A 64,839-nucleotide genomic window follows, 5' to 3' on the forward strand; every position below is an offset into this window, starting at 1 on the left:
GCAATCAGCAGCACTGGTGCGTAAAGTTGTTTATTTAACACTGTAGGCATTATTCATTATTCACTGTAGGCATTAGTAGACTCCACCTGACTGTTGTATCTTTGTACAAGTATCCTGACTGTTGTATCTTTCTACAAGTATCCTGACTGTTGTATCTTTGTACAAGTATCCTGACTGTTGTATCTTTGGACAAGTATCCTGGCTGTTGTATCTTTGTACGAGCATCCTGGCTGTTGTATCTTTGTACAAGTATCCTGGCTGTTGTATCTTGGTACAAGTATCCTGGCTGTTGTATCTTTGGGCAAATATCCTGGCTATTGCATCTAGGTACATGTATCCTGGCTTTGTATCTTTGTACAAGTATCCTGGCTGTTGTATCGTGAGACAAGTACCTTGCCCCTGACGTTGGCTGTTGCATCGTGAGACGAGTACCTTGCCCCTGACGTTGGCTGTTGTATCGTGAGACAAGTACCTTGCCCCTTGTATTTTGACGTTGGCTGTTGTATCGTGAGACAAGTACCTTGCCCCTTGTATTTTGACGTTGACTGTTGTACCTTGCCCCTGACGTTGGCTGTTGTATCGTGAGACAAATACCTTGCCCCTGACGTTGGCTGTTGTATCGTGAGACAAATACCTTGCCCCTGACGTTGGCTGCTGTATCGTGAGACAAGTACCTTGCCCCTTGTATTTTGACGTTGGCTGCTGTATCGTGAGACAAGTACCTTGCCCCTGACGTTGGCTGTTGTATCGTGAGACAAGTACTTTGCCCCTTGTATTTTGACGTTGACTGTTGTATCATAAGACAAGTATCTTGCCCGTTGTATTTTGACGTTGGCTGCTGTATCGTGAGACAAGTATCTTGCCCGTTGTATTTTGACGTTGGCTGCTGTATCGTGAGGCAAATACCTTGCCCCTTGTATTTTGACGTTCGCTGCTGTATCGTGAGACAAGTGTCATGATCTTTTGATCTGAACTTTGACGTCATTTTAGCAGCGTATTCCTATCGATGTCAACATTATTGTTGTTGTGGCCTGTCTACATATAATGACAACATGTTCATCCTTACTACGTAATTATACCACGGATGTATTTCTAAAACTGCTTTGAGGTTGCCTTCATAGTCAGAAAATGTGTGTCAGATGTTTATTTTTCAACCCCGCCCTCCTAACAAATGAGACCATTGAAGTAAGGGTTAGAATCGATCTTCAGCAGCCGTAAAGGGATCGGATGGTCCCACTCGGTGGCATGTTTGATGCATGTCAGCGCATTGCGTATATCCACCCTCATGATGCCAGTGACTGGATTGCCTGGACAACACTAGATCATTCACATAACGTCATCATATAGCGGGAATATTGCTGGCAACTGTAGCTTCCCTGAAGGCTGACAGTTAGTATTCTTGAGAGAAATGCATTATTTATGTTTAGAGAAGTGTGGTATGATATAGTGCCTTTAAGACAGCACTCTAAGTAATCGATTCTGGGCATTCCAGTGATTGGGGTACAATCAGCCGAGGCACCTGATCGACTGGTATGTCAAGAATAAGTCGCTTGGTAACTATATTCAAATGCAATTTGGGCAGTTTCAGGTGTTACCAGGCTTATAGTTGCTCATGCTGGCCACATTAGTCTGCCTGGTCACTGACTAAGTACATATGCACTGACAGATGATCCCATGTGTACAACCCTATATCGACCACATGGTGTTGTATTACATGATATTACATAGCCACAGGAATTCATACTGACCGTATTGTTGACGTTACGCCAGACCACTGAAACCATCGATAATGCCCCATTGTACGTGCTTGCGCTGTGAAGTCACAGTATTATACTGGTGAACATATGTTACTATGTCGATTGTAGTTTGGCTTTTGTCCAACACGTTCACAACATACGTAGGTTTACACTGTTGGCGAGTTGTACCGCCCAGCATCTTTCGACGGGTGTTGAAACATGGAGTAAATCGTGAGTTCGACTGAATGATTCATCCCAAGACTGACCTGATCCTGACTGAATGGGTGGGACATCAAATGAAAGGTAAGTATTATAGTTCACTATTCACTGGTGGCCCAATGATCGAAGATTATATTTTGTCGTGTCGAGTTACTTCCTTAGTGGTGCGGTCCCAGTGGCGATCTCGGGACCTCAACCGACTCGACCTCGCAAACTACTCGACTTGTCTCGACCTGGGGGGTATCTCGACCTGAGTCGACCTCACAACGACCTCATAACGACCTCGTAACGACCTTAGTTCAATTTCAGTTCGACTTTGAACAGTGGTGCGGTCCCATGGCGACCTTGCGCTACTCGAGGTCGCTGCTGGGGGTCGAGTTGGTCGTGTCTGAGATCGCCACTTGGACCGTACCATAAGGAGTGCTAGGATCCACGTATTGGCATCCTACATTCGTCCTACGTATATGAGTTTTGGTACTGAATGCGAATATATATTATTTTGCAGATGTATCGTCTGGTCCCGTCTCCAAATACGAGAAGCGCCATTTGCCTATTTTTCTTGATCGGTGCAATGCTGAGTGTTAACCACGTACTGATATACAAACATGCCGCACGACACAATCACGTCTTACGATCGAAGAGAGACGTAGAACGGCAAATCAGTTTGGTTATGTCCACCTCATTGGTCACTGAAAATATTACCATAGCAACTGGAACAAACAAATCTGTTGTAACAAATATCAAACATTATGCCAAAGACATAAAAAATAATGTTCCTGAAGGAAATAGTCACCAAACTGGTTCTCCAAAGACTTTAGATATAAAGGTCTATGGTAAAAACGAATTGCATTTTAAACCACTGCCGAACATAACACAGTTTGGCAAAATTGAAAGTGAAAAGAATGAACCCAAATCCCACAAAAATATGGACGGGAACAAGAACAGGAACAAGATCAGGATTAATCTGACGACCAACAGCAATAAGAACAAAAATTTCACACAGCATGTGAAGCCACGGTGCCGAGACCTTATAGCTGGAAACACGAGTCAAATACAAGAGGCCATACTGTACGGCGAGGCGCATCCCTACAAGCCATCACTGCCATATACTCATATGACCAGGAACTGTACCAGGTTCTTAAACCAGAGAGGCTACATCATGGACGTTAGTGCTGAGGAGACTGAGTTCCCTCTTGCATTTAGCATACTGATGTACAAAGACGTGGAGCAAGTGGAGAGGCTCCTCAGAGCCATTTATAGGCCATCTAATTACTATTGTGTACACGTGGACAAGAAGATGTATGAGGCAGACTTCAGTGCTATTAAAGCTGTTGTGGATTGTCTGCCCAATGTGTTTCTAGCATCTGTGCGGATCAATGTGAGGTGGGGAACATATTCTGTTCTGAAAGCGGATGTAAAATGCATGAAGGACCTGTGGGCGTATCCTTCCTGGAGGTATTTTATAAACCTGTCTGGTACTGAGTTTCCTCTCAAAACAAACCGTGAGATTGTCAGGATTCTGAAGACCCTGAGAGGTGCCAATATAGTTGATGCCGAGAAAGAAGTGTAAGTCTGTTTGTTTTCATAGTATACAGTATCCAGGGAATTCGAGTGAGTCTTGGGTTGAGTCTGAACCAGACATTCCAGTGTTGTTTAATGCCGCACTCGGCAGACAATCCAGTGATTAACATCACAAGCATGGATCTACACAATTGGGATGCGATGACATCTGCCAACCAAGACAGCGAGTCTGACTACCATATCCCTCTAGTCGCCTCATACGACGAACACAGGTTTATGAAGACCAAATGTAACCCGGATCTTTACGGGTTCACGATCGTTTCGATGGAAAACATTGGGAATAATTTTGCTGGACTATCTATCTCACTCATGGGTACCCGGTAGAATATGTAGTCAGTGTGAATGTCAACGGAACAACACTTGCTGCTATACTTCATACATGGAGGGGAAAACAACTTCCAGAAGGGAGGGTCGTATGTTAAGTAGAAATATAAATATATCAAAGTCGATGTTTGTAATCATTATCCGGATTCGTGGTGAACCCTCAGCGTCCCACCACAAACTGGATCAGGTGGATACATTCTGTCAGTCACTGCTGACGGCGTGATTCACAGCCGAGGATAACATCCACTGGTTTATCTGGTCGAGTGTCAATTATTTACATGTCGTGGTGTTACAGCTGCAATATTGCTGAGTGCGGCATAAATACAACACACATACAAGATAAGATATATAAGCTAGTTTTCTCCCTTTGATGTTGCCAGGGAAAAGTGGAAGCGCATTCGATGGGGTCGAGCAGGACCGCCTCCAGTCGGAATCAACCTACACAAGGGAAATACTCACGTCCTAGTGTCCAGGGAGTTTGTCGGCTATGCGTTACACAGCCCAGTTGTCCACAAGTTTAAAATATGGCTGAGAAAGACAAGGATACCAGACGAGACGTTCTTTCCTTCGTTAAACCACAGCCCCCTATTAAGGATCCCCGGCTCGTTTTTAGGTGAACGTCCAGCTGAGTGAATGAGTGAGTGAGTTTTGTAATGGATAGGGGACTGATTCGATGGGTGGATGAGTGGGTGGGTTGAGTGAGTGAGTGAATGAGTTATTGAGTGTGTGCGTGAGTCTGTATGTCTGATTTCAGAAGGACGCCCGCATGGAACCAATATGTACGTATTAAAGAGTGAGAGAGTGAGTGAGTGAGTTATTGAGTGTGTGGGTGAGTGCGCGAATGGTGAATAGATTTGTGATTGAGTACTTGAAAGGGTGAATGGCTGAGAGAGAGTGAGTGAGTGAGAAACTATAGTTTTGCAGAACAGATCACGAGGGTTTGCTGCATGACTAAGGTCGGCAAAGGTTTTTCCAGAAAAGCAGAAAAGTTGTTTTTAAAAAACAAGATAGCCAAGTGTTGAATGAATTGCTTGTCGCGCCGAAAGTTTGGGTTTAGTTCTCCACGTGCGTGGGAACCATTTATGATATCTTCCGTGGTGTTAGTGCTGAAATATCGCAACACATAAAGTATACTATGTCCATTTTCTCTGAAAATCAAAATTCAATTGAACAAACGGCAGTGTTTTTTTCTATTTTATCAAGTGCCCAACACACTTCCGTGACTATTGTGTTTGTTGCGACCGAGATCAGACCTTTCTTTCTACCTTCAGTTCTGGGTTCGAATCCTGATTCGTACCGATTATGTTCTTAGGTTTGTCAGCGCCATACCAATGCTTTTTTGATTTCACAAAAGTGGTAAATGTCTGAGACCTGCATAACTTCCTCAGACATAACACTGACATCTCGGGTCAAGTCAAAACATTGATTACACAACAGTCTCGTTTCCTGCTGACTGGGTTTCGTCCTATTGCGCAACATAGTATAATAACCAGTCCAGAATTTCGAGACCAATTCATTCAACTGGATACATAAATATTAATCAGTGTTATTTGATACATCTAAGCACTTGTATATTGCACCACTACGCTCATTCTGACCCTTACAAACACGTCATGCAGCGTGCTCTGTCGTACACCGTGCTCTGACAGACGGAAACCTGGAAATCGTGGAAATCTCAAAACGAGGCTCTGCCGCTAGAAAAGTTTTGCGGTCTGGTACGGACTTGATATTATGTCAATCACATTGTGCGTAACAAAACTACACTGAATTAAGCGCAAAGAACACATAACAGGTGTAACCAGTGATCCAGAGGAATTTTGAATCATTTTACGACCTAATGCTGCCTACACCTCGCCATAAAATATAGAAATACGATGTTATTAAAGTTTAAATTAACTTGTAAATATCATTTTCTTATGAAACAAGGAATTGGAATTCAGTGTAACCATAGTTGTTTGTGATGTCTCTTTTCACTTTCACACGAGAAAATTCGGATCGGCTGAAAAGTAGGTCATTGTCTGAATGGGTTAATGAGATTCATGTTTCGGTTTGTATTGTTGCACGCGGCAGACAATCCAGTTATTAACATCATGCGTATCGATATACACAATTCGGATACGATGACATGAACCAAGTCAGCGAGTGTGACCGGATCATGAGCTACTGCTTTAAGCAGAATTAACCCATCTAACTCACTCACTCATACAGAACGCTACCTGTCCTACTTGATCTTACACTGCCACATGAACGCCTGTTCACTACTTTAATTCATTGTTTCAGGTGACGACTGTGCCACAGATTACGACAGTAAACCTTACATTGCTCGATTCAAAAACTGGGGACCGAACGCTCCTGAAAGATCCTTTGCTTGGCCATGTCACGGGAAGCGCGTGCGTGAAATCTGCATTTTTGGCGTGGGTGATCTCCCTTTGTTGACGACACGCCGAGAACTGTTTGCAAATAAGTTTTATATAAACTATCAGAACCAGACACTGGACTGTATGGAAGAATGGCTGTCTGAAAAGATCAGGGAAGAGCAAGCAGGCCGGGCACATCTTAATGTAACTTTCTATGAACAAATGCCAAACCTGAAATACATATGCAGACAAAACTGTACTGTACTATAATTGTATAAAGAAGATCGTATCAGGTTCGATCCACCCATGATTTGTTCCCACCAGTTTGCTGCAGGCAGGAAGGAAATGGTGCTACCCGAATAAGGTACAAAACGTCGCCTTTCAAAATGTCCGGTAAATTTGACATTAATAACTTTCAGAAATCAATGTCGCTGGCATAGGATATGGAATTGACGTCTTACAATGGCAGCCATGTTGTATGTTTCGTGTAAGTTCATCGGCTATGCCACCAGTTATTTTAGTTCTCTAAGCTCATCACAGCGACATATGACCGGCGTCGTGGTGGAACCTGTATGCATTGAGGATATCGGCACATATTGCTGCAACAGCTGTTTGTTGACATTTTGCTTTTTTCTAATACAATTCTTTAAACATTACCAGAGAACAGAAATGCCTAATGTCTGTGTATCATCACAAAACATTAATCTTGATCAAGTAATGAAATGAAGATAGCCGTTCGGCAAAGTCCGGCGGGCGTCGAAGTCCTGTACATTCATTGTTTGATAATATGTGACTGTAAATATACTAGGCGTCATTAATAAAGGGTCACATGATATATAGCACATGTAAAGAAAAGTTCCTCAGAAATAATAGAACGAAGAGTGTCATCGTAATGTTTAATGTGTTGACAAACGTGACACATCGTGACATACAGACAAGAAGTTCAAACAGCACTGGTAACAGAATGTATCGGACGTTGTATATATTTCAAACAAAAACGAAGATTTTTAAACTTTTAAGAAATAGTGTTACCAATAGCTTGATCCTCCATTAAGGACGCCGAGTATATATTCTCTCGCTGTATAATCGCTCAATGTTATCATGTATATGTTTGATATCTGTTGTCTCACACCCGTGAAGGTCCGGGTTAGAACGAGCCTTCAGTAAACCATGCTTGTCTCCCCTCGTGAAGGTCCGGGTTAGAGCGAGCCATCAGTAACCAATGCTTGTCTCCCCTCGTGAAGGTCCGGGTTAGAGCGAGCCATCAGTAACCCATGCTTGTCGTAAGAGGCGACTAACGTGATCGGGTGGTCAGGCTCGCTGGCTTGGTTGATACATGTCATCGGTTCCCAGTTGCGCAGATCGATGCTCATGCTGTTGATCACTGGATTGTCTGGTCCAGACTCGATTATTTACAGACCGCCGCTTGAATATTGCCGAGTGCGGCGTAAAACTAAACTCACTCACTGTTATCTCACATATAGTTGCTACCTTATTACATTTATTGAAAATGGTTTTGTAACTTTGATTTTCACGCAGGATTATGTTGCTGTTTATATGGTATATATCTGAATGTAAACCTCTAGTGGTACCGGCGGATAGCTTAAGTTCAGGGCATCGTTTTGATGTCTACATCTTCCGTATTGGTTCCGTTGTTATTTTGCTATTTGGGCTTTGCTTCTTTTAAGATAAACATATTTGGGCATCTTTATCAGGCTATTGTATTACAGGACAGGTTGTTCTCTACGACGTCCGCGCACAGGAGTTAAAACCCTTGTCAAGACATGGCTTTACCTTCAAGCATCGCTAGAACTGTTTTGGGAGTCGCCAACAGTCATTCAAAATTCAGTCTTCGACAGTAAGTTGTTATGGGGCAGATTTCTCTCGGGTACTGTCAATAATGTAGTACTGAGCTGAACGTTTCAGGTAGCGTTTTCACACTCCGTTTTCTAGTAATCCGTCAAATACCAGGTCAAATACTTCGGTCAAATACCAATTTACTATTGGGAGTCAAGTTACACTTTTGGTCTTATATAAATGTTATCTAAACTCCACGAGCAGCTAGTGAGCAAGCCAGACAATAAAATTAACTGACGTAACAAGATCAACTTCTCCACATCTGTAACAGAATATCATATAAATATGGAAACAGTAAATGAATGGTTACAAAGTTTGATGACGGCTAACCCGTGTCGAGTTCGTAGAGTTACAGCTGGAGGGAAACAGGTCTTACTTGCTAGCTGCAGGTGGAGACTGAACAACAGACGACTTACATGTATCCACTGGAAGGGTGTTACTGCTGGCTGTTCTGGCAAATGCACAACTGTTGGTGCACCACTATTGGTGCATTTGTCAGGAACAAGTCTCCACACATTCATCCGCCAGAAAATTTCAAAGAAACAAGATTCCTGAGTTAATTGCGTCTGTTCAGCTCATATATGAGGAATATATATCAAGATTGCTCATATATGAGGATTGCTCATATGAGGAAGATATATCAAGATTGCTCATATATGAGGAAGATATATCAAGATTGCTCATATATGATGAGGATATATCAAGATTGCTCATATATGATGAAGATATATCACGATTGCTCATATATGATGAATATATATCAAGATTGCTCATATATGATGAAGATATATCAAGATTGCTCATATATGATGAAGATATATCAAGATTGCTCATATATGATGAAGATATATCAAGATTGCTCATATATGATGAATATATATCAAGATGGCTCATATATGATGAAGATATATCAAGATTGGACATATGATGAAGATATATCAAGATTGCTCATATATGATGAAGATATATCACGATTGCTCATATATGATGAAGATATATCAAGATTGCTCATATATGATGAGGATATATCAAGATTTCTCATATATATATCAAGATGATATGATGGATATATCAAGATTGCTCATATATATCAAGATGAAGATATATCAAGATTGCTCATATATGATGAAGATATATCAAGATTGCTCATATATGATGAAGATATATATCAAGATTGCTCATATATGATGAAAATATATCAAGATTGATGAAGATATATCATATATCAATATCATTGCTCATATATGATGAATATCAAGATTGCTCATATATGAAGATTATCAAGATTGCTCATATATGATGAAGATATATCAAGATTGCTCATATATGATGAAGATATATCAAGATTGCTCATATATGATGAAATATATCAAGATTGCTCATATATGATGAAGATATATCAAGATTGCTCATATATATGATGATATATCAAGATATATATGATGAATATATATCAAGATTGCTCATATATGATGAAGATATATGATGAAAGATATATCAAGATTGATCATATATGATGAAGATATATCAAGATTGCTCATATATGATGAATATATATCAAGATTGCTCATATATGATGAAGATATATCAAGATTGCTCATATATGATGAAGATATATCAAGATTGCTCATATGGATGAAGTATATCAAGATTGGTCATATATGATGCTGCTGATGCTGCTCTTCTCCAGGAATATTTGTCATCCATTTTTTTATTATGTTCGTAAATAGAAAATAAACTACAAGTCTACTATAAGTCTGAAATTATTCCTTGTTGTTGACAATGGCATTGCATGGACAAGTTCATTACGGTATAATTAATCAATCAGTCTTTATTCACTCCAAGTTACAGCCACCGGTAGTACATGAGTTACATAACCCTTACTACAAGATGGCAAATCATATCTTGAACAATAATCTTAATATTCCCATCACACATCAGTTTCTTATAATTTACTAAAGATGGACATTGGTAATAATACTCTACGTTGAGTTGATAAAGCAGTACAATCACATAGATAGTGGAATTCATCTCTGATAAGTCTAGAGTTACACTTAATACATAATCTTCCTTGACGAGGGATATTATAATATCGTCCCTTTTACATTATAATTTGGTAAATTATGGTTGCTTGTTCTAAAATATAGTATTCGTTTATAAACGTTTCATTCAATAAAAGATGTTGGTCAAAACATGGGAAATCCTAAGAATAATAAAAACCTTTAGATGAATTATAAACATCACCTCGCAATGACAGCAAAAATTGTTCTTTTAAAATATCAAATACCGTTGCAATTATCAATTCTTTGCCTTAATTCTGAGGAATATCGAAAATGAGTGGTAGCCACATGTTACAAATCTAGTTTTAACGTAATTCAACAAGGTTATGATTGACTGTGAATACTCTTGTCATACATATAATCAAGCAGAAATGAGGCAGTTTTACTATCCTTTATAGGGATGAAGGTTTTGCTATTGCGTGCCCTGAATCATGAAGTATATTTTGACGCTGTAGGATATGTGCACTGTTGGGAACAGGAGAAGACATGACTGCGTGCTATCGACTCAGTCCTCTACGTTGGGCGAGGCACGTAACACGCAAGCAGCGTATGACATCTGTTGTGTTTTGGCCATAAGTAAACACAATGCTTTACAATCACAACGCTTTTCAGTTTTTTTTGGTGCGTGCGTGCGTGTGTGCGTGTGTGTGTGCGTGCGTGCGTGCATGCGTGCGTGCGTGTGTGTGTGTGTGTTGGGATAATCGAAATTGACATCTATGACATTTGTTACGAGCAGAAGGCCTACACCACCAAATGTTAGGAGTAGCCTATATCACACTCATCATTGTGGGCGGCAGCTGCTGCCACCATGGTAGTCGAGTGGGTAGAGCGTCTCCTCTGGAAAGTCGGTAGTTCTATTCCCTGGTCGTATATGAAACGACCTAAATACATGGTCGTTTTTGTTACCTTGCCTGGCACTCGGCGTCAGCGGAGTAACACAAGGACTGGCCAGCTTTGAATCAGTATAGTGTGTCTGATTGGAGCATCCATGTTAACCGTCGGCATGGTATCTCAGTGGGACCACATGTCTGTACGGCCATACTGGACTCAAGTTCATTCCCATGATAGGCATGAGCTACATGTGAACCTGTATCTCTTACGAAGACACACTTAGATTGAGTGAGTATGGTTTTACGCCGCTTTTAGCAATATCGGTGGGGTGGGGTGGTGGCAACCAGAAATGGGCTTCACGCATTTTACCCATGTGGAGAATCGAACCCGGGTCTTCGGCGTGTCGACAGCCATAGGATACCCCGCCACCCACATCGGGTGTAGACACTAGCAGAGATTATCAGGGGTGTTTCAGTTCAGTCCAAGTTCTGGAACACAAGCATATTGTCATCCAAACTTCCCTTAACATTTTAATGATAAACAAGACAATGCTATCACTCTGAAGCTATGTGTTCCTGAATTTCCTTCAGGTGAACTGATCTGAAATATGTTGTTTAGATTGATCGTCTGAACATTCCATAATATGTTACATACAGCTCTGTACTCAGTTTTAGAATTCTCCATGATATCAGTAGGGTATCTCCCTTCCAGTTATCACAATATTAATACTGTGTGTTGCGAGGTGGTGTAACTTTCTCATGAATGTATGCAGTACCACTAGGGGCAGAGCTGTTTCACAACTTTAGGTAGTGAGTTCTCAAACCTGTTTTACCTCCCCTCGTAATTAACTCTTTGTAATCCCAGCAAACGTTTAAGGTTCTTCGTTTCTCCGTCATGAGATATCGTGAATATTGATGAAAGCGGCATACAATGACGTATTCTCACCCAGTCAAGTGATCATGCACATGTTTCATTCCGGATCGTTCGGCTTTTACCGTTACCAGCATAACGGCTGGAGCAGAAGGAAGTGGTGGTATTTGTTTTCAATGAAAACCGCTTATTGACCAATGACTCCGCTTAAACTTTCTACAGCAACGAGAGAGAGAGAGAGGCCCGCACCTCATCTATTCCAGTAACCCTGTATTTCGTACACATGCTGTTTAACATGGAAGCCCAACTCAGAGCCGGCCAGGCCTCGGTGTTCTCCTTAACGCTGACCGCGTCGGCCTCGAGTACCTGTTGATTTGGGAACAATAACAGTTTCTATTCTGACTTAACGATTGTTAACGTGTAATGTGATCGGCTGATGTGGCATCTGGTCCATCGAGTAATTACTGTTTCATTACATCAATGATCCACACTGTGGCCGTCAAGAAAGTAGACAAACTATATTCCCAGCTGTAGTTTCTGAAGTTAAGGGTAGAAAGAATATTCATCTTAAACTACTCTGATATTTTCAAATATATTTCCTCAAAACTATACACCCACACCAAATACGTTACCGTTATAAAGAGGAACCAGCTGTGTATTAAATATCCTTCTTTTGACTTCGATTAAATAACTAAAACAATTTATCACAACCATATGATAGAAATTAATGCACTATTTTTGACATTTGATTCAAATCTCTAAATATATCTACTAGTTATGTTAGCCAGAGAACGGACCTGAGAACAATGTCAACAAAAGGAATAGGTGAAATGGTGGCACATTTACCTCGTTATTGATGAAGTCGTATAAAGGAATGGGGACGCAGCTGTTGCAGTATGTCGTCGTTGGCGTCATAGTATTGAACGTGGACGAGGCGAGTGCAGCCAATTTATGCAGCGACAGCGACTACAAGGTGTGTGATGGGAACATAAGGATACCTCAGGTAGGTAGATGTTCTTAATATACGACTGCGTTCAGTGTTCAACTGTACCCTCTGAAGACGCAGTTCAGCACAGGTCAACAAAACTCTCTTGTCTGTCCTAACAAGCGAAAATACGTATTTTCAGAAAATAACTAGCTGATATTGAATGACTGGATGGATGAAGACAATCCTCGATGAAATATGTTTTCGTTAGTTTTGTGATTTGTCTTGAATTCATGTCACACACGAGTGTATTGAAATGAATGTGTATATAAAGTTTTGTAGGATTTAAATAAAAAGGGGAGCTGCATGGCCTACAGCAGTATACAACGTGTGTGTCCAGTGACATCACTGTTGTAGTTCCACGTAACATTGGTGGTTTGTTTGTTTGTTGTTTAACGCCACACTCAACAATATTGCAGCTATATGGCAGCTGTAAATAATCGCAAAACTTCACACATTGTACTGTTACGGTTAATAATTTGCCGTGACAAAAGGTTTAGGAGTCCACTTTGAACCAGCAAAATTGAACACAGACAAGTCTAAAATATTCAATTATATATTGAATAAACGATGAGCAAGCTACAATGAATGACAATACAGATTTCTAGTACAAATATAAAATATTGGGTCACAAATATAAAATATTAACTCACCATGGTCTTGATATTTACAGTGAGAACAGATATACTGAATGAAGGTTGTTTACAATGACAGCAGTTGAATAGACTAGCACGGTTGGTCTTGAAACATTTATCAACTTAATGATGGCAGACAGATGTATATAAATCCAATCATGTGAAAGTTCGGTCGCACAACTCAACAACCAGCCTCTATATAGCTCTTACACAGTTCTCGAGCATTCTAGCAAAGCTAGGCTCCATCATTATCCTCTCAGAATGTTATGGAAAGCTCCACGGCATGACGAGAGCCGGAAATAAACAAGATTGTCAAGGGAGGCAACTCTGAAGCGCTATCAAAAAGGCGTGCCGCTACAAATACTATTGCCATTGAATATATATATGATGCGAGATGCGAGCCAAACTCACACTTAAGACATCGTGACCCATAATAACTATCACTTAATCAATGTGATATTACAAATTACAAAAAAAAAACTCTCATAACACTCCCCCCTTGAGCAACATAACTAACATAATAATTAACTGAATGACATAATATGAATAACATGAGAAACATCTTGCAGAATTACTATGATATAATGGAGATACAAACATACAGCATCATCAAGTCATTACACATTTACAACCCTGAAAGTGCATCAGCACAAACATTGTCTTTGCCTTTAATGTGTCTAATCACAAGATTGAACCCTTGCAAGGTCAAACTCCACCTCATAAGTCTTTGATTCTTGTTCTTCATTTTGTGAAGAAAAGTCAAGGGATTGTGATTAGTAAACACTTCAATTGGAAAAGTAGTGGCACCTAGGTACACTTCAAAAATGCTGCAAAGCTAGCAAAAGATCTAATGTCTCTTTCTCAATGGTAGAATAATTTCTTTGATGCTTATCAAACTTTTTGGAAAAATAACAAACTCGGTGATCAATTCCTGAATTATCCTCTTGAATCAGGACAGCACCTGCACCTACATCACTTGCATCAATTTGTAACTTAAATGCTTTCTCAAAATTTGGTGCCTGCAATACTGGAGAATTCATGAGTATGGCTTTGACTTTTCAAATGCAGTCTTACAACTACTATCCCACTGGAATTTTACCTTTTCCCTTAAAGGTTGGTAAGTGGTGATACAACATCTGAGAAATTTTGACAAAACTTTCTATAATAGCCTGCCATACCCAAGAATCTCATGAGTTCTCTCTTAGACTGAGGTACTGGAAAATGTACAATTACTTCAACCTTAGCATGAACTGGCTGTACCTGGCCGTGCCCTACAACATGCCCTAAAATTTCTACTTGTGCCTTCACTTTGCAAGATTCACAGTCAATTTTCTTTCAGACAGTCTTTCAAAGCAAGCACAAGTTCGAATTCTCTTCAGATGGCCTTCCCACTCCATGTCGTAATTGATGACATCATCCATGTAAGCTTCGGCACTATCAAGACCAGAAGTGACATTGTTGACGAGTCTCTGGAACATTGCTGGTGCGTTCTTCAGACCAAACGGCATCACTTTGTATTGATGCAGTCCATCTTGTGTAGCTAATGCCGATATTTTCTTTGCACAGTCTGTGAGTGGAAGCCCTTCAATATGTCAAACTTACTTATACATGTATATCTAGCTTGACCAATGCGATCAATGCAACCGTCCACTCTCGGAATTGGATAAGAATCAGTTCGTGAGAGTGCATTGACAGCTTTCATATCAGCACAGCAGCGCCAACCACCTCCACCACTCTTCGGCACAAGAACACATGGTGAACTCCACGGACTGTCACTGGGTTCAATAATGTCATTGTCCAGCATGTATTTCACTTTTTTCTGCAGAATCTCACGTTTCACAGGATTCATCCGATATGGATGTTGTTTTACAGGCACAGAATCACCTACATCTATATCATGGCTAACAACATTAGATCGGCCAGGCTCATCAGGAAATAAATGAGAAAACTCATGAATCAAATCTGAAATTTGAACTTTCTGCTCAGGGGATAAATGTGATAGTTTCTCATCAAGGTGAGCCATCATATCAGAATTTCTTAACTTTGGTGAAACATTATCACTAAGGTCATCATACTTCACATTTCTTAAACCATCATCAATATTGTCAACATGTTCACCATTGTCTTTAGTACAATCAGACAATCAGTAACTGGAGAGAGTGTGGCAATACAATTGACCTGTTTGGTTTCTAACCTGTCATGGTATTTCTTAATCATGACACAAACTCTTTTGCGTACGGCGTCCAGGCATCAGGACAACATAGTCTGTGTCCCTAACCTTTTTGTCAAAATCATATGGACCTTGACATGTAGCTTTCAGTGGTTGACCAGGAATGGGAAGTAAGACTAACACTTTCTCACGACAAATGAAATTTCTCTCTTTTGACTTTCTGTCATAATTTAACTCAACATCCTCACCCTGTGCACTAATAAGCTGCTCCCTAGAAAGAATATGATCACCACCTGACAAACTATCAGACTTATCAAGAAGACCTGAAGAGTTACTACTGTTTGAAGATAAGTCACCAGCCTCTGCCTCATGAAAAGAATGATCTATGAAAGTATCTGATAAATCATAAATGGAATCATTCGGCAAAGAAAGTCTTGGAAGAAATGCCTTTCGACATTGAATGAGTCACTGCACAAGAAGGAAAAATACCCAGAAATTCATCCTCCAACTTTTCTGTACTAACTGAACTCTCCGATAAACAGTGACAATGGGATCAGCACCCCCATAAGATCATTACCGATCAACAAATGGACACCAGAACTGGGAGAGAGTCAAGAACACCAACTTTCACCTTACCTGAAAGTCAAATTCACAAAATGGAGAGGAGCAGAAGAATTGCCACCTATACCCTGAAGTAAAACATCCATGTTCGCTGTTCAAGACTCATCAGAAAAAGGCAAAATATCCTTTAAAATCAGAGATTGAAGAGCTCCAGTATCCCTCAAGATAATAACGGGCCGTGGGGTAGAATTATCTCCCATAAGCGACACACAACCCTTAGAAACAAAGGGCAAATACTCCTTCCGAACTACAGAATCTGGGAATTTACTCTCACAAAGAAAACTCTCCTCAGAACCACCTGGAAAGAAAGGCTTAGGTGCTATAGACACAAAAGCATTTGGGGAACCTGCAGCCTGATTTTTAAACTTGAGTTTGTAACATGCAGAAATCAAATGACCTGGCTTCTTACAATATGCACAAACAGGATCAGAACCACTGGAAGACTTCGGCTTAGACTGAAAAGAATGTGACTGCTTGTCAGAAGAATTTGAACCTGTCCTCACACCACTGAAACCTGCATGTCCTGAAGTCTTACCCGGGGAAAAGCCCTTTTGGCCAGAAAACTTGGTATTACCCAGAGACCTAAAAGAACTCTTGTGAGTCAAACAATAATCATCTGCCAACATCGCTGCCTCATGTAAGTCATCAACCTTATGTTCATCCAAGTAAGTCTTGGGATCAGAATGAACACTCTGCTTGAAATCCTCCATCAAAACTAACTGCCTCAAACCATCAAAATCTGTCTCTTCCTTACACCACACCACCTGTCAAACAAAGTTTCCTTTTCTCTAACAAATTCTACAAAAGTCTCATTGTCCCTTTAATGAGCATTTCTGAATGTCTGGCAATAAGCTTCAGGCACTAACTCAGAAGCTTTATAATGGATCCTTTTGACAAGATCATCATCTGAGCTTTCCTGTATAGATAAGGCCGAATAAGCATCCTGAGCTTTACCCTTTAAAACAGTTTGCAGTTTGCAGTAGCATAGTCCATGACTCCTTAGGCCACATTTCAGCAACTTTTTCAAAATGTAGAAAGTATTTGTCTACTTTTTTCTCTTTAAAAGGGGCACCAGTCTGGCAGGCCTTGCAATGTCAAAAGAGGAATGGTTTGAGGGAGGAGAAGGGTTTTCAAGCTTTTTCAGCTCAATTTCTCTGTCAAATTCCAATCTACTTTCATCAGTTTCCAATTTCTTCCTGTCAATTTCCCATTTTCTGAATTCTATTTCTTGACTATTTAATTCTTCCTGTTTTCTATTTTCTTCTTTTTGAATTTTTAACTGAATTTCATGTTTTTTCATTTCCAATTGGTCCGAACATTCTTCTTCAACCATTTCCAAAACGTCATTTCCAAAAACTCCCTCATCAATACAGTGAATTTCAAAAGCTGAAATTTCCTCATAGCAGGTTTGACCTCAAGTTTGAAATGTGCAGAAATTTGCAATAAATCTGATTTGCGCAATTCATTGAAACTCTCAGGGTCAGGGGACTTAAGAAACTTCCCAAGTTTAAACACCATTTTGCTGGTTTCACATTAAACTTGCTGCAAAATTTCACAATAGGTCTCAAATGTCAAATGAATTCTATCCCGGACGAGCCCCCAATTTTGTTACGGTTAATAATTTGCCGTGACAAGACCAGTTTCAGTTCTCCTCAGATGCTAGTCTGTCCACCTGTAGGTATAATAAACACAGGTTGTATCCCGCGAACCAATGCGATAAGTAAGTCAGTATTATAGGTGATGGGGATACGGGATCAATCCACATCAGTCGTGCTGTGTAGGTGCTAGTATTTTTAAGCACATGCCCTGGAACTTAACAGCATGCTGTCACAGATGTGAACTGATTAACTGTCAAAAAGGTCCAACCCACCAACACTTATCTCCACATTTGCCCGAACGACTATCCTTCAATCGATCAAAGCTGGTTACTGCAAAATTGGAGTGGAGGTGTATGTCCCCAATCCACTCCGGTGTTACACTTGCAAAACGTTTGAACATGGATCCAAGTCCTGACGTGCCTCTGTAGTTTGTTACAGTTGCAGTGACAAGCATGAGAGCACTGACAAGCATTACAAACTGTGGTGGGAACCATAAGGCCTCTTCGAAATCCTGTGTAACAAAGAGAATCCCAATTTTTTAAAATAAAACATGATCAACCATTGACTGCCAGATTGACCTCACATGGGTAACATCTGTTCAACCAATTTCTATCCTAAAAAAGCAAACTGTGTCACCCCAAAAACCAAGGATTAAGACTTCAGACTCACCAGACCGATGCCAAAGCCAGCAAAATAAACTGTTCCAACAAAGGAAAAAAAAACTAATACGACAAAAGCAGCCTGAGAAGCTGCCAGCTCCAGCACCAAAGGCCACCTCTCCTTTAGAGGTCCCCTTGGAGGTCCATAACTCCTTTGGTCCTCTAGATATGGAGGCCACTCCATCACTTGACACAAATAGGAATAATCCAAATGCCGGCTCAGGTTCATGTGACATCTCACCAGTTGAAGCACCATGAATCCCTAAAACATGATTCAATGGAATTACAGAGGTCTTAAGAATAATTAACGAAAATAACGATGTCCAGTGTGGTTTCTGAAAAAAACCCAGACGTTCCATGGACCACTGCAACATACTGTATCTATCTTTTTCGACGTGGAAGCATGGTATTGTAAAAGATTTGCATGAATTAGGATTGAGGGGCAGGCTAATTCAGGTCATAGTTTTTAAACATTAGACAATTTAAGCACGAATGGGTTCCACATTGGCTGATTATTTGAACCAGGACCAGGGCGTCTGTCAAGACAGCATCCTGTCAGTCACAACTTTTTGCATCAAAAGTAACAGTCTCACTAACGTTTGGAACAGTTGTGTTGATTGGTCAATTTCGTGGATGATTTCAATAGTTCATGTCGTGGTAAAAATATGCACACCATAGAAAGGCAGAAACATATCTGTCTTAATAAAATAAAGAAACGGGCCAATGAAAATGGCTTCAAGTCCTCTAGATCCAAAATGAATTGTATTTACTTATGTTGTAAATATACTGAACCACAAAAGAATGTCGCACCGATAGCGGTTTCTTAAAGCACACACTTTAATTCACTCTTATTAACAATCAAAATGGGGGGTTGAGTTCAAATTTGCCTATTATGGTTAACACATTTTCGAGAATCACATTTAGAGTTCACACAAACAAAATCACCAAAAATCGTACCATTAAGATACCCCAAAGTCAGTATTGTGTATGGCCTTCATGGGCATCGGTGAAATCGTTGCATCGTCTGTACATGGAATGAATTAGCCGGTTGACGAAGGATATATGCACTTGGGTCCATACTTTGCGAAATGCCTGACCGAGTCCAGCCGCAGTTGTCGGCATTGGTTGGAGGCCATTCAGCCTTCTTTGAATCTCGTCCCAAAGGTGTTCTATTGGACTTCAATCCCGACTGAGTGCAGGCTATTGTAGGGTTTGGATGCATGTTGTCTCAGGAAGTCCAATCTTGCTCTGCCACTGTGGGTACGAGCGTTGTCTTGCTGGAAGATGTGATTTCTGTAACGTCCAAAATGTGGTACAATGTGGGGTCTTATGACTTGGTCAATATAGCGAGCAGCTGTCACGTCATTTCCTCATCCTGGACCAAGATTCTGGAACACCACGGTGTCAACTAACTGGTTCAGACCGATTGCACTCCCATACCATGATGCTTGGACCACCCCACGAGTCTCTTTCAACAATGCACTCATTGGAAAACAGTTCCCCACGCCTTCACCATAGTCCCACTCTGCCATCGACTTTCGAAACACAATATCGGCTTTCATAAGATAAAAAGAACAGTTCTCCATTGTCGATAACGCCAATTTCGATGCTGAGTTGCCCAGTGCAGTCGGTTTTGGTGGTGATGAGCCGTGAAGACAGGACTACGATATGCTCTGTGACAGTAGAGGTTTCTTCCGCTGTATCAGCACTGATGGTTCTGTTGTGAGTCCCAATGGTCTGGCGTGCTGTTTACGTCGCTCTGGGGAAGCGATCCTGCAGATGGCTGTGCACAATCTGTCGGTCTTGACGTTGTGATGTAACTGAAGGTCGCCCTCTGCGTTAACGGTCTTGGATGCTGTTAGTGACCTGATACCACTCCTGCAGTCGGTAGATTATCCTAACATGAACATTAAAATGATTGGTTACTGGCTAACTTGCAATCGTCCAAAGACTTGGTTCCTCTGTTCTCGTGAGTCGTGGCATGGTGATTGTGTCAAAACAAAAATGATTTCAAGCGAGTTTAGGACTCGCTTTCATTGGTAGGGTTGTCACGAAAGGCACTTGTATTTTCATTTTCACGAATGTCATATGGAACCTGTCTGCCTTTTTTCGGTGCGTTTGGTCGAGATGCTTTTTCATCAGAAAACACCCTGATGTTGGTAATAACTGTCAATTTGGATTGAAAAACATGTTAACAACACCGTACAATCATAATAAAAACACCACCTTGTAAGAACAAAATTTTGCATTTGGTTTTGAAAGGCAACGTTTCTTTTGTGGTTCAGAAACAAACCTGACAAAGATCCAGAATTTGTTTTAGATGGTAGTCTCCCTTCAAGGTAGTAGAAGAGGCCAGATTCCTGGGACTCATATTTAACCTCATTTAATATTCTTACCACACATTTAATATTTGAAAACAAAGTACTTGAAGGCTCTTAACTTAATAAAAGTCGTTTCAAGACTCCTCTCCTTCACTTGTACAGATGATTAATTTACTCTAAACTAGATTATGGCTCAGTTGTCTATGGTGGCAATAGCAATTTAGTACAAATAGATTCAATCTACCGCCAAGGCCCGAGGCTCTGTCTTGGATCTTTAAACTTTCACTGCAGTATCAAATCAGGCAAATCCAGCATACAATTGCTATTTCAACCCTCCTGTTCAAATCTGGCAGAGGTGAAGCCATACGTGGATCTTACCCTCACCACATATCCATTTTTACAGACGAATCCATGACAAAGTTTGCCAGTGCCACAGTCATTGGATCGAAGAATGTCTCCTCAAGAATCCCTTACAAATAGCTCCATTTCCAATGCTGAGGCAAAAGCTATCTTCATGGCTTTGGCCTATATCAAACAGCAGAACCATTCCCAAAACTGATTAATCCTTTTAGATTCATTGTCTTGCCTTTAGGCACTTCAAAATGTCAATTTGAGCCACCCTATCATCCTTGACATTCTAGAACCTAACAATGCAACATCGTCCTCTGCTGGTTACCAGGTAACGTAGGCATAGCAGGTAACACAAAAGCCGATGCTGCAGCAAATCCAACTCTTAACAAACCGTTATCTCCCCTGCTGATCCCGTATAGTGACTTCAAACCCACTATCAAAAGTTATACTCGGGACCTCATGAAAAACATGGGACCTCCAGGTAGGAGGAAATGAACTTCACGAGCAGAAACAACAATCGGTTATACCTACTTGGGTTGTGATGAGGTAATTCGACAATGTCGTGTTGGCCACAGTCGCTTTACTCGTGACTGTCTGCTCAAAACAGATGGGTATGGACCTTTTCAGTCTTAGTTTGTCTCTTGCGATGAATTGTTTACCATCAAGAATGTATACTCTCCCAAAAAAGAAACGCATATAGGAATTTCAACTGTATTTTTATGTTTATTTTGAAACATTTTGTAGGCTTTATGAGTCAATGAAATATAGCGAAATTGCACACTGGGAATGCAGACTTATCCGTCTTTGGCATCAACTCGAGGAAAGTCAGTTTGAGTGTCACATGGAGACGTGTGGTGGCGCTGAAGTCAATACCTCATGTGACCACAGTGGGCATCCAGAACTACACGGCATCGCCTCGGCATCGAACGAATAAGTCTCAGAATCTCGTGTTGCCCAATCGCAGCCCACTCTGCCTGTGCCTGTGCGAGTTGCTGAAGTGTCTGGGGCTGAGGGTTACGGCGTCGCACCCGTCTGCCCAGGGCATCCCACAGATGTTCGATCGGCTTTAAGTCCGGTGATCTTGAGGGCCAGGGGAGCACATTGATGTTGTGGTTCTGGAGGAAGTCTCTAGTGTGACGTGCTGTGTGGGGCCTGGCATTGTCCTGTTGAAACAACTCCCTCTGGCGATCAATGATTGGAAGGAGGTGTGGGCGTAGGATTTCGTCACAGTACCGTTGAGCTGTCAGGTTGCTCTGGATCATCACCAAATCACTTCTCCTACGGCAGGTGATCGCTCCCCACATCATAACACTGCCCTGGCCGAATCTGTTCACCTGGGGAACGCAAGCGTCGGCGAAACGTTCACGTCGACGTCTGTACACCCGCATTCTTCCATCGCGTCGTTCCAATAGAAATCGTGATTCATCACTGAACCAGATTCTACGCCAATTCGGTAGGTTCCAGGCCTGAACGTTGGTGTACCATTGAACTCGATGTCGACGATGTTGTTGTCGAAGCACAGGGCCAAAATAAGGTCTTCTGGCACGTAAACCAGCCTCTCTCAACCTGTTCCTGACGGTCTGTGCTGAAAGCCTCCTCAATTCGGGTATTTGTCGAGCGGTACTTGTCGCCGTAGCTGTTCGATGACGCAGGTGAATCTGAGGTGATGTACCCGGATGTAGCGATCCTGCGCCACAGTGGTCGCTCGAGGTCGCCCACTACGAGGAGCATCTGCTACCGCATTCTGCCGGCGATATCTCTCCCAGAGCCTTGAAATGGTGCTTTGGTGAACATTCATGCGTCGGGCAACTGCACGTTAAGACTGGCCAGCTTCAAGCAAACCAATGGCGATATGACGGTTGGTTTCACTTAGGCATTTTGCGTTCGTCAACAATATTCCAAATACAGTGAATAATCGACAGACAGCGATCAACCTTTTATACCCATCATTGAGACTACCTGATCCCCAACTTTCACGTGCATTGCATGTGAATTGTGTATTCTGTGACACTACACACCGAAATTGAAAATCATGCTGTTAAATACGGGTATTTTAAGGATGGTGCGTATTGTTGTGATGTTTCAAAGCATAAACACCATAGGACTCATAAACAGAGCAAAACCTTTTGTAAAATGAATCACGTTTTAATTCATTGCTACATGAAATTGCTATGTTCATGATGCGTTTCTTTTTTTTCGGAGAGTATATATTCTGCTTGACTTTGAGGACGTCTCAGATTCTAGGGATTCACATTATGAATCAGTGAATCTGAAATATCTGTTTTCCTGTCATGTGTTATCCGTCATTGTTTACTACTTGGGTGAAATTGGTCTCTATCATAATTGTAACGTATATGTGTGATAAATTGACTGTTTATAAATTTGGTGTTATGACTTTTCTATTTGCAAAACATACTGTAATGAAAAAAAATATGTATTTTAAGAAACTCCTTTGTACTTCTTTGATTGACATTTTAAAAGTTGAGTTGATGAAGACTGATGACAATTATTATGGATAAATTTCTTTTCTTCTGTGAAGGGCGACGTTTCATCATAGATTCTAATGTCTTTGTCAAGCAAGTGATGATCTAACGACATTAGAACCTATGTCGAAACGCCGCCCTTCACAGAATAAAAGAAGTTTATCCATAATGATTGTCATCATTCTTCAACTCCTGTGTACTGTGTAAGTATATATAATGTGTATGTATGCAGACTCGGTCTTGTCGCTATGTGGCTGAAGCGATGCCAACTCAACTCAACTCATGTCACCTCCAGATATATAACAATGAAGTTTCTCTGTTTTCTAGACTTCGTATGCTGAGTACGGCTATGGTCAGACCCAGACAGTTTAAATACGTCCTCGCTGCGTTGATGGTATCTTCGGCAGCACTAACTACAGGATTATACGCGTTGCTAGGCAACACAAAGAAACAGAGTAAAGAGACCGTATTTCATCAAGGGAAAGCAGAACGAAGAACGCTGGTAAAACATGTGAGTAGGGCTCTTTCTGACCAGCTCTCAAGTTCATCGCCTGTTGAAGAGAGACCGTCCTGCATGGCGCTGATAGAGGGTGATGGGGAAGCGATGAAGAGAGCCGTTAGGTATGACAAGCGCCACCCCTATACACCGAACACACATTGTGTAACTATGGCGAAGAACTGCCAAACGTTTTTAAAGAGTGTCAATATACACTTGACGCAAGCATCGAGGAGACTGGGTTCCCTCTTGCGTTTAGTATAGTGATGTATAAGGACGTGGAGCAAGCGGAAAGGCTTCTCAGAGCGATCTATAGACCAACCAACTTCTATTGTATTCATGTGGATAAAAATGCGTCTGAGCTGGTCAAAGAGAATATGAAACGCATTGTGAACTGTTTTCCAAATGTGTTTACTCCTGAGAAGGTATTCGCTATAGAATGGGGGACATTTTCAGTCCTTGGTGCAGATCTGTCGTGCATGGGAGACCTGCTGGGCCGTCCACGCTGGCGATACTTCATCAATCTTACAGGGCAGGAATACCCTCTCAAGACCAATCTTGAAATTGTCAGGATTTTGAAGATCATGAATGGAGCAAATATAGTTGATGCAAATAGTCAGTCGTAAGTATTAATATGACGTCACAGACAGTGTCACGTGCGGACACGTTATGGAGAAGCATGTACAATGTGAGTGAACACACACCACCACCCCCCAAGAAAATTAAAAATTTAAAAAAAAAAAAAATTATGTATAAAGTAAGTGACCGATCCCTTAGTTGGTCTTACACAGGTTGTGAAGATTAACACACTGCCGGATTATCAATATGGCTGTTATGATATCTGGATTATCTCCCATTGTATGTATTAGCCAGGTAATACATTAATCCAGGGTTCAGTGTTCAGAGTAATAATGGTTTCGCCAACACCCGGTGCCACCACTGATACATTAATATGACTTTCACCGCTATACTTACGGAAAAAAAGTAACTGAGCATAACACAAAATTGCAGAAAATATAGGTTATTTGAAAAGTTATAAAAATATCTCTAAATAAACATGTAGCAAACCACTTTGCATGAAAGTTGATGCCACGTATCCAGTGTAGCACGTGCACAATGTGCACAATGAACTTAATGAAGAGGTTTTATCGACCCACCTAAAATGAACATTGAAAAGATGAGCTTAAAGACTCTGGACCTTCTTGTGCTTGCATTACAGGCGATGGAAACCGCGCCGCTGGGACATGGCGGGTCCTCCGCCCCATAACATCTCGCTGTACAAAGGCAACGTCCACGTTGCAGTAAACAGGAACTTCGTCGACTACGCCATCAACAATCCCATTGCTAAGGAATTTACAAGATGGCTCACACACACTAAAGTTCCCGATGAAACATTTTTTGCCACACTGAATCACAATCCGCAGCTCGGCATTTCCGGATCATCGACAGGTAGAGTGTAAAGTTGAAATCCAAATTCAAAGAATTACACAACGGAAAAACAGATGATTTTATTTAACAACTTATGAAACAAAGCACAAGAAATATACTACTCACAATTTGATAGGGATCATAGAAGTTTGATGATATGCAAATAACATATGTTATATTTGAGATTACACTTTCTTAGAAAAGAACAGATTCTAGTACGTTTGTTGGGTAGAGTCCCATCCGGGATTCGAACCCACACCCTCTGAGTCAGGCACCTAATCACCAGCACACGAAGTCAGACGCCTAGCCAAACCGAAAGTGTAATCGCAAATATAACAAATGTTACATTTGACCACATTCTAAAAGGTATTGCGTATTCATATGCAAGTAAGTTTTGTTACTGCCGCTGATAAACGATACATTGTTATAAGGACATATTGGCAGTGCCATATACTCATTTGCACGTGTATTTCATGCCATTAGATGAGCATGCAGCCTCACTTTTCTTACTTAGATGTAAACGTCACGTTGTCAGCTCACACTTGTGTGTGGATTGTTGATGAAGGTTTTGAAATTTCAGTACGTTTGTCATTATATTTAACACTCATGATGCCTCCTCAACGACATCGTTTGATGTCAGAGCAATTGTCGAGATGCATCGGCATGCTTGAATCAGGCTCCTCACAACTTAGCGTAACGAATGCACTAAACGTCAGCCAAAGCGTTGTTAACAGAGCGTGGAGCGGCAGCACACCGTCATGGCGGTGGTCGACAAGGGTCGACTAGTACTACTCAACGACAAGACCACTTATAGTCTGTTTGCAGTGAAAACGTACCGATGAATTTCATTTTAAACAAAAAGGTAACTCAAATAAAGTGAAATTAAGATTGCGAATCCAAATGAACATTCAAATCTGAGAATTTGATTCAACTTAGGATAAAAGTTGTTTAACAAACGATCATAGTTTCAAATCGCTTTTATTGGTTTGTATTACAAGGGGGTATGCACATTAAATGAAACACCGAGAACACGTTGGGTTAGTCTAAGTTAACACTCATCAGGTACCGCACGTGCATTTGTTTCACTGGTCCAACTACTGCGCTTACCCCTTAACTTGTTACCCCTATCAAATTGTTAAAGGTCACATAAACCCTAGGGGGTACAAATACATAAATCACTAACTGGCATCGTTATAAATGAAACCCCGTCATTAAAACTACTCATTTCGACCTTTAACTGACTTAAATCGACCTTTTAGACAACAGTGCACAATTCTCATCCGCGAACGAAATTTCAACCAATCAGAGCGGAGCGCCTCTGTGACGTCATATGAGGAATAGCTTTGAGAGCCGATGCAGAATTCATCTACATTTTAGGGGGTAAATTATCGTGTTTACAGGCTTGTATAAACCTGAAATCGTGACAACTGTTGTGGAAAATGAAAGCTATATGTTCTCACAATCTACTGTCATTTAATTTTGTCTCCTGCTTTGCCTAGTTTCCGAGTTACAACTTGTTTTCATAGACGATTCTGTCAAAATCGATTGGTGTCGTTAGGCCTTATTTGTATAATGACTGATCCAAATTGATCCCATTTCTGTGTTGTTTTACCTCGATATTTAATCATGTCATGTAAAAATCTGTTTGTATTCTCAAAACAGTGTCGGCCCATAAGTTTTCACATGCAATACAGCAATTAATACTCCCTCGTTGTAACCCGTGTTAGGTGGTATAAACCTACACATGTTATTTGTCATCATTCACTTGATGGTCAGTTAATGAATTTATAACAGGTATAATTAGTGGTAACACACTTTAGATTACCCGACAAAGGTTCCCATTTGGCATTTCTTGTGTCTGGAGTAAATATTCAACATTATAAACATCGATCAAAGGATTAACCGATAACACGCTGATTGATTAATTACTTTTATCTTACACAGAGGAATTGTCAAAAGGTAGTGTTTATGTATGTAGATTTACTAATCTATACTGAATACACTCTGTCGTGTCGGTGTCTGCGTAAAACAACGTCCTTCTTTCAAAGGATTAACCGGCAATACATTGATTGATTGCCCATTATTGGCTAACTAAATTACTGTTTTAAAGAAAGGCGGACATTATGCAATTAGTTGCCAGGTGTGCTATCTTGGGTGACCAATGAGACTATACACCAATACCTGAAAAGATTTATCACTTTTTCGTATATTAAACTGTTAAAAGACACATCATTTGGAACAGTTTTGTGGATATTGATGGATACATTCCTCGAACAAGGTAATGGCCTGATATTGTTCCTATAACTTTAATCTGTTTTAATTTTAATATTTGCATTTTGTTTCTATTCATTTGTCGTAGCATTCAACAGAATCATTGTTTTCGCCGTGAAGTGTAATGAGACAGACACCATGCACTAGGGTGTGTGTGCGAATTATGATTCACATTGGCAAACTATAAAATGTCTAGATATTACAGTTTTGTTATAAATTCACTTTAAGTATCAGCAGATCGTCTGCTTTTTATTTAGTTTCAAAATGCATACAAGTGTGATGATAAACTAATTAGGATTATAAGACCAAATATAAAGACGCACATTGACTAGTATCTACATACTGGTGAGTGGACATTAACCTAATGGGAATGTAGCAAGAAATTTATCGCGCAGTATTGTGACTTCGACCCCACCTCGCTTCCGTGGAAGAAATCGTTATGTTATAAGTTGTGTCATGCAAAATCCGTTTGGTTATGATTCCAATACATATTTAACAACGAGTAGAAAGTAGTCTTGATTTTCTAACTAGATGAAAACAAACTATAATCTCATTAATTCTAACAGATTTTTTTATTTTTAAAAATGGCGGCGCCCTGTCGGGAACATCCGCCAGTCTGAGGATAAATGGTATTTAGGTTTGTTTTCACCGAGTTACAAAATCAAAACTACTTTCTACTGGTAGTAAAATATGTATTTTATTGATGGCCAATAGGATTTTGCATGACATAGCGTATATCATAACAATTTCTCTCTCGTGGCAGCGAGGTGGGTGTCAATATAATACTACTTACAATATGATTGTTACTTCGACCGTCACAACCTCACTTCCGAGGAAGAAATCGTTATGTTACAAGTTGTGTCATAGAAAATCTTTATGGTCATCAATCATATGCATATTTTACTACAACTAGTAAGTAGTTTTGATTCTTTAACTTCCGTGAAGCGATCTGAACACAAGTAAGATATCGTTTCAGGCTTCCACAACGCTCGCTTCGCACTCACAAACATAACCCATTTAGCACGAACTGCGGGGTCCTGTGGAAATCTGTGCATGGGGACACCATCGCCCGACCCCTAGGAGCAATTGACGACAAAGCAACGATTCGGCATGTCGTCGTTGATGTCGAGAAATCATCAAAATGATGAGCGTGCTACACATTTTCTATACAACTAACTGAAAATCGTTCCTCATATGACGTCACTGTAGTGCTCTGGCGACAGAGTTACGTAACCTGTCTGTGGTTTCGTTGGCGGGCGAGAGGGAAGCAGGCGACTTTTTGGCCACTTTTAATCGCTCGGTATTAATTAACCACAAGTTTTTAAAGAATAAATTTGGTGTTCCGCATAAGACTAACCACAAATCTTTCATATGTAATGGTTAAAAGAGTAACAAAAAACAAAGTTTAGTGGTTCTTTAAGATTATATGTCATGTACAGAGGAGGCTGCCTTTGAAAAATCATCTGCTTGGAATTAAGAATACAAATCTGATGAAAGTACCTTTGATCGATCGTTAAAGGGTGTTTATTAGTTAGTTCGTGATCACTCGCTTCATAACAGTGTTAGAGCCTCCACCAAAGAAACGTCGCACCACTGTGCACAACAAGAAGTTGATCATCATCCATATATTGTCATCCTGCCATAACACCCTAACTTCTCAATGCCTCTAATGTCATCCTGCCATAACACCCTAACTTCTCAATGCCTCTAATGTCATCCTGCCATAACACCCTAACTTCTCAATGCCTCTAGTGTCATCCTGCCATAACACCCTAACTTCTCAATGCCTCTAATGTCATCCTGCCATAACACCCTAACTTCTCAATGCCTCTAATGTCATCCTGCCATAACACCCTAACTTCTCAATGCCTCTAATGTCATCCTGCCATAACACCCTAACTTCTCAATGCCTCTAATGTCATCCTGCCATAACACCCTAACTTCTCAATGCCTCTAATGTCATCCTGCCATAATACCCTAACTTCTCAATGCCTCTAATGTCATCCTGCCATAACACCCTAACTTCTCAATGCCTCTAATGTCATCCTGCCATAACACCCTAACTTCTCAATGCCTCTAATGTCATCCTGCCATAATACCCTAACTTCTCAATGCCTCTAATGTCATCCTGCCATAATACCCTAACTTCAAATGCCTCTAATGTCATCCTGCCATAACACCCTAACTTCTCAATGCCTCTAATGTCATCCTGCCATAATACCCTAACTTCTCAATGCCTCTAATGTCATCCTGCCATAACACCCTAACTTCACGCCTCTAATGTCATCCTGCCATAACACCCTAACTTCAATGCCTCTAATGTCATCCTGCCATAATACCCTAACTTCTCATGCCTCTAATGTCATCCTGCCATAACACCCTAACTTCTCAATGCCTCTATTGTCATCCCGCCATAACACCCTAACTTCTCAATGCCTCTAATGTCATCCTGCCATAACACCCTAACTTCTTCAATGCCTCTAATGTCATCCTGCTACCCTCATCCACGCCTCTAATGTCATCCTGCCATAATAACTAAACTTCAATGCCTCTAATGTCATCCTGCCATAACACCCTAACTTCTCAATGCCTCTAATGTCATCCTGCCATAACACCCTAACTTCTCAATGCCTCTAATGTCATCCTGCCATAACACCCTAACTTCTCAATGCCTCTAATGTCATCCTGCCATAACACCCTAACTTCTCAATGCCTCTAATGTCATCCTGCCATAACACCCTAACTTCTCAATGCCTCTAATGTCATCCTGCCATAACACCCTAACTTCTCAATGCCTCTAATGTCATCCTGCCATAATACCCTAACTTCTCAATGCCTCTAATGTCATCCTGCCATAACACCCTAACTTCTCAATGCCTCTAATGTCATCCTGCCATAACACCCTAACTTCTCAATGCCTCTAATGTCATCCTGCCATAACACCCTAACTTCTCAATGCCTCTAATGTCATCCTGCCATAATACCCTAACTTCTCAATGCCTCTAATGTCATCCTGCCATAACACCCTAACTTCTCAATGCCTCTAATGTCATCCTGCCATAACACCCTAACTTCTCAATGCCTCTAATGTCATCCTGCCATAACACCCTAACTTCTCAATGCCTCTAAAGGAAAATATCGGGTATTCCTTGTCCACACTTTTGAAACTTTTGGGCAAATTAATGTTTTTCTTTGCATCTAAAAAACCGTAAACGTTTTTAGCAAATGCTACACAGACTCAGTACGAGCAAACATTTGTACGCGGGGCGGTGGGTAGCCTAGTGGTTAAGGCATTCGCTTGTCACGTCGAAGACCTGGGTTCGATTCGCCACATGGTCACAATGTGTGAAGCCCATTTCTGGTGTCCACCGTCGTAATATTGCTGGAATATTACTAAAAGCGGTGTAAAACTGAACTCACTCACTTTTACACTAAACCATTGACAAATTCACCCACAAACTATCTGAGGGCGAGCTGAACGTTCGCGTCCTGCATCACTGTGTGGGGCTGAGAGCCGTAGTGTACGGTACAGACGTTAAACTTATTAACCCATCCACTTTGCCTTTGCAGGACCGGTGGATACAGACTATGACAAGAAACCCTACATAGCTCGCTTCAAGAACTGGGGACCAGGGTGGGGAGAGAAGTCCTTCGACTGGCCCTGTGGCGGTGGACGGTCACGTAACGTTTGCGTGTTTGGCGTGAGTGATCTCCCCTTGTTGGCGTCCCGGAGGGAATTGTTTGCAAACAAGTTTTATGCTAGTTATCAACCACAGACTTTGGATTGCGTGGAGGAACGGTTAAAAACAGGACGGTCCTCGAATATAAAGGAAAGTTTGATTTCAATTATACATTTTACCGAACTATGCCTCATCTCAAGTATATTTATAGGCCTCATACTGAAACTGGCGTGTTGCCGTATGTTTAATCAAAGGAACGCCGAACTGAACAGTGTTTCGATTTCATCAAGGCCTGCCAGCCCTAAGTGAAGCAAATATTGTGCTAACAAAGCAGGAAACATAATCAAGGGGAATCTGGGTGATCTGTTGACACAGCTGAATGACTCCACTATAGAAGAATGCAGCTTCTGAACTGTTGAAAGTCGTATGTATTGGACATCACCACTATTGGAAGTCATAGAGACTGGACATCGTCACTAACTGAACACATCACTTGGAAACTCATCCCATTTAAAAGTGTCAATACTTAACGTCACCTTTTGTGAAAGTCATCACGTTTGAAAGTCTATGCACAGGAGATTTATTACATTAACATCTAGTCTCTGAAATGAGCAAATTTTACAGATTGATACGGTTCATAAATATTATAATATTAATAAAACATAACGAAAAGGAGCCCAGAGACTTTCTTCATTTTCAGAAACTGTGGTAATCCTGACCTGCCACATATTCTAGACTTGCATGGGGTTTCTTGGATATATTTGTTTGTCTGTATGACAGACTCGTGATTTATGGAAACACGCAGTACAAACTACCCTACAAGTCATCGTGGGCCCCAGCTTTGTTCCTATACTTTCTTCCATGTATTGCTCTCTGTATCTGTGCTGATATACTGAATCACAGGTCAATCCTTGACATTGTCAGTGGGCCACAGAAGGCCTTCTTTGTCCTACTCCCGTGTGACAACAGCTGGTTCTAAACAAGACCATAGGCTCCTCCAAAGATCGTGAAAACCTCGGTGATGTAAGGCTAACTGACATTCTCTGTGGCAAGCTGTCCCTGTCCACTGTGCTTTTTGTGAACTGTGTTGCATTTCAGTGTCGATATGATAAAATGGATCGTTGACAATTGATTATGGTCACATCTGTCCCGTCGCTTGTAGCAACGTCACCTCATTTCGGTCTGGACAGCGGGGGTTGCCTAGCGGTTAAAGAGTTTTGACGTCACGCCGAAGACCCGGGTCAGACTCCCCACATGGGTACAATATGTAAAGCCTATTTCTGGAGTCCCTCGCCGTGACATTGCTGGAATATTGATAAAAGCGTCGTAAATTAAACTCACTCACTCATATCGGAAAGTCATACCCCAACACATGTAAGACTTAAATACACGTACATGCCTTTCTAAAAAGTCATCAACCCGTGAAGATCCGGGTTAGAATTGATCTTTAGCAACCCATGCTTGTCGTAAGAGTCGACTAACGAGATCAGGTGGTCAGGCTCGCTGGCTTGGTTGACACATGTCATCGTATCCCTGTTGCGTAGATCGATGCTCATGATGTTGATCACCGGATTGTCTGGTCCAGGCTCGATTATTTACAAACCGCCGCCATATAGCTGGAATACTGCTGAGTGCGGTGTTAAACTGAACTCACTCACACACTGAAAAGTCATCAGACAATTTACAGCTCAGGTGCCTCTCGTAGCGCAGTATACGAACGGACTGCCGATAGCTGCTGCTATTGAATAGTGAATGATAAACCAGGGGCGGATACAGCTTTTTGAGAAAGGGTGTGTGTGTGTGTGTGTGTGTGTGCACATTGAATTTTCACCCGAATTCCAATGGTCATTTAACAAACTTTCAGCACCAAAGGTGCGCACCCCTGCACCCTTCTCTGGATCCGCCTATGATAAACACATGCACATTCTGCTTCTAGCAGAGATTTCTTGTGGTTAGGGAAAGGATTTTGTCATTTTCAATAATAATTTTCAATCTTAAATAATTACATCATCTTCACGTTTGTGTTACACCAACATATAATGTAGTGAATACATTTTAAGAACAAGGAAACAACTTCTGTATTTTCATACACAAATTTTAAGACACATCATACTATGAACACTGTAACATACAAAGGTTACCGGTCATTTTCTGAATCACCCACTTGGTAACGGAATGCGGAATAAAAAGCCTGTAAATATACAAAGCCAAGCTCTATGATGGGCCAAGAACTACAGGGAGTAGAATGTGAACTAACAGTGAACATTATATGGACGGATCTCATCACAACATCACGGCGGGGGACACAGATCTCATCATAATATCACGGCGGGGACACCAGATCTCATCATAATATCACGGCGGGGGACACCAGATCTCATCACAACATCACGGCGGGGGACACCAGATCTCATCATAAATTCACGGCGGGGGACACCAGATCTCATCACAACATCACGGCGGGGACACCAGATCTCATCATAATATCACGGCGAGGGACACCAGATCTCATCATAATATCACGGCGGGGGACACCAGATCTCATCATAATATCACGGCGAGGGACACCAGATCTCATCATAATATCATCCACCAGATCTCATCATAATATCACGGCGGGGACACCGGATCTCATCATAATATCACGGCGAGGGACACCAGATCTCATCATAATATCACGGCGGGACACCAGATCTCCATCATCATCATAATATCACGGCGAGGACACCAGATCTCATCATAATATCACGGCGAGGGACACCAGATCTCATCATAATATCACGGCGGGGACACATGGCGATCTCATCATAATATCACGGCGGGGACACCAGATCTCATCATAATATCATCGGCGGGGACACCGGATCTCATCATAATATCATGGCGGGGACACCAGATCTCATCATAATATCACGGCGGGGACACCGGATCTCATCATAATATCACGGCGGGGACACCAGATCTCATCATAATATCACGGCGGGGGACACCAGGATCATAATATCAGATCTCACCAGATCTCATCATAAATATCACGGCGGGGGGACACCAGATCTCATCATAATATCACGGCAAGGGACGCCAGATCTCATCATAATATCACGGCGGGGGACACCAGATCTCATCATAATATCACGGCGGGGACACCGGATCTCATCATAATATCACGGCGAGGGACACCAGATCTCATCATAATATCACGGCGGGGGACACCAGATCTCATCATAATATCATGGGGACGGGCGACACCAGATCTCATCATCACGGCGGGGACACCAGATCTCATCACAACATCACGGCGGGGACACCGGATCTCATCATAATATCACGGCGATGGACACCGGATCTCATCATAATATCACGGCGGACACGGATCTCATCACACCAGATCTCATCATCATATCGCGGCGAGGGACACCGATCTCATCATAATATCACGGCGAGGGACACCGGATCTCATCACAATATCACGGCGGGGACACCAGATCTCATCATAATATCACGGCGGGGACACCAGACCAGATCTCATCATAATATCACGGCGAGGACTCCAGATCTCATCATAACATCACGGCGGGGACACCAGATCTCATCACAACATCACGGCGGGGACACCGGATCTCATCATAATATCACGGCGAGGACACCGGATCTCATCACAATATCACGGCGGGGACACCAGATCTCATCATAATATCACGGCGGGGACACCAGATCTCATCACAATATCACGGCGAGGGACACCAGATCTCATCATAATATCACGGCGGGGGACACCAGATCTCATCATAATATCACGGCGGGGACACCAGATCTCATCATAATATCACGGCGGGGGACACCAGATCTCATCATAATATCACGGCGGGGACACCAGATCTCATCATAATATCACGGCGGGGACACCAGATCTCATCATAATATCACGGCGGGGACACCAGATCTCATCACAACATCACGGCGGGGACACCAGATCTCATCATAATATCACGGCGAGGGACACCGGATCTCATCACAACATCACGGCGGGGACACCAGATCTCATCATAATATCACGGCGGGGGACACCAGATCTCATCACAATATCACGGCGAGGGACACCAGATCTCATCATAATATCACGGCGGGGACACCAGATCTCATCATAATATCACGGCGAGGGACACCGGATCTCATCACAACTATCACGGCGGGGGACACCAGATCTCATCATTATATCACGGCGGGGGACACCAGAAATGGGTTTCACACATTGTACCCATGTGGGAAAACGAACCCGGGTCTTCAGGGTGATGAGCGGACGCTGTAAGCACAAGACTACCCCGCCGCCCCTCATAAATAGGTGATGACACCCGGTGTTAGCGAAAAAGGAAAGCATCTTCTGATGATTAATGACCAATCTTCCTGTATAATATATGAAGTAATCAGTTCGAATACGAATGCCTTGGCTTTTCAATTTCGGATTTTGAAAAGTAATATGAGTACGTCAGCTGCCACATTCACTGTGGACTAATCTAAGTAATTCATTGAGAAGCAGTTGTACACAGTTTCATGATCATCTTATCCCATTCAACAAAGTTTTTCAACCAAGTTTTATTGCTGCAATACGTATTGTTTGTTTGTTATGTAATGCCAGTCAGTAAGTCTTGATCTATCACGGCAGCTTGTGAGTAGTCGTAAGTAATCGACTCTGCACCAGACAACCCAGAGGTGGAAATTGTCAGCAGCCGTCACCACATTGGGCTGCTGTAGGTGATGCTACAAACCAACTCGCCGAGCATGACCAACCAATCGTTTTAGTCGATTCTTACGACAGCACAGGCTGTCGGCGACGCTGAATTCTAACCCTGAATTCTCCGGACCTGTGGTGTTGAGTGTATCTTCAATGATGCAGGAGAGACTTTATGTTTAACTTTTAGACAAGAGTTCGTGCATCTCCCGACTGCCGTACTGATAACTTAGAAAGAAAATATTTTTTATAATCTACTTTTAATCTACTATGATCTACTTACCCATATTGGGTATTGAAACCGAGGCTTAGAGTGTGTGACTTTAGTTTTAAGCTGCTTTTAGCAATCTTCTAGCAATGTCACAGCGGGGGACACCAGAAATCGGCTTCACACATTGTACCCATGTGGGGAATCGAAACGGGTCTTCGGCGTGACGAGCGAACGCTTTAACCACTAGCCTACCTATGTGTTCCTTAGGGGTGTCACCGACAGGGCTAAATCTTCTCGCGAATACCAGGATTCATCACTATTGGATAGTTAATTACCAGTATATGCTTTTAAAGTAAATGAAATCGTTCAATGAAAGTTTGCATTCAGCAGAGTCTTATTACCATGGATCCATGGTCATGTGTCACTTTTTGCAACAGTCCGAACACCTGGTGTCGCCCCTGTTGAATAGTATTGTATAATCACCTGCTCAATATATAGTGGGATTTGTACAATTGATTCAAATTTAAGCAGGGTTTCTTTTGGAATATGCAAATGGATTTCTCTCCTTTAAAATATTCTAATGCTAACCGATAAATATGACTGGAGCGTGTGTATTGTAACTCTATACAAACAGATCTTCAATATATCCCAAACCACAAACACGTGTTGCCGTCACATGGCGACCACCCCACCTGTCCCTAAGACCTACATGTCTTGTCCACCCATCCATCCGTCCCGTGCTACTAATGGATTAAAGGCCACACACTAACATGTGTAGAGCGGTGTATTACCGAACAGCTAACACCATCTCCCGCTTAGTTCCTATTGTGTTTCATTATAAGAAGAAATAGTTGGTTGGTTGGTTTGCTGTTTAACGCCGCAACCATCAATATTCCAGCTATATGGCAGCGGTATGTAAATAATCGAGTCTGGACCAGACAACCCAGTGATCAACAGCATGAGCATCGATCTATGCATTTGGGATACGATGACATGTGTCAACCAAGTCAGCAATCCTGACTACCCGATCCCGTTAGTCGTTTCATATTGCTGGAATATTGCTGACTACCCGATCCCGTTAGTCGTTTCATATTGCTGGAATATTGCTGACTACCCGATCCCGTTAGTCGTTTCATATTGCTGGAATATTGCTGACTACCCGATCCCGTTAGTCGTCTCATATTGCTGGAATATTGCTGACTACCCGATCCCGTTAGTCGTTTCATATTGCTGGAATATTGCTGGAATATTGCTGACTACCCGATCCCGTTAGTCGTTTCATATTGCTGGAATATTGCTGGAATATTGCTGACTACCCGATCCCGTTAGTCGTCTCATATTGCTGGAATATTGCTGAGCGCTTCTTTTAACAACAAACAAACAAACATAACTGATTATGATCGTTGGTAGCTGTACGCACTGTGTTGTAAACAAGGTTGAATGTCATGGTAACAGAGAAGCAAGCTCTCATGACTCCCTTGGAAACGTAAACATAATAGAAAACAGATCACCCAGAATGTGTGCACGTGTATATCGGGTAAACATCAGTTTAACCATTATTTCGAAAGTGACTTTGTTTGAAGATAGACATAGTCCTTGAAGTCACGAACCAGCCAACCAACTGGTTAAGGCGTCAGTAAAATCATTCCTCATCCTCCAAGTTTTTCCCTCGAACCTTCAGTTCTAAATCGCACCTGTTCGATTCATGTTTGAAGACGCTACTTAATACGTTTGGCAAGACGTGGGCATTAAAATCCAAATTGAGAATGGACAGGGTTCTAATTATTTTTATGCCAAACCTTACTGTGTCTGCGTCTTTGTTTGTAATTTATGTCGTTGTTTCTATTTAAAGTGTTTACATATTGTACAGTTTGCTGACTCGGACCTTTCACACACTCAGGCCACATTTGTGGAATAATTTATTACCAAAACTTCGATCGCTGCATGAAGTAAGCACTTTTAAATCATTGCTGAAAGCTCATTTGTTCAGCAATACCTACAAGTACAAATCAGTGCCAATGACTCATCGCGCTGTGAGCCGGAATGCCTAGACACAGTGGCTGATAGTTAGGGGATGGGTGATTGCGATATGTATTGCAATATATTGCAAGAAGCATTTTTTAAAACAAAAGCTACTTAATCGAGTTAATGCATGATTTATTAAGCAAAAACACAACAAATTACTATATTTGATTAAGCTTTACTTTTAATGACAAATTAAAAAATGTAAATAATATGTGGCACAAAATGAAACAAGGAAAAGAACAATTTAACATCAACACAGTGGTTACTTGTCTGAACTAGTTTATCCACTCTCAAAAACAGAGAGATTTTAGACAGCATCTTGATCTGGTCAGGACATATCAGAGATCACTGGTCATTTATGAGTAAATATTTGAAACATTCAGATCCCAAACATTGCGAAACACTTGAACACAAATTAAGAACAGAACTTCTAACCGAACTTAACTTGACTTCCGGTGTGAAAAACGGAAATATCCGAAGATTTCCGAGTGTTACGAATTTTTCCGAATGCATGTCAAAATACCGGTTTTCGATCAGCGTATCGCAATACGTATCGTTTTCATGTCTGAACCGGTAAATACCGGTAAACCGGTTATATTGCGCATCCCTACTGATAGTGTATAAGAGGGAGTATGTACATATGATTAAGACAGACCGTCAGATCATGTTCCCGTTTTAGTACATTATTAACTTAAAACATGATTTTTTCTAAGACTGAATTGTAGGAGCGAACACTGGCTTGTATGAAGGTTTGCCGAGGTCTGCTTGTGTCTATGATCGGCCTTGAGAACGGTAGATGGTACTTACATGCTGAAGGTGTCTTAGGTTTGCTCAGCGCTGAAACGTAGCTTTTAGAAAAATCAATACCAACCCTGACGGATTGCACAGGAGACTGCACATGTGGCCATCTGTTACAGACAAATATACCGACTCAGTTCCAACACGGTGTGTTTGTTCTTCTGAAGATTAGCCTTCTTATATAAACATTCCCTTACGTATAAACCCCAGTCAAATAAGCCGTCATTCTTTTTGGTTTAGTTTTTATTTGCCTAACGTAAATTTATCATTTGGCTCAAAACATACATGTGTAACACACCAATGATGGGTTTCAGCAATATCGCGGCGGTAATGGCGCCAGAAATAGCCTTTATACCCCTGTGGGGAATCGAACCCGTGCCTTCGACGATACGAGCAAGCGCTTTAGGCTACAGACTACATCCCCTCGTCACTGAAGACCTTATTTTTCAATCGCTTACCAGAATTTGTGCTCCAGGAGCATGATGAAATTTTGAAGGAAATTAGAGCAGTAATTCGTAGAGACGGCTTTCCGATCAATCGTTCAAAGTACTCTTATTGTTAACTTGTTGACGCCTTGAACAAGGTCGATCCCCAATATGTCACCCGTGAAGATCCGGGTTAATATTGATCTTCAGTAACCCAGGCTTGTCGTAAGTGGCGACTAACGGGATCGGGTGGTCAGGCTCGCTGACTTGGTTGACACATGTCATAGTCTCCCAATTGCGTAGATCAATGCTCATGCTGTTGATCACTGGATTGTCAGGTCCAGGCTCGATTATATAGCTGCCATATAGCTGGAATATTGCTGAGTGTGGCGTTAAACAACAAACCAACCAACCAAATCTTCTGGGAATGTTAGCAAGTGAGTGAAGCACAAAACCCAAGCTGTCCATTTCGAGCTTCATCAATCTTGCAGCAACTTTCACACATGTCATGGCAGCTACTGCTCCCACTGTAGTCTGTTGACACGAAGGGTGCAGAAAGTTTATACTCGATAGTTAGATGTGCCATGGCTGCACCTGCTTCACGTGTACACAACAGGAACCTAGGCAGCTGCGGTCGTCTTGGATTGACTGACTGACTGAGTTTGGTTTTACGCCGCTTTTAGCAATATTCCAGCAACATCACGGCGGTCGTCTTGGATTGAAAAGCAGGTACGTGGAAATCTGGTAATGATTGAATAGGTAATGCAACAGGCAGCTGACGTCTTCTTGAATTGAAAAGCAGGTGCGTGGAAATCTGGTAATGATTCAATAGGTAATGCAACAGGCAGCTGATGTCTTCTTGGATTGAAAAGCAGGTGCGTGGAAATCTGGTAATGATTCAATAGGTAATGCAGCGACTTAATAACAGTGTAACCCCAGAAGACGGAGAAGAGCAAACCTTAAACCCCGGTTTTACATACATGTACTTACCCATGGGTTGACAAGCAAACAAAACGCATGCTCAGTGTGAAATGTTAGGGCACCTCTACTGACATCAACACATGCTGATTGTCTTCAGCAACCCATGCACGTCTCAGAAGGCAACTTACGGAATCGGATGGCCAGACTTGCTGAATTAGTTGATGCGCATCATTACATAATGATTGGCTAGATCTATGTTCATGATGTCAAACCCTGGACTGTCGGGCCCCGACTTGAGTATTACAGACCGCTGCCATATACATAGAATATCGCTGAATGTGACCTTAAACAAACAGAACCACTGTAGTATACAACACAATAACAGAACCACTGTAGTATACAACACAATAACAGAACCACTGAGGTATACAATACAATAACAGAACCACTGTAGTATACAACACAATAACAGAACCACTGTAGTATACAACACAATAACAGAACCACTGTAGTATACAACACAATAACAGAACCACTGAAGTATACAACACAATAACAGAACCACTGTAGTATACAACACAATAACAGAACCACTGTAGTATACAATACAATAACAGAACCACTGTAGTATACAATACAATAACAGAACCACTGTAAGTATACAACACAATAACAGAACCACTGAAGTATACAACACAATAACAGAACCACTGAAGTATACAACACAATAACAGAACCACTGAAGTATACAACACAATAACAGAACCACTGAAGTATACAACACAATAACAGAACCACTGTAGTATACAATACAATAACAGAAGCACTGAGGTATACAACACAATAACAGAACCACTGTAGTATACAACACAATAACAGAAGCACTGAAGTATACAATACAATAACAGAACCACTGAGGTATACAACACAATAACAGAAGCACTGTAGTATACAACACAATAACAGAACCACTGAAGTATACAACACAATAACAGAAGCACTGTAGTATACAACACAATAACAGAACCACTGAGGTATACAACACAATAACAGAACCACTGTAGTATACAACACAATAATAGAACCACTGAAGTATACAACACAATAACAGAACCACTGAAGTATACAACACAATAACAGAACCACTGAAGTATACAACACAATAACAGAACCACTGTAGTATACAACACAATAACAGAACCACTGAAGTATACAACACAATAACAGAACCACTGTAGTATACAACACAATAACAGAACCACTGAAGTATACAACACAATAACAGAACCACTGAAGTATACAACACAATAACAGAACCACTGAAGTATACAACACAATAACAGAACCACTGAAGTATACAATACAATAACAGAACCACTGAAGTATACAACACAATAACAGAACCACTGTAGTATACAACACAATAACAGAACCACTGTAGTATACAACACAATAACAGAAGCACTGTAGTATACAACACAATAACAGAACCACTGAAGTATACAACACAATAACGTTGAACTCCTTGAATACCTAACATCCAGACGATCAGAGGAGCAATTTACAAACTGACATCGGTTTTGAATGGGAACAATGGACATTTCCCGGTTGTTAAACTGTGCATAACCCAGCGATCGTTAGAACCTGATAACATAGAGGTAAAGTCCCTTCAAAGTTAGTGTACATGGGTCCTGCCAATGATAGCTGGCGGTGTGTTGATCCTATGATAAAACGTGGATATGTACTCCTTAGTTGTAATACATACACGCGACATGCCTGTCTATTTTCATCGTGCCCTTATAAAGGTGGAAAGAATATTTGTCTAGGAATTATTTACATCCTAATCATCTACCACCCACACATTGCACACTCCACAGCAATTAGCTAACATTCGAAATGAAACTAAATTACTTTGAGAATGTTAAATAATAAGTGCTCCATCTTAAAGTGCTTGTTACTGACTTTGTAGTAACTAACAAATATCATACACTACAACCTAATCATTTCAGTAATGACTGCTTATCCTGATCGCATATTGCTTACAGGGATATATATCATCGTTTATACACCGTTACTTCACACTTGATAAACGTTGGTGTTTAATGATGCTAATTACCAGTAATGTCCATGGCTGTATGTTCCACGTCCATTGTAAGAGATGTTTACACTAAGTGGCTCATCTATCCACATGGCGGTATCATGGTAACACCTATTCAGTGATATAGCAATCTTTCTGCAATCCCATTCAACAGCTGCATCAACAACCCTACGTCCCCATCGATCAGACAAGTAATGTACCACACAGCGTCGGAACATGATGAGGTTCGAACGGAGTGTGACGTTTGAGAAAAGAGAGACTTGGTTTGGTAAGTCTGTTTAGAATGCTGACCATTAATGACCATCGATGACCTACACGTTAAACTCGCGGAAACGACCAATTATTTTCTAGTTGGAACAGGCCACTATGGGTTTGGGTTTGAGGGGAGAATTTAGATTTGTGTTGGGAACAGGATATATACACAGTTCCTGCACTGTTTCGAAACTAAGTATTTTCCCTGAATGAAGGATACCAACAACAGCAGTATTTTTCACGACACATTCTGTTGATAGTCACTTCAAAGTTAGTGTACATGGGTCCTGCCAATGATAGCTGGCGGTGTGTTGATCCTATGATAAAACGTGGATATGTACTCCTTAGTTGTAATACATACACGCGACATGCCTGTCTATTTTCATCGTGCCCTTATAAAGGTGGAAAGAATATTTGTCTAGGAATTATTTACATCCTAATCATCTACCACCCACACATTGCACACTCCACAGCAATTAGCTAACATTCGAAATGAAACTAAATTACTTTGAGAATGTTAAATAATAAGTGCTCCATCTTAAAGTGCTTGTTACTGACTTTGTAGTAACTAACAAATATCATACACTACAACCTAATCATTTCAGTAATAACTGCTTATCCTGATCGTACATTGCTTACAGGGATATATATCATCGTTTATACACCGTTACTTCACACTTGATAAATGTTGGTGTTTAATGATGCTAATTACCAGTAATGTCCATGGCTGTATGCTCCACGGCCATTGTAAGAGATGTTTACACTAAGTGGCTCATCTATCCACATGGCGGTATCATGGTAACACCTATTCAGTGATATAGCAATCTTTCTGCAATCCCATTCAACAGCTGCATCAACAACCCTACGTCCCCATCGATCAGACAAGTAATGTACCACACAGCGTCGGAACATGATGAGGTTCGAACGGAGTGTGACGTTTGAGAAAAGAGAGACTTGGTTTGGTAAGTCTGTTTAGAATGCTGACCATTAATGACCATCGATGACCTACACGTTAAACTCGCGGAAACGACCAATTATTTTCTAGTTGGAACAGGCCACTATGGGTTTGGGTTTGAGGGGAGAATTTAGATTTGTGTTGGGAACAGGATATATACACAGTTCCTGCACTGTTTCGAAACTAAGTATTTTCCCTGAATGAAGGATACCAACAACAGCAGTATTTTTCACGACACATTCTGTTGATAGTCACTTTGAAATGGTGGTCCGCATACGGGGATGCCTCTTGCAGTGAAGTCGAGACGGGTCATTTCAAGAAAATATTACTGAAACATTCAAACCATTGTTTGAAAGGGGTATTTGAAGGAGGGACCGTGCAGAGGTATGTCGGCCAAGAGATAAGTCGAACCCAATATTATGTTATTAAATTAAATTATGTTTATTAACCCCAAAATACCTAAAACGTTGCCATGGGAAACATGGCGTTTCAAAATATCCTTAGATCCTAAAAATTGTTTCTTTTTAAATTTAAAATTGACACTGTTCGTAGATATACATATATTACGAACTAGTTTTCGTCACGAGATCAATTCCTGATTGAGTTAAAAACGTGTTTTCCTGTCCATGTGTAGTGAGTGTGTACTTTTTCCATTTTTTAAGGACTTTCTATAGCGCTATATAAATACCCATATACTTCCCTTTACACGAGTAGTGACTGTGGTTTCCCCAATACACGAGTAGTCAGTGTGTATTTCCCAATATGTGAGTAGTCAGTGTATATTTCCCAATACACGAGTAGTCAGTGAGTTCCCAGTCAGTGTGTATTTCCCAATACACGAGTAGTCAGTGTGTAGTCAGTGTGTATTTCCCAATACACGAGTAGTCAGTGTGTATTTCCCAATACACGAGTAGTCAGTGTGTATTTCCCAATACACGAGTAGTCAGTGTGTATTTCCCAATACACGAGTAGTCAGTGTATATTTCCCAATACACGAGTAGTCAGTGTGTATTTCCCAATACGTGAGTAGTCAGTGTGTATTTCCCAATACACGAGTAGTCAGTGTGTATTTCCCAATACACGAGTAGTCAGTGTATATGTTTTCCAATACACGAGTAGTCAGTGTGTATTTCCCACACGAGTAGTCGAGTAGTCAGTGAGTAGTCAGTGTATATTTCCCAATACACGAGTAGTCAGTGTGTATTTCCCAACACACGTAGTCAAGTGTGTGTATTTCCCAATACACGAGTAGTCAGTGTGTATTTCCCAATACACGAGTAGTCAGTGTGTATTTCCCAATACACGAGTAGTCAGTGTCCCCAATACACGAGTAGTCAGTGTGTATTTCCCAATACACGAGTAGTCAGTGTGTTTTCCCAATACACGAGTAGTCAGTGTGTATTTACACGAGTACAGTGTGTAGTACACGTCAGTGTGTTTCCCAATACACGAGTAGTCAGTGTGTGTAGTCAGTGTGTGTTTCCCAGTGTTCCCAATACATTGTGTGTTTCCAATACACGAGTAGTCAGTGTGTATTTCCCAATACGAGTAGTCAGTGTGTGTTCCCAGTACACGAGTAGCAAATACACGAGTAGTCAGTGTGTATTTCCCAATACACGAGTGGTCAGTGTGTATTTCCCAATACACGAGTAGTCAGTGTGTATTTCCCAGTAGCAAGTGTGTATTTCCCAATACACGAGTAGTCAGTTTCCCAATACACGAGTAGCAAGTGTGTATTTCCCAATACACGAGTAGTCAGTGTGTATTTCCCAGTACACGAGTAGTCAGTGTTTCCAATACACGAGTAGTCAGTGTGTATTTCCCAATACACGAGTAGTCAGTGTGTAGTCAGTGTCCCAGTACACGAGTAGTCAGTGTGTATTTCCCAATACACGAGTAGTCAGTGTGTATTTCCCAATACACGAGTAGTCAGTGTGTATTTCCCAATACACGAGTAGTCAGTGTGTATTCCCAATCCACAATGTGTTTCACAATACACGAGTAGTCAGTGTATTTTCCCAATACACGAGTAGTCAGTGTATTTTCCCAATACACGAGTAGTCAGTGTGTATTTCCCAATACACGAGTAGCCAGTGTGTATTTCCCAATACACGAGTAGCCAGTGTGTATTTCCCCAATACACGAGTAGTCAGTGTGTATTTCCCAATACACGAGTAGTCAGTGTGTATTTCCAGTGTGTATTTCCCATACACGAGTAGTCAGTGTGTATTTCCCAATACACGAGTAGTCAGTGTGTATTTCCCAATACACGAGTAGTCAGTGTGTATTTCCCAATACACGAGTAGTCAGTGTGTATTTCCCAATACACGAGTAGTCAGTGTGTATTTCCCAATACACGAGTAGTCAGTGTGTATTTCCCAGTACACGAGTAGTCAGTGTGTATTTCCCAGTACACGAGTAGTCAGTGTGTATTTCCCAATACACGAGTAGTCAGTGTGTATTTCCCAATACACGAGTAGTCAGTGTGTGGTTCCCAGTACACGAGTAGTCAGTGTATATTTCCCAATACACGAGTAGCAAGTGTGTATTTCCCAATACACGAGTAGTGAGTGTGTATTTCCCAATACACGAGTAGCCAGTGTGTATTTCCCAATACACGAGTAGCCAGTGTGTATTTCCCAATACACGAGTAGCCAGTGTGTATTTCCCAATACACGAGTACATGAGTGAGTGAGTAAATAAATGTTGCTTAATGTCGCATCAACAATTTTGCAGGTATCCGCGGCCAGAAATACAATAAAAGTGATGACTAAGATCACTACAGCTTCAGTCCATAATCACAATTAATAGAACAGTAAAAACGAACCTTTAGAATTTAAAATCTACATATTATCATCTAATTTAATTTCCTTCAAATATGCTAAAATACAATGATTAGAAACGGAATAAAATAAATTACCGTGTAAAAGAAAGTTATCACGTTTAAAGTAATTGCATTCGCCAAAACGGAATATGGTCCCTATAACACTGTTTGAAAACTTCGTCCGAATCGTGCAATTTTCAAAACGTGAAAAACGTAATTGTGGGACATTGGCCCAAATGCACTTGCATGATTGAAGCATAAATAGCGAGGTTGGACAGAGCTAACCAGCAGTAACCAAAAATCCACCAGGAATATGCCAAGACTTACGCAAGTGCAACGAGACAGGGCGATCGGTATGGCCAATATGGGGCTTTCACAACGTCAACTGGCAAGAACCTTCAACTGCAGCCAGGCCACCAGCAGCAAATTGATAAACCACTACCAGCAAACAGGCCAGACCCAAGACCACCCAAGATTGGGAAGATCAAGAGTCGAGACATCGGCCGAAGACCGTTACATCCGGCAGATGCACCACCGGAACAGATTCGTTACGACGACAGCACTAGATACAGGCCGACGACTTTGTATGGCTGGTATACGAGCCTACCGTACCTTCAGTGGAATAGCCGTGACCATATCGTAACCGCAGACTGTAATGGGCACGAACTCTATGCTCTTCACAGATGAAAGTCGGGTCAGTCTGTTCAGAAACGATGGCAAAGATCGTGTTTTTTGACGTAGAAGAGAGCGACTGGCGCTAAACTGAAGTAACTGTTCATCCGTTCGATGGAGGAGGCGTCATGGTATGGGACAGTATTTGTGGCCAGGGAACACGAAGACTGGTTATCATCCGAGGAAATCTGAATGCGCTGTGATACAGGGATGAAGTGTGGTGTCCTTTCGACAACAGCCAAGAGCAAGGCCTCACACCGCGAGAATTGTTCGAGAAAACCTTCACAACGTTATCGCACCGTATTGCCTTGGCCAACGCGTTCTCCAGACATGAACCCCATTGAACATCTCTGGGATCATTTTGATCGTCAGCTGACACAGCGTGTACCACCTCCAGCGAAGTGACAGGAACTTAAACAGACTCTCTTGGACTTGGGGAACTGAATTCCTGCTGACATCATCAACGAGGAGACGTGTGTTGGCGTATATGGATTAACAGGGAGGTCACACTCGCTAGTGATGACGTGCCCCATGACTCCTATCTCAATATGTGACTCTTTATGCACTTTTTAAATGAACTCTGATTTGTGTAATTTTGAATTTTGACCCTTGACTCTTTCTAAATGAATTACGGCAAATGCAAGAGCAGCATTACAATGAATTTTCAGTCCAATTATTGGAAAATGATTTCTGTTATTCGAAAATGATTTCTGTTTGTAAAATAGTTATCATAAATCTCACAAACATCTTTGTTTCAATTTTTGGGTCAACTGAAGCCCGGTAGGTTAGTTTGAACAGTAACAAATCGTTGGCGAATAAGCGACATTCAACACATTCCAACAAAAGATATTTGACAGTCAAAGAACTGTGACATAGAATACACTGAGGGGGTCCTCTCCCTTCCATAAACATAAATGAGTATAATGAGAGTGTTCAATGCGGCACCTTCGAATCACCACTTTATGTTGACGATTTAGATCAAGACTAAAGTGGTAGTGGTTGTTGGTCCTTTACCATGTATTCTTCTGATCATATTTCATACTTCCTCTAATCTTTACCTTTGTCATTGTGAATTGTTGAACCCCACAGTGGTTTGTGATCATTAAAATACTGCCTGAAGGGTAGTGTTTAACAAAACAGGACTGTACTGTTCCTCGCTTAAAAACAATGCTGTGCCACCAGATGCTTTACGGTTAACAGTTTTGGCATAATGGTACATACAATATTGGCGACAAGTCAGTATATCATTATCTGTCAAGTATGTTTCTTGAACGATGAAAGGTATTTGGTTATATTTATGTCCTAGATGTTGAATAACGTTAATGTTAACCCAATAAACCTCGACAATACCTTTGGATTAATGTGTTACTCATCCAAGGAAGAGTTACATGAAATACTGCTCTACCATCTTTTTGGTGAGTGACCACTGGTGTGGCCACTGGTGGTCACACGGACGGATACTTCTGTATCCATATATTCAAACAATCCATATCAATTATGGGTTTTTGAATGCCTTTGGCAATGCGTCAGATTAAATTTGTTTTTTCGTTGTATCCTCTTTAGTAGATTTTGACTTGAGATTTGATTTCACTCTGTTTTTGTAGAAGATGATGTTCCTTTGGTTGATTTGGATCTGGAGCTGTTTTTCAACTAATTGCTTATTATTTCAGAAAGGGATTTGGGGTGTTCCGATGATACCCAAGTTAGGTCAGTCTGACAGAAAATTGATGCAGTCACCTTTTTAACTGCAGAAGCATGTGGGATTCTCACGTGCAATTAATCTAGCTTGTTTTCAGGAGTAGCTGATTCTCTCTCACGTTTACGTTTCTGTACAGTGACCTCATATGTCTAAACGGGACAGTCAGTTAAAGGTACATTGCCATTGAAAAAGTTCCAACCTTGATAAAACTCGGCAGTATTGGGTTTTCGAAAGTCAAAAGATACACAAGGTCACTTTTACCATACATAAATCGTTTGGTAAAGATGACAGCTTGACAAAGATATCTGTAATTGATACATCAGCTATACTTTGGTGTCTATCGCAGGTAAGACCTTCTGAGAAGTTAACGGTCTTGTGTGCAGAACAGATGATTGGAATGTCGGCTAATACTTTTAAAGTAATTAGATTAATTGCTTGGAATTTCCTGACAAAAACCTCCAGACCGTAATTTGGTCACACTTTTCAGCTCACCGGATTTAGTCAGGAAGTGAGGGTGCGCTCACCTTTCGGTTCTAGGACAAGAAAGCGAGGCAAAGTAAATCTTTCAGAACAAAATAATGGTAACAATGAGAATCCAATTCAGAGTCAGATTCTGACACTTGCCGTTTGGATTGTTTTTCCACGGTGCTCACCAAAGTTGAAATATTGGTTCAGCAAACCTGTTATGTGTGTGTCCTAACATATATCTCTGTAGTGATGTGTATTTCCTGACATCTATCTCTGTAGTGATGTGTATTTCCTGACATATATCTCTATAGTGATGTGTATTTCCTGACATATATCTCTGTAGTGATGTGTATTTCCTGACATATATCTCTGTAGTGATGTGCATTTCCTGACATATATCTCTGTAGTGATGTGTATTTCCTGACATATATCTCTGTAGTGATGTGTATTTCCTGACATATATCTCTGTAGTGATGTGTATTTCCTAACATATATCTCTATAGTGATGTGTGTGTCCTAACATATATCTCTGTAGTGATGTGTATTTCCTAACATATATCTCTGTAGTGATGTGTATTTCCTAACATATATCTCTGTAGTGATGTGTATTTCCTGACATATATAATAATAATAATGTGTCCATTTATATAGCGCCAAACTCCACACTAGGTATGCTCATAGCGCTAACAATCAAGGCCATTATTACCCCGGATAACCTAAGCTGCCTGTTAGGCGCTAGAAGGTTATAGTCATATGACTTTTTTTCCACCGGGTACCCATTTTCCTGCTGGGTGAACAGAGACAATTTTGAACAAACTCACTTGCCTAAGGTGAGACCACATGTGTCACATGTGCTTCGTTGTGGGGCAGGACTCAAGTCCTAGAAACTCTCAGGAGTCAAGCTGCCAAACACGGTCACCCATCCAAGGACTCTCCGAGCTCGACGCTGCTTAACTTCACCGATTTGTGACCTGAGCTTTAAGCACAGGACCACGCACCACCAGCAGTTGTGTATTTCTTGACATATATCTCTGTAGTGATGTGTGTGTCCTGACATATATCTCTGTAGTGATGTATATTTCCTGACATATATCTCTGTAGTGTATGTATTTCCTGACATATATCTCTGTAGTGATGTGTGTGTCCTAACATATATCTCTGTAGTGATGTGTATTTCCTGACATATATCCTGTATTCCCCTGTGTTATTCCAGTCAATGTGTCCTAAATGTGTCAGTGTAGTCAGGGGTATTTCCTTGTGTTATTCCAGTCAATGTGTCCTAAATGTGTCAGTGTAGTCAGGGGTATTTCCCTGTGTTATTCCAATCAATGTGTCCTAAATGTGTCAGTGTAGTCAGGGGTATTTCCCTGTGTTATTCAAGTCAGTGTGTCCTAAATGTGTCAGTGTAGTCAGGGGTATTTCCCTGTGTTATTCCAGTCAATGTGCCCTAAATGTGTCATTGTAGTCGGGGGTATTTCCCTGTGTTATTCCAGTCAATGTGTCCTAAATGTGTCATTGTAGTCGGGGGTATTTCCCTGTGTTATTCCAGTCAATGTGTCCTAAATGTGTCAGTGTAGTCGGGGGTATTTCCCTGTGTTATTCCAGTCAATGTGTCCTAAATGTGTCATTGTAGTCAGGGGTATTTCCCTGTGTTATTCCAGTCAATGTGCCCTAAATGTGTCATTGTAGTCGGGGGTATTTCCCTGTGTTATTCCAGTCAATGTGTCCTAAATGTGTCATTGTAGTCGGGGGTATTTCCCTGTGTTATTCAAGTCAATGTGTCCTAAATGTGTCAGTGTAGTCAGGGGTATTTCCCTGTGTTATTCCAGTCAATGTGTCCTAAATGTGTCTTTGTAGTCAGTTGAAGAGGTTTGTTTTCATTCTGTTGTGAAATATCCTTCACATGACATTCCAGATCCGATGGTCTCTACTGGTCTCATCAATAAGGGGAAGCTCTGTTTCCTGATGGGCGTGGTCCTCTGCATTGGGTTCCTGTCTCTGGAGATGTATATTGTGCACCAAAAGAATACCATCCTCATGCGAGTTACAGAGTCGGTTGTGGATAGCATCTCCGACAGGAATTACACCCTTCAAATTAATATAACTAACTGGGAAAAATTAAAAAGAAGTATACTACCGAACAGAAACATCACGCGTACGAAGATAGATACTGATTCCAATTCTACTGATAAATCAGCATCAGAGCTTCATTCTGAGAAACAAGAACTGCAAAAAAATGTTTCATATCCCGTAAATGAAGCACACCATTCCAAAGAGCCAAAAGGAAAGATGGGAAATATTTCATCACTATCCATAAAAGAAAAACATGGCACAAGTGTTACCAAAACGTTGAAACTTTCAAAGCCTTCTTGTAGTGGTTTATTTGCAGGAGATGGAGCCGCAATAGCAGCATCAATCAGATATTCTCGCCTACATCCCCATTCATCAAAGAACGACTACGTATGGGCGGCTAGAAATTGTACAGATTTTATACGAAACAGAGGCTACATAACAAATTCGGCCCCAGAGGAGAATGAGTTCCCTCTCGCTATAAGTATACTCATGTACAAGGACGTGGAGCAGGTGGAGAGGCTTCTCAGAACCATTTACAGACCATCAAACTTCTACTGCATCCACATGGACTTCAAAACAGCTCTCAAAGTGAAAAACCAAATGATAAGCATTGTTAAGTGTTTCCCAAATGTGTTTTTTTCATCCAAGCAAGTTGATGTTACATGGGGACGCTTTAGCGTTTTGGAAGCCGAGTTAGTATGCATGAGAGATCTGCTAAAGTACCCTGGGTGGAAATATTTCATAAATTTGACAGGTCAAGAGTTTCCTCTCAAGACCAATTTAGAGATTGTTCGGATACTGAAGATCATGAATGGGGCGAACAGTGTTGACGCGAACACACAAAGGTGAGTGAGTGAGAGAGAGAGAGAAGCTGTGAGTTTAGTTCTCAGACAAGACTGTTACCAGGTGCCTGCTTGCATCTTTGCATGCACCTTTGGTACTAACAGAGGTTAGACGTGGTACGACATTGTATCGTATTTAAATTGGAAATATAAGTTTCAGTTCTGAAATTTGAATCCCATTTTCGTAACAGCCAAAGGGGTGCCAAAGACAAAATGCACACTGTAGAATATACGAGGGACTAATGATTTGCCTTTCGTTATCGTAGCAGGTGGATACGCAGACGATGGACGAAAGCGTTTCCTACGCCGCATGGAATCATTCCTTATAAGGGAAACGTGCACGTTGTTGTTTCCAGAGGATTTGTGGATTATGCCATAAACGACCCCATAGCTCAAAATTTTACTGAATGGCTAAAGCAGACCAAAGTTCCAGATGAAACCTTCTTTGGTACTTTGAACAATAACCCGAAGCTTCGTGTTCCCGGCTCGTCCACAGGTGAGTGAGTGGATGGAGATTCATTATATTTAGTATTGGTTGGGGGCTTGGGGCTGGTGAGACAGAATGATTTTGTCAGCCAGCGTTTCCAGACATATTTTCTTTTCCTCTGAAACTAGACTCCAAACAATATATTTTGAACCTAGGCATGTCCTGGACATATCAGTAAGTGAGTTTGATTTTACGCCCCTTTTAGCAATATTCCAGCAATGTCACGCAATTAGGCTATGGGTTCAATTCCCCACAATGGGTACAATGAGTGAATCCTGTTCTGGTGTCCCTCGCCGTGATATTGCTGGAATGTTGCTAAAAGCGACCTCAAACTAAACTTACTAACTTGGATCATTGTTACACAATAAGTACCACTGGCAAATAACACTTACAATTCCAAGTCTTTGAAGCGTTGTTTTCAAATCAGTAGATTTCGATGTATACGAAATGTTTAACGTGGCTTTCGAGCTGTACCCCTTTGTTATGCTAGGATCTGCTGGTCGAGGATTCCTTGTGCTCCTTCACTTGTCCGTATTACTACCGTGCTCGTGGGAATTACCAAAGTTGTGAACATCCAGCTCGGACAATTGTCTCACACTAGCCATGAAATACATGCTCTTAAACAAAAGTAGGGGAACTTCGTTTTTAATTTACTATTGAAAAAAATGGAAGATATATCGAAGTCAATCAATGATAATAATGAATCTTTGGAGCGTGCCTCACCACTTGCACTACCTCATGACCACAGTTGTTTGTACAGTAATCGCCCTTGAAAGAGGATTGGTCTATGACGTGAAATTTGCATGTGTACGATTTTCATTTTTTTTAAAAACCGGTTAGAAACAAACACTAACAACAGAGCGATGCAAGATAGTTGTCAAAATTAATGGTCTACAGTGATTTATCGATCTTGAAAAACGTCAAAATCAAGAATGACACCCCATGCACGTATATAGGGCTATTGCGTTCTGCACGTGCATTCCAAGCGTTGTGTTTAGGGGTGGTGATAAAGAGAAAGGGTGGTGCATTCATAAGATGCCTGTTTTTGAAAAGTTTGTTAACGCTTATACTTCCAATCCAAATTGAAAGTTCAGGTTCCCCCACTGTTTTTAAAGAGTATAATCTCTGAAGTAACCAGTTTGTAACCAAACAAAGGGTGCGTGAATCGCTTAGAGTTAGGAAAGTAATCGCTTATCCCGGACTTACAACAGCTATACTCTTACAAAACCCCGCATATATGTATTTTCACGAAGTTAGTCTGTTAACTTTAAAGTGAGATAACATTTGTAAGTCTGGATCAGTTGCAGCAACATAGGCAGTGTAAAAGTATAAAAGATCAAACGTCTGTTAACATGGATAGTATAACAAGTTCAATACGTGAAGGCGTCCGTTCCCAGTTGGGTGTTGCCTTCAGTATCTGGCCTAGCCTCCATGAGCCGCAAAACTGCTCTGCACAGTCTCGGCATGGACTGAATAAATCTTTGAATTCGATCGTGTGGAATTCTGGCCCATTCCTCTTGCAATGCCTGCGACAGTTGATGTAACGTCAGGACCGCCGGTTGACGTTCACGTCGATCGAGGTCATCCCACAAAAGCTCGATGGGGTTGAGGTCGGGCGTTTTGGAAGGCATTGTAATGTTCTGATTCTGAAAATACCGAATAGTGGCATGTGCAGTGTGAGGACTGGAATTATCTTGCTGTAACAACTCTCTCTGGCGGTCAATGATCAGGACCATGTGAATCCTTAAGAATTCGCCTTTGTACCGAATTGCAGTTAAATTGCCCTGGGCCCCGTTCCTCAAAGCGATCGTAGCTCTACGACAGTCGTAACTCCCATACTTTAACATAGACTTACGACTGTCGTAACTCCCATACTTTAACATAGACTTACGACTGTCGTAACTCCCATACTTTAACATAGAATTATGACAGTCGTAACTCCCATACTTTAACATAGACTTACGACTGTCGTAACGCTACGATCGCTTTGAGGAACGGGGCCCTGAAGGCGAGATTAGATTTAAGTTAGATTTATGCGTGTAGGATATGGCTCCCCACATCATGACACACGCACCACCATATCGGCCAAGCTGGGCGACACAATTCTGGGCAAAGCGTTCGTTTCGACGTCGATAGACACGTACTCTTCCGTCACGGCACTGACGCAGAAAGCGTGAGTCGTGACTGAACCATACACGTCGCCAGTGTTGTAGATTCCTGAATAGAACGTTGTTGCACCACTGGACCCGTCCACGTCGATTTAGCCGTTGCAGCACAGGGCAAAAATAGGGTCCTCTGGCTCCAAGTCCAGCTTCTTGTAAACAGTTACGAATGATTTGCGCCGACACACTCCTCAAACCAGACACTGATATCGGCCCCATAAACGACTGATGGCACACTGATGAACACTGAGGTGACGTGCCTCGGCATATTGAGATTCCCCAGCCCCCCGACGCCCAATGTCCAATGTTTCGATGTACGATATTCATAACGATATTATTTCATTTAGCTAAAAATGCCAATGACTGTCTAAAACCAACACGGCCTTATATGGGCAATGTCCCTGCTCACGATTCCTCACAACTGCACGTGCTTATTGCGAACCACAAATATCCCTCAGCCGCCATTTTGGTTTGAGAACGAAGCGACCACGGCCAGCGATTGGAGTGATTGCAAACGGCTGAAAGTTAGCGTTCCGTTCTAAGGTGATTGCAAGTGATTGGCTGATAGCAAAGCACCACAGGATTATGGTTTGTTTATTTTTCATCTGTCGAATTTATATTTCCCTCAGCCGCCATTTTGGTTTGAGAACGAAGCCAGTGCAAGGTGACTGCAAGCGATTGGCTGATAGCAACGCAACATAAGGTTATGTTTTGTGTATGTTCCAGGACGCATCAGTACTGACTACCATCTAAAGCCTTACATCGCCCGATTCAAGAACTGGGGGCCAAGATGGGGAGAAAAATCATTTGACTGGCCGTGTAAAGGCAAGCGCGTTAGAATGATTTGCATTTTTGGTGTGGGGGATCTACGACTGTTGTCCTCCAGGAGAGAGCTGTTTGCCAACAAATTCCACATCGACTATCAGCCCCAGACGTATGACTGCATGGATGAATGGATCAGGAACAGAACCATACAGGAATATAACGGAACATTTACTATGAACTATGACTTTTATGAAAAAATGCCCCACTTAAAGTATATTTACAGAACGCCTACAATGAAATGAATGTAACCTGATAGTGTTTACTCGTTGACCATCATGTAGAGGGCAAGGTTGGAACGTCTACCACGAATAGCTGCAAGACCGCTAGTGCGGCGTAAAACATCACTCATGCATCCGTTGCTAGTGGCAACCCTGAAAAATCTAACAGAAATCAATGAACACTCACTTTGTCAGCTGACAATACGATGTCAGTCGAGATGTGATTATCTTAATACAGGGATTTGGTACCGTGACTCCAACATTCTATTTGTAGTTTTAACATTGAATAAATACACATCTGACTCGAGCCTTCATTTTGTTGTTACTTCTGTTATTTTATCGTGTGGTGGGATTCTACCACCCCGTACCCAGACACTGCACCCTAATGATACAACCTTTAATGATAATAACAATAATAATAATAATAAGTCCACTTATTTAGCGCTGAACTCCCCGCAGCAGGGACATGCTCTAAGCCATACAACATGATGGACACTGTTACCCCGAATAACCCAAGCTGCCTGTGGGGCGCTAGAAGGTTAATAGTCATATGACTTATCCCATCGGGTACCCATTTTCTGCTGAACAGAAACTAACTTGCCTTAAGTGAAACCACATGTGTGCTTCGTTGTGGGGCAGGGCAGAAGTCCTAGAAACTCTCAGGAAACAAGCTGCTGAACACGGTCACCCAATAACCCTATTATTTCCCCTACTGCCTAGCCCTCCTGCAGTGCTAAAGCCCAAAATGAAGCAAGTCTCCTGGAGCTCCTTTTCAATTAAAATGGGTTTATTTGTTACAATCAAACTCATATACACAAAGAACTTATTTAAGCACCCCTGTGTTTTTGTAAAAATTCGTGGTGTCCACGATGGGAAAACATGAGTTTTTCTGACCCGTATGATCCTTTGACTCATAAAGAACGACAAAATGATGGGAATCCATGCTGGTTTTATGATGATAATTGCTCTTTTAAAAAACACTGATTTTCATGCAAAACCATATAAGTATGACCCTATAATGTTTAATGTTGAAATTTTTGATGAATGTGAACATTCAAAATGTCATTTTGCGCGTCTTACACGGTTCAAGGTCAATACCGAGTGTAACCTCTATGTGACCGTATAACAGCCAGCAGCACTCTCCTCCTCATACTCCTGTCAGCCTCCTGATCCTCTGAAGGGCAGTCTACGCCATTCCTCGTGTAAAGCAGCTTCCAATTTGGCCAAATTCTGTACAAGAGGATCCCTATGTTGCACACGACGCCCAATCATGTCCCAAATATGATCCAAAGGGTTAAGATTGGGACTCATTCAATCGTGAGACATGTCAAGGGGTGCTTAACTACGTTATTTGTGTGGCCACCCATCCAAGGACTCTCCGTGACCAACGTTGCTTAACTTCCACTGATTTGTGACCTGGGCCAGGCAACACCAGACACGACCCTTTACACATCCATAAGAAATCTCTGCTAAAAGCAGCGTCGACTGCACACTTCCTGTCATGTCATGAACATGTGTGTGAACGAAGCACTATCAAATGCTGATGATACAAGGTGAAATGTTGAGCGGATCCTGTTCTTAAATGGTACCATCAGAAACACATGCAAGTGCTAGTCAATTGTTCAATTAGAAAATAGAAAAAAAATCGCGAATGTATGAAGCTGTTGGAATATCGGAAAGTTAAAATGAGCCCTTTTGGATAAGTACATACTTTATGTATACCTGCTTGACGTCACCTGAATAAAGATGTTGTTCATCCATAAAGTTGTCCGTATCTGAATCTCCAACTTCTTAAACACGCCACTCAAAGACGTTATCATCCCTTTCGCCACACAACCTTCTATGATAATTCTTCTTTTATCTAAAGCTGGCATAAAATCAGCTGCAATGAGTGAGTGAGTGAGTTTACTTTTACGTCGCTTTTAAAAATATTTCAGCAGCTAGTATGAATAACACGAACTGTCACCAGAAACAACATTTAATTACATTAATGTACTTTTCAAAAATTGGCTATTAATGATTTTACACAATAATAATTTAACTGAACCCAGAGGCGAATAACTATCACTCTTTACAGTGAGTGGAGTGAGTTGGGTTTTACGCCGCTTTTAGCAATATTCCAGCAATATCACGGCGGGGGCGGTATTTATAAAAATTCTCAGAAATTTCTTAAGAATACTCTTAAGTCGCTAAGAAAATTCTCAGCTAAGAGTTACACTTAAAAGTGTAGTTATAATGACTCTGAGCGTAACTCTTAGCTAAGAGGAAAAGGAAACTCTGAGCGTAACTCTTAGAGCTGACATTGGTCGTAACCAGGGGATTCCCTGTGCTATATTTAGAATTTAAAGCACTCTTCCGGTTTGGAGGCGAAACTTTATACCACGTGACTGTCACATGATGTAAACAAGCAGACGTGAATCTGACATCTATCAAAACTTCGCGCGATGGATTCTTCACACATTGTTTCGATGAAACGCAAGCCAAATTGGACATCTGACCAGTCATTGCTGTTGGTCCGACTTGTTGATGAGCGGAAGTCAATCATCAAGGGCAAGTTTGGACCGGGAGTAACATCAAGAATGAAGGAGGCATGGGGGGAGGTGGCAGCCAATATCAATGCTGCATTTCCTAACGTTGTTAGGTCAAACGATGACTGCGAGAAAAGATGGTACAACATCCAGTCCAAGTCAAGGCAAGAAATATCTGCTTTCAAGAGACAGCTCAGTGGCACTGGTAAGTAATTACATTTCTAAGTCTTTTGATCACAGATATCTTGGAAAATGATAATATTATTCAATTTCAAATTGTTATGCACACTATACAAGCCTCAATTATTTCAAGTATACACAAAGTTAGAGTTAGATACAGATATATAGTACATGTGAACACACACTTGTAGATATATATGAGAATTAAAGAGCTATTTTGTTTAAATACAAGTTTTTAAAATAAGGTTAGTTATACTGATATATGGGCCAGTGTATGAACTGAAAAACATTGCTTGATACTTGTACATACATGTATGTTGTATTTCTACGTGAGAGATGTGTTCTCATTTATACAACATAATCTACAGGGGCATATTCCTAGAACATAAATAAATGTAAAATTTTTTTAATAAAACATATTAATTGTAATTATTTTCAGAGTTTGTTTTATTATACACTATCTTGTAAATTCAAACACGATAGCTACATAATTGAGTAATATGAACCATGATACAATAGACATGAGCCACTAGTATAGAACCAGTGTTTAGAAGAATGATCACATTTCACATGTTTTCTACACCTAACAAAAAGACTGATCTATGCAAAATAATTAATAAATTTTTTTATTTCTTTTATTTGATATCGGTTATTAAATGCATCAAAAAAGTACATAAGCATTCAAAATTTTGAAATGTTTGCAGGTGGAGGGCCTGGTCCAAGCAAGCCGAGTGCTGTTTCTGAAGCAGTTTATGATGTTCTTGGCCAATCCAATGTCAGCATGAGTGGAATTGAGGGGAGCTTCGATTCAACCCTTTTACAGGTCATGGACATATCAAACAGGTTAACAATTTTTCCTTTTGGTTTACAATACTTTTTTAATATTCACTTTAAATTTTACATTCAAACATTCATTTAAAATATTTCTTTTCACAGACAGACAGTTTATTCAGTAATTTAGGCCAAATGACACATAGTACAGTTACACATTTTCAAAATGTACATACTTATCATGTATTAAATATATATTATATAAACACATTTTTCAGAAAACGAACTACAGAGGTAATAACATCTTCATTCTTAGAATTTAAAAGATTTATCATAAAATGTTGATCCTTATACCCTGTACATAAGTTTGGAAGATATTTATTTCGCAGGTCTCCATAGTTCTTGCACACAAATAACACATGATATTCATCTTCGACGTGGTTGCTATTACATTTTACACATAAAATTTCACTTGGATTCAAATTGTTATATTTACGCTTAGAGTTTACATTGAAATCATGCAAGGACATTCTGAATTTACAGAAAACTCTTCTCAAAGATTTGTCATGCAATACAGTTAAATATTTCTTTTCAGAAGTCAGGAAGCTGCTGTCGTTGAAGCTGAAGCCTGCTTCCCCCCTGGATGTGCTAGCCTCACCCCAGCCCAGCTGTGCAGCTACTGCAGCATTCTCCACTCAAGTTCTACCCTGCACAATGAACGGGCACATCAGTGACAAAGAACTTTCCAGGAAAAAAACATTGTTGCAGATTGATGTGCTTCAGCTTCAGAAAGAATTATTAATGCTTAAATTGGAAAAGATGAAGACAGATCAATCTGATAAGTAAATGCAAGAACTATGTCTGTACATGCTTTCCAATATCAAAATTGTTTGAATTACTACAGGGGTAACATGGTTATAGTAGAGATATTGAAGTTACTCCTTAAAAATTATGTTTGTACTGATTTTCATGCATTTTCTAAATAAATGTTGCTACATACTCTGAAAATGAACATTTGTGAAGTGCTGTCTGTATCGCTGTCCATCAACGGTGGAAGTTTGGTGTGGAGGAAGGCTACCATCAACACTATCTTCACCATCATCACTGTCCCCATCCTCATCGCCCTCATCATCAGTGTCTTCATCAGGAGGTATATAAAGATTCCTCTGCTTGCATAGGTTGTGCAGTATGGCACAAGCAATGATTATCCTACATGCTTTCTCTGGGCATACCCTCACTTCACTATGCAAAACATGAAACCTTCGCTTTAGCTGACCAATCCCCCTTTCTACAACAGATCTTGTGCGCTTGTGTGCTCTGAAATAAAATCAAAACAAAAATTTAATTTTCTATTGACAGTATATCTCTGTCCCTTAAAAGAAACATGAAATTTGAACATATGTCATTATCAAAGAGAAGTTGGAACTTACATTGTGCAGTGTCTTGTCATAAAATATTTTCCCAAACAAATATACATGACATATGTAACAATGGATATAAAGTGGAAAGTCTTTTTTACCTAAGAGCTATAAGCATCTTGTATATTTAGTAAGTTATTTATTCATTAAATGCAGGTGTCATTTTTCTACAATATAATCAATTTCATGAATCATTGCATCTATTAAGTGTTTCTTTTCACAAATATCATACATACAGAATGTATTTAGAATCATATTTTATTTGCCATTAAAATAACTATGTAAAAACTGAAATAAGATTGGTAAGGACTATTTGCATAAAGTCTTCTCAATTGAATTTTTTTTTCTAAAATATATTTATTTCAGATGATTGGCTTCAAAATATCTTTTTTTGCTAACTGGATGTCAAGAAGTGATGTATTTTAAAAAAAAATTCTGATAACTGGATGGCAGAGATGTTGTGTATTTACAAAAATATCATTTGGTTTTAATTTGATGGGAGTAAAGGTATGTATTTAAAAATATACATATTGATAACTGGATTGCAGTGAAGTTATGTATACTTTTGTGATGATGCAGGGTAAAGTAATAACAGCTTGTGTTACAATTTGATTAATATCCAAGGAATAATGATCTTATTTCTGGGATTGTCCTGCATGATTTTAGTAGAAACCCACAAAGAAAGGGAAATTACTCTAACCAATAAAGTTAAAGGGGGATGTTGCAGACCGTGCCCTTTTTATGACAGGCTGAACATGTGTGCATGTCCGTCAGAACTCTCTGTGGGTAGGTAAAATGTAGTTTTTATGAATGCAAATTCGTAATAATGTTTTTTTTGAGCACACGTATCTATCGTTTATAGGTCACGAGGTAAACAAAACAAGGAAACATATCATACCTGTTGTAATCTGTCTGGGGGCCGGGTAGAGGTCTCAAATATGGCGTAACCAGCGTTTGCAGGGGTAGCCACTGTCTCCGAGTAGATGGCAACTTGTGGGCATGTAGTTCCTCTCAAACAGCACTTTTAAACCACTCTCGTTTAATATGCGAGCGTCATGGGTAGAACCAGGCCACTTCGCAATCACATCCAAAATGTAATAATCGGCATCGAATACAACCTGTGTGTTGATGCTGTGATAATGTTTTCGGTTCACGTATTCTGCCTCATGATCTCGCGGTGCAATTACACGTACTTGTGTACCGTCAATGACACCAATGACGCCTGGGAAACCTGCTATGTTCATGAACGCTGCTTGTTTTCTTTGTATTTCACGCACATGAACTGGGAATTTTATGAACTGCTTCACGATAGATGGCGATGTCAAAGCATTCAATGTATCATTGATGACACAGCTGACCGTGGGCTGTGACGGTCCCAAGTCATCTCCATTGCACATTTAGGGGATAACTGTACTGTGTTTGACGAATTGGGGACGTATACCGGTGGTTATATAGCCGCAAATTTAGTTATATCGGCGACGCGTAAGCGGAGCCGATATAACGTTAAATTTGCGGCTATATAACCACCGGTATACGTCCCCAATTCGTCAAACACAGTACAGTTATCCCCATTCTAATTCAACTCGTTTTACGCTGTTTTTTCGTGAAAGAAATTCATTATTTAAACCAGGTCAAAGTTCCTCTAGGTCAAAGGTTAATCATATCACTCCTTGAACTTACTCTATCGCCAGAAAAAGTAGTTCCCTTTTTAAACTTCAACAAATTGAATAACAAGTCAAATGATCACGATAAACACGTTTATTATGTGCACACTGACTCAATCTGACAGTGATGAATACATTATAGTGTAACTCTTCTGCACATAACAATTTTAAAACTTGTAGCGATAGAGCAAATATTTGTGACGTCATGATAACCTTGACCTTCACACAACGTGGTAATCGGCCATTCGAACGTCGAGACAAAAGCAGTGGAGAAGAAGAATCAACAATATTATCCAGTTATTTCACTAGAGTGTCATCATGGCGTTATTATTAAAGTAAGTTAAACTTATTTTTGTTTCAAACATATCAAATAACGTAATAAATGCAAGGTCATTGCTTATTTCCAACGGTAACATGAACATCGAACAACATAAAACCTCCGATTGACGTGTTTGGACAGTGTTAGATCTACATGTTTACAATGAAGTCTAGGTCGAAGCGTTCGGTTAAATCTTTTGTTAATTAGGCCACATGCTTAGGATCGGGGGTACTAAAGTAATTGTACACATTAACTTGTGAGTTGTGCACTTCAAGTTGCTTCAAGAAAGGTAGAGTGGTAGAGCTCACAGATAGTGTTTCTTGGTGTAAGTGTGTTGATACAGTAGAATTGGTGTCACCCTTGCCGTGTATGATAGAAGAGTACTGACGTTTCTGAAAATCAGATGAATCAGTGTTATAGCTGCGGATGCTCTGCTCATTTTTTGTGGCCAGAAATTCTCATTATTTCTCTGGTTGCGACACCAGCGTGAGAAAGTAGGGTAATTGTAGTAGCTCTGACACTGTGATTTGTATAACTTCGACTAAGGTTGGCCTCAGTTGAGATTGTTTTCATCATATCATTCAGAGTTTTGACACCGACTGGTCTGCTTGTATTCCAACATGAATCAGATACAGATATTTAGGCCTTGGGTTTCTGAAAGAATGTATCGTTGTCCGGATTACGTTTTTCGAGAAAAAGTCGTAAGGAGGAGATAGGACATTGTTCATCCATCGTAGCATACATTCGGGGTTTGCTTTCAAAGTCGCGATCTCGTAGATCATCACCTTGGTGGTTTTTCGTGGCCTCGTTATAGGCCATTTCCACATATTCCACACCGGAATCATCTTTTTTGAATACAAAGGAATCAGGCTTTAAGTTTCGCTGATTTTCTCGGCCTCGGCGTGCGAAACTCAAAGTAATATCGAACCATACTTTGTTTTGTAGTGACCGCGGGTTGTTTACATCAAAAACATTAGTGTCATTTGATCTCAATTTTTCAAATCTCCTTCAGAGATAGCCGGATGGTGCTCGGTTTTGTCGTGACCCTCACGTTTGAGCTTTTTTAACATGCATTTAAACATCTGGTTAGATTTAAAGAATTCCTTGTCCTCGAGGAGCGAAATATTTCGGCTGTAGGGTGCTGATCTCAAGTGCCTGTTTAATGATGCCCTGATACCAACGAAGGTGCTTTTGCTGTACATATCTCCGTTGGCATTTCTAATTTCAGCATAGAACCGTCGAAGTTGTACATCTAATTTGTCTGTTGGTAGGGACTGAAACACCGAACTCTCTCCCCGTTTTTGTAGCCATTCTGTAACCAAAACAATATGATAGTCTTAGTTTTTATTTTCAAATTGTTTCATTGGTGATTACATTTTACTGCCTACACCATTACCGATATTTCTTTCCTATATCATTTGAATTAAAACACTACGTTTGATATGGTTTCACAGTTGTTCTGAGATAAATCGCCTGTTATTACTTCGACATATCCATGATATTTTGACGATTACGTACAGCTATTATTGAAAGGATAAGATATCAATTCTTTATTTCGTGTTGTGATCATCATTTTTCTATTCTGGTGAAAAGTCAATCCTCTAAGCTTTGAATTATTCACAGACATAGAATTACATACGACGAAAAGTGTTGACACCCCACTTGGTCATTCTATCCGTGTTGGTACTGTTAGCGTTGGTCAAAAGATTTTCCAAATCTGACTCCTCCAGTTCAGGGAAACG

At 40.8% G+C, this 64,839-nt stretch overlaps 3 protein-coding genes across 5 annotated transcripts; all 3 read left to right on the forward strand.

Moving 5' to 3' along the window:
• Positions 1–1,895: 1,895 nt before the first annotated feature.
• Positions 1,896–7,052, forward strand: LOC124257669 (beta-1,3-galactosyl-O-glycosyl-glycoprotein beta-1,6-N-acetylglucosaminyltransferase-like). Of its 2 annotated transcripts, none has more exons than XM_046691789.1 (4): positions 1,896–2,039; positions 2,461–3,521; positions 4,241–4,473; positions 6,141–7,052. In XM_046691789.1, the coding sequence occupies exons 2-4, from the start codon at positions 2,461–2,463 to the stop codon at positions 6,485–6,487; spliced, it is 1,641 nt and encodes a 546-aa protein (XP_046547745.1). In that variant the 5' UTR covers positions 1,896–2,039; the 3' UTR covers positions 6,488–7,052. The 2 variants fall into 2 exon arrangements, with proteins under 2 accessions (XP_046547745.1, XP_046547746.1); XM_046691790.1 differs by having other exon boundaries at positions 4,241–4,497; positions 6,141–6,219.
• Positions 7,053–12,606: 5,554 nt separating this feature from the next.
• Positions 12,607–32,201, forward strand: LOC124257702 (beta-1,3-galactosyl-O-glycosyl-glycoprotein beta-1,6-N-acetylglucosaminyltransferase 3-like). 2 transcript variants are annotated; one of them, XM_046691833.1, is made up of 4 exons: positions 12,607–12,842; positions 23,986–24,776; positions 25,374–25,603; positions 31,424–32,201. In XM_046691833.1, exons 2-4 carry the CDS (start codon positions 24,421–24,423, stop codon positions 31,840–31,842), a joined length of 1,005 nt encoding a protein of 334 aa, XP_046547789.1. In that variant the 5' UTR covers positions 12,607–12,842; positions 23,986–24,420; the 3' UTR covers positions 31,843–32,201. The 2 variants fall into 2 exon arrangements, with proteins under 2 accessions (XP_046547789.1, XP_046547788.1); XM_046691832.1 differs by having other exon boundaries at positions 12,607–12,838.
• Positions 32,202–43,892: 11,691 nt separating this feature from the next.
• On the forward strand, positions 43,893–56,524 carry LOC124257643 (beta-1,3-galactosyl-O-glycosyl-glycoprotein beta-1,6-N-acetylglucosaminyltransferase-like). Its single transcript, XM_046691751.1, has 4 exons — positions 43,893–43,954; positions 51,526–52,528; positions 52,792–53,021; positions 55,901–56,524. The coding sequence occupies exons 1-4, from the start codon at positions 43,903–43,905 to the stop codon at positions 56,239–56,241; spliced, it is 1,626 nt and encodes a 541-aa protein (XP_046547707.1). The 5' UTR covers positions 43,893–43,902; the 3' UTR covers positions 56,242–56,524.
• Positions 56,525–64,839: the final 8,315 nt, after the last annotated feature.

This window comes from Haliotis rubra, unplaced genomic scaffold (assembly GCF_003918875.1).
Source record: "Haliotis rubra isolate DU_JTF1 unplaced genomic scaffold, ASM391887v1 Scf67, whole genome shotgun sequence".
Lineage (NCBI taxonomy): Eukaryota > Metazoa > Mollusca > Gastropoda > Lepetellida > Haliotidae > Haliotis > Haliotis rubra.

What these genes read in the sequence shown, in the direction of transcription:
- LOC124257669 (XM_046691789.1), top strand. Translation starts at nt 2,461, where the DNA reads ATGTATCGTCTGGTCCCGTCTCCAAATACGAGAAGCGCCATTTGCCTA. An exon ending in GTTGATGCCGAGAAAGAAGT is followed by an intron (nt 3,522 to 4,240) that starts GTAAGTCTGTTT and finishes TGATGTTGCCAG; the next exon opens with GGAAAAGTGGAAGCGCATTC. An exon ending in GATCCCCGGCTCGTTTTTAG is followed by an intron (nt 4,474 to 6,140) that starts GTGAACGTCCAG and finishes TCATTGTTTCAG; the next exon opens with GTGACGACTGTGCCACAGAT.
- LOC124257702 (XM_046691833.1), top strand. Translation starts at nt 24,421, where the DNA reads ATGTATAAGGACGTGGAGCAAGCGGAAAGGCTTCTCAGAGCGATCTAT. An exon ending in GTTGATGCAAATAGTCAGTC is followed by an intron (nt 24,777 to 25,373) that starts GTAAGTATTAAT and finishes CTTGCATTACAG; the next exon opens with GCGATGGAAACCGCGCCGCT. An exon ending in CATTTCCGGATCATCGACAG is followed by an intron (nt 25,604 to 31,423) that starts GTAGAGTGTAAA and finishes TTGCCTTTGCAG; the next exon opens with GACCGGTGGATACAGACTAT.
- LOC124257643 (XM_046691751.1), top strand. Translation starts at nt 43,903, where the DNA reads ATGATGAGGTTCGAACGGAGTGTGACGTTTGAGAAAAGAGAGACTTGG. An exon ending in GAAAAGAGAGACTTGGTTTG is followed by an intron (nt 43,955 to 51,525) that starts GTAAGTCTGTTT and finishes ATGACATTCCAG; the next exon opens with ATCCGATGGTCTCTACTGGT. An exon ending in GTTGACGCGAACACACAAAG is followed by an intron (nt 52,529 to 52,791) that starts GTGAGTGAGTGA and finishes TCGTTATCGTAG; the next exon opens with CAGGTGGATACGCAGACGAT.